The sequence below is a fragment of the Aegilops tauschii genome, chromosome 3 (genome assembly GCF_002575655.3).
Source record: "Aegilops tauschii subsp. strangulata cultivar AL8/78 chromosome 3, Aet v6.0, whole genome shotgun sequence".
NCBI classification, from domain to species: domain Eukaryota; kingdom Viridiplantae; phylum Streptophyta; class Magnoliopsida; order Poales; family Poaceae; genus Aegilops; species Aegilops tauschii.
In genome coordinates, this window is record NC_053037.3 from 467,032,394 (window position 1) to 467,104,482 (window position 72,089).

Genomic DNA, 72,089 nt, shown 5'->3' on the forward strand with positions numbered 1-72,089 from the left:
ATATCATCCTGCAACTAACTCATTAGTTACAATGCTTGCAAGGCTTATTGTGATGTGCATTACCGAGAGGGCCCAGAGATACCTTTCCGATACTCGGAGTGACAAATCCTAATCTTGGTCTATGCCAACCCAACAAACACCTTCGGAGATACCTGTAGAGCATCTTTATAATCACCCAGTTACGTTGTGACGTTTGATAGCACACAAGGTATTCCTCCAGTATTCGGGAGTTGCATAATCTCATAGTCGAAGGAATATGTATTTGACATGAAGAAAGCAATAGCAATAAAATTGAACGATCAATATGCTAAGCTAACAGTTGGGTCATGTCCATCACATCATTCTCCCAATGATGTGATCCCGTTCATCAAATGACAACACATGTCTATGGTTAGGAAACTTAACCATCTTTGATTAACGAGCTAGTCTAGTAGATGCTTACTAGGGACACCGTGTTTTGTCTATGTATCCACACATGTATCAAGTTTCTGATTAATACAATTCTAGCATGAATAATAAACCTTTATCATGATATAAGGAAATATAAAATAACAACTTTATTATTGCCTATAGGGCATATTTCCTTCACGAAGATGTGTCTCGGTCATGTCTACATAGTTCTCGAACCCGTAGGGTCCACACGCATAACGTTTGATGATGATTTGTATTATGAGTTATGTGTTTTGGTGACCGAAGATTGTTTGGAGTCCCGAATGAGATCAAGGACATGACGAGGAGTCTCGAAATGGTCGAGAGGTAAAGATTGATATATTGGACGATTGTATTCGGACACCGGAAGGTTTCGGGATGTTTCGGATATTTATCGGAGTACCGAGGGGTTACCAGAACCCCCCGGGGAAGTAATGGGCCAACGTGGGCCATAGGGGAGAGAGAGGGAAACCCACAAGGGGTGGCGTGCGCCCCTCCATGGGCTGTCCGAATTGGACAAGGGGAAGGGGGTGCGGCCCCCCTTTCCTTCCCCCATCTCCCTCTCCTTCCCTCTTCCACCCTCCATGAGAAGGAAAAAAGGGGGGAATCCTACTAGGAGTGGAGTCCTAGTAGGACTCCCCCCCTGGAGCGCCCCCTCTAGGCCGGCCGCCTCCTCCTTTATATACGGGGGCAGGGGGCACCCCAAAGCACAACAGTTATTCTCTTAGCCGTGTGTGGTGCTCCCCTCCACAGTTTACTCCTCCGGTCATAGTGCCGTAGTGCTTAGGTGAAGCCCTGCGCGGATCACATCACCATCACCGTTACCACGCCGTCGTGCTGACGAAACTCTCCCTCGACCCTCTGCTGGATCAAGAGTGCGAGGGGCGTCATCGAGCTGAACGTGTGTTGAACTCGGAGGTGCCGTATGTTCGGTACTAGATCGGTTTGGATCGTGAAGGCGTTCGACCACATCACCCGCGTTAACCTAACGCTTCCGCTTTTGGTCTACGAGGGTACATGGACACACTCTCCCCCTCTCGTTGCTATGCATCTCCTAGATAGATCTTGCGTGATCGTAGGATTTTTTTGAAATTGCATGCTACGTTCTCCAACAATTGTACACCTCCAGTGTGTGTAAGACTTTAGTAGTGCATAGTCGAGACCCACTGCCTATCATTTCATAGTCGAATTGTGCTATATTTTCTGCGTTTGGCGATTTCTGTCTTTATTTCGAAAGTGTCACATTACTTATTTGTTCTGCTACAACATGTATCAAAATTTCTCATTGTGTACCGTTGCAGTAAATGCAATCTGAAACAAGTGCGCTCTTACTCGGGGGAAAATATCTGGTGCTACAAGAGCACCTCAGTTTAGGTGCTCTAGGAGCTTCCTAGCCGTTGGATCTAAAATCCAAAGTTCAAGGAGAGAGCTCGCGCTATTATTCAAAAAACACTCCTAGAAGTATGTTATTACAACTAGATCCAGCGCATCCGTAGGTGATTGTTGGATTTCAGATCCAACGGCCAAGAAGCTCCGAAAACATCTAAACTTAGGTGCTCCTGTAGCACCTGGTATTTTCCCCTCTTATTTGCAGGTACACGAAGAAACATTATGATACACTTTCGAAAACAAACACAATGAGATATTATGTTACACTGCGAAATAAGAATTTTTTTGACTCTGGCCCCAAAAAGAAGTAGGATGAATCTCATGGTGGCGGCAAACGGTGCATCACACACCAAATACCCAGTGTATACTTGAAAATCACTCGCCTGCGTAGTCGCAGTTATTAGTTTTGTAAATATCATGTTCTAACTTTTACAGTTCGCCCCCGGATGGATTGATTCTTCAGTTCACCATACACCGCGTATGATACATTTATGAGCAATTCACGTGTTCGTACTTTCATGTCAGTAGATCATTCCATGCAAAAGAAAGGTCAGTGGATCATAGCGCGGTCTCGGCCCGGAGGACAAGTCGACCGGACCAGTCTGCCTCCGACGACCAAGCATATGCAGCGTGTCCAACTCCAACGGTCACACTCGCATCACGTACGCGAAACGGCAGCGCATTCAAGAATCCAGATGACTAGTGACTGTTCGGCTCATCATGCATGGGCTGGCGCCACGCTGCACATGGATGGATCCTGGTCATGCGGCCGTCTGGCAGGACGCTGACCGGCATGGCGGGGGCAGGGCAGCATGTCGACGACCGAGCATCCATCACCACCAGCGTCGCATATATACATTGGTTCGTCTCCCTCTTCTGCCGCCGCTCCTGCTGATGCTGGCGCTGCTGCGAGGTCGTTGGGCGCGCGACAGTAGCTGACCGGTAGATCAGAACCACGATATCGCGCTGTTTAGGGTCTCGGGGTTTCCAGCGGGGTTACCACGGTCAACGGTAGTGTTACGCTTGCAGATTTGCAGTGCCGATAGTATCAAACTATCAGTGTAGTATCTCCGAGTGCAGCCATCAGGCCGGCCAGCCAAAGGGACAAGCAATATCACTGAGCGTGGTTCAGCTGCGATCCTGCCGAGAGGATGAACGCATGAATGAAAGAGTGGTGACGACTGTTGATTTGGCTACGGAGAGCGTGGTGACGGGTGCGTTGATGAATGAAGAATGATCGTTCATCATTGTGCGTTTGATTTAGATCAGGAGAAAGACCCGAGCGCTTTTTTTTTTATACTTTTACATGGACTGAGCACTGCCTGTGCCTGGTAGCCTGCCCCGATACTTGGTACTAGTAATCATGAACTTCTACTAAAAAAAAGTAATCATGAACTTGCCAGATGTGAAAGTCGAGGCCAACTCGACACCCGACAGTCGTCATCGCATTCATTAATAATAATAATAATAATAATAATAATAATAATAATAATATAATACACTAATACATTTTTTTGAGTCTGCTAATACAATAATAATAAACGCCATAGCATTGAAGCTGGATAGAATTGTTGGGCCCCTGGTTTCATGGAAAGCTAGGTAGGCTCAAACCATTCTCAAAAAGGGCCGAGATGCCTAGCCACTAGGAATTTGCTGGATCTTGAATATTTCCATTTTATTTATTGAAAAAATAGACTTTATTTACTCCCTCCGTTCCTAAATATTTGTCTTTTAAAGATTTCAAGTGGACTACTACATATGGATGTATATATACATATTTTAGAGTGTAGATCCATTTATTTTGCTCCGTATGTAGCGACTTGTTGAAAAATCTCTAGAGAGACAAATATTTATGAACGAACGGAGTAGTTCGGTATTGCCTACGAGTCCAGCTTCAAGAGTGGGGTAATCACTTCCCTCAAAAAAAAAGAGTGGGGTAATCACGGAGCATAGATATTAGTCCAGCCAATAGTGACAATCAGATTACTCGAGCGTGCTTCAGCTGCAATCCTGCTGCCCGGATGCATGAATGAATGAACACACAAACGGATGAGTGGTCATGATTGCTGCTCTGGCAACGAAGAGTGTGGTGTGATGGATGAATTGGTGCAAGATCACTGTGCGCTTTCTTTTGATCAGGTGAAATACCGAGTGCTCCCTGCCTGCCTGGTATCCTGATAGTATAGGTAATCATGAGCCGTGATACGGGATTTATCTTTCTTTTTGTGACAGCATGGTATGTGAATTTGGACATGCTTGGATATGCTTCAAGTAAAAGTCATGTCCGCTGCCGAAAAAAATGAGTAAAAGCCATGCGTGCATTTTCCACGCAGAAAAGTAGTCTAGCTTGTAGTAGTACTCCCTCAGATCATTTTTACTCTCCATATAAAATTTGACCGAAGTCAAACTTCATAAAATTTGATCATATATATATTTAAAATATTAACATTTACGATAGTAAAATTATACAATATCAAAATTAAATTCATGATGCATCTAATGACATTGAAAATCTTATATGCAGAGTTAAAAGGACCGGTGGGAGTATGCATGAAGGGGGCAAAGTCGTCTATGCGCTGGATCTGGATAAAAGTGGTAGCCCCCCCCCCTTTCTTTTTTGACCCTTTTATCTGGTGACCGTTCAGTGGGAAAGGATGACATTTATGAAGGAAATATGACCTAGAGGCAATAATAAAGTTGTTATTTATATTTCCTTATATCATGATAAATGTTTATTATTCATGCTAGAATTGTATTAACCGGACTGTTGGGGAACGTAGTAATTTCAAAAAAAATCCTACGCACACGCAAGATCGTGGTGATGCATAGCAACGAGAGGGGAGAGTGTTGTCCACGTACCCTCGTAGACCGAAAGCGGAAGCGTTATGACAACGCGGTTGATGTAGTCGTACGTCTTCACGATCAACCGATCCTAGTACCGAACGTATAGCACCTCCGCGATCTGCACACGTTCAGCTCGATGACGTCCCACGAACTCACGATCCAGTAGAGCTTCGAGGGAGAGCTTCATCAGCACGAAGGCGTGATGACGGTGATAATGAAGCTACCGGCGCAGGGCTTCGCCTAAGCACTACGACGATATGACTGAGGTGGATTTTGGTGGAGGGGGCACCGCACACGGCTAAGAGATCAATGATCAACTTGTGTGTTCTAGGGTGCCCCTGCCCCCGTATATAAAGGAGCAAGGGGGGAGGCCGGCCGGCCTTGGGGCGCGCCAAGGAGAGGGAGAAGTCCTCCTCCTAGTGGGAGTAGGACTCCCCTTTCCTAGTCCAACTAGGAAGGAGGAAGGGGGAAGGAAGGAGAGGGGGAGAGGGAGGAAAGAGGGGGCGCCCCCCTCCTTGTCCAATTCGGACTCCCAAGGGGGGGGGGGGCGTGGCCAGCCCTAGGCCCTCTCCTCTCTCTCCCACAAGGCTCATGTTGACCCATTAGTTCCCCCGGGGTTCCGATAACCCCCCGGCACTCCGAAAAATATCCGATGACCCCCGGAACTCATCCGGTGTCCTTCCCCCTCTCCTTGGCGCGCCCCAAGGCCGGCCCGCCTCCCCTTGCTCCTTTATATACGGAGGCAGGGGGCACCCTAGAACACACAAGTTGATCATTGATCTCTTAGTCGTGTGCGGTGCCCCCTCCACCATAATCCACCTCGGTCATATCGTCGTAGTGCTTAGGCGAAGCCCTGCGCCGGTAGCTTCATCATCACCGTCATCACGCCGTCGTGCTGACAAAGCTCTCCCTCGAAGCTCTACTGGATCGTGAGTTCGTGGGACGTCACCGAGCTGAACGTGTGCAGATCGCGGAATGTCGTACGTTCGGTACTAGGATCGGTCGATCGTGAAGACGTACGACTACATCAACCGCGTTGTCATAACGCTTCTGCTTTCGGTCTATGAGGGTACGTGAACAACACTCTCCCCTCTCGTTGCTATGCATCACCATGATCTTGCGTGTGCGTAGGAATTTTTTTGAAATTACTACGTTCCCCAACAGTGGCATCCGAGCCAGGTTTAGTCATAGATGTTATATGCACGAGTAGAACACAAGTGAGTTGTGGGCGATACTAGTAATATTGCTTACCAGCATGTCATACCTTGATTCGGCGGTATTGTTGGATGAAGCGGCCCGAACCGACATTACGCGTACGCTTACGCGAGACTGGTTCTATCGGCGTGCTTCGCACACAGGTGGCTGGCGGGTGTCAGTTTCTCCAATTTTAGTTGAATCGAGTGTGGCTACGCCCGGTCCTTGTTGAAGGTTAAAACATCACATACTTGACGAAATATCGTTGTGGTTTTGATGCGTAGGTAAGAACGGTTCTTTCTCAGCCTGTAGCAGCCACGTAAAACTTGCAACAACAAAGTAGAGGACGTCTAACTTGATTTTGCAGGGCATGTTGTGATGTGATATAGTCAAGACATGGTGCTAAATTTTAGTTATGAGATGATCATGTTTTGTAATGGAGTTATCGGCAACTGGCAGGAGCCATATGGTTGTAGCTTTATTGTATGAAATGCAATCGCCATGTAATTGCTTTACTTTATCACTAAGCGGTAGCGATAGTCGTAGAAGCAATAGTTGGCAAGACGACAACGATGCTACGATGGAGATCAAGGTGTCGCGCCGGTGACGATGGTGATCATGATGGTGCTTTGGAGATGGAGATCAAAGGCACAAGATGATGATGGCCATATCATATCACTTATATTGATTGCATGTGATGTTTATCCTTTATGCATCTCATTTTGCTTAGTTCGGCGATAGCATTATAAGATGATCTCTCACTAAATTTGTGACGCCCCCGATTTAATCGTACACTACAAACGTGTACGATCAAGATCAGGGACTCACGGGAAGATATCACAACACAACTCTAAAAACATAAATAAGTCATACAAGCATCATAATACAAGCCAGGGGCCTCGAGGGCTCGAATACAAGTGCTCAATCGTAGACGAGTCAACGGAAGCAACAATATCTGAGTACAGACATAAGTAAACAAGTTTGCCTTAAGAAGGCTAGCAAAAACTGGGATACATATCGAAATAGGCGCATGCCTCCTGCCTGGGATCCTCCTAAACTACTCCTGGTCGTCGTCAGCAGCCTGCACATAGTAGTAGCCACCTCCGGTGTAGTAGGAGTCGTCGTCGACGGTGGCGTCTGGCTCCTGGGCTCCAGCATCTAGTTGCGACAACCGAGAAGAAAGGAAAAGGGGAAAAGGGGGAGCAAAGCTGAAGGAAATATGCCCTAGAGGCAATAATAAAGTTATTATTTATTTCCTTATATCATGATAAATGTTTATTATTCATGCTAGAATTGTATTAACCGAAAACATAATATATGTGTGAATACATAGACAAACAGAGTGTCACTAGTATGCCTCTACTTGACTAGCTCATTAATTAAAGATGGTTATGTTTCCTAACCATAGACATGAGTTGTCATTTGATTAACGGGATCACATCATTAGGAGAATGATGTGATTGACTTGACCCATTCCGTTAGCTTAGCACTCGATCGTTTAGTATGTTGCTATTGCTTTCTTCATGACTTATACATGTTCCTATGACTATGAGATTATGCAACTCCCGTTTACCGGAGGAACACTTTGTGTGGTACCGAACGTCACAGCGTAACTGGGTGATTATAAAGGTGCTCTACAGGTGTCTCCGAAGGTACTTGTTGGGTTGGCGTATTTCGAGATTAGGATTTGTCACTCCGATTGTCGGAGAGGTATCTCTGGGCCCACTCGGTAATGCACATCACTTAAGCCTTGCAAGCATTGCAACTAATGAGTTAGTTGCGGGATGATGTATTACAGCACGAGTAAATAGACTTGCCAGTAACGAGATTGAACTAGGTATTGAGATACCGACGATCGAATCTCGGGCAAGTAACATACCGATGACAAAGGGAACAACGTATGTTGTTATGCGGTTTGACCGATAAAGATCTTCGTAGAATATGTGGGAGCCAATATGAGCATCCAGGTTCCGCTATTGGTTATTGACCAGAGACGTGTCTCGGTCATGTCTACATAGTTCTCGAACCCGTAGGGTCCGCACGCTTAAAGTTTCGATGACGGCTATATTATGAGTTTATGAGTTTTGATGTACCAAAGGTTGTTCGGAGTCCCGGATGTGATCACGGACATGACGAGGAGTCTCGAAATGGTTGAGACATGAAGATTGATATATTGGACGACTATATTCGGACACCGGAATGGTTTCGGGGTTATCGGATATATACCGGAGTACCGGGGGGTTACCGGAACCCCCCCTGAGGCTATTGGGCCTAATGGGCACAATTGGTGGAAGAGGAGAGGCGGCCAAGGGGCAGCCGCGCGCTCCCCCCCCCAAGTGCGAATTGGACAAGGAGGGGGGGGCGGCGCCCCCCCTTTCCTTTCCCCCTCTCTCCTCCTTCCCCCTTCTCCTAATCCAACAAGGAAAGGGAGGGAGAGTAGAACTCCTCCTGGCGCACCTCCTCCTGGCCGGCCGGACCTCCCCCCTTGCTCCTTTATATACGGGGGTAGGGGGCACCCTAGAGACACAACAATTGATCGTTTGATCTTTTAGCCGTGTGCGGTGCCCCCCTCCACCATAGTCCACCTCGATAATACTGTAGCGGTGCTTAGGCGAAGCCCTGCGTCGGTAGAACATCATCATCGTCACCACACCGTCATGCTGACGAAACTCTCCCTCAACACTCGGCTGGATCGGAGTTCGTGGGACGTCATCGGGCTGAACATGTGCTGAACTCGGAGGTGCCGTGCGTTCGGTACTTGATCGGTCGGATCGTGAAGACGTACAACTACATCAACCGCGTTGTGCTAACGCTTTCGCTTTCGGTCTACGAGGGTACGTGGACAACACTCTCCCCTCTCGTTGCTATGCATCACCATGATCTTGCGTGTGCGTAGGAATTTTTTTGAAATTACTACGTTCCCCAACAAAAGCAACCGTGAGTACTCATCCAAAGTACTCGCAAGCAAGGATCTACACTACATATGCATGGGTATCCGTGTAAAGGGGCAATATCGGTGGACTGAACTGCAGAATGCCAGAATAAGAGGGGGATAGCTAGTCCAGTCAAAGACTACGCTTCTGGCAGCCTCCATCTTGCAGCATGTAGAAAAGAGTAGATGGTAAGTTCACCAAGTATCATCGCATAGCATAATCCTACCCGGCGATCCTCCCCTCATCGCCCTGTGTGAGAGTGATCACCAGGTTATATCTGGCACTTGGAAGGGTGTGTTTTATTAAGTATCCGGTTCTAGTTGTCATAAGGTCAAGGTACAACTCCGGGTCGTCCTGTTACCGAGGATGACGACTATTCGAATAGATAAACTTCCCTGCAGGGGTGCACCACATTACCCAACACGCTCGCTCCCCTTTGGCCGGACACACTTTCCGGGGTCATGCCCGGCCTCGGAAGATCAACACGTCGCAGCCCCACCTAGGCACAACAGAGAGGTCAGCATGCATGTCTAAATCCTATGCGCGCAGGGGTCTAGGCCCATCGCCCATTGCACACCCGCACGTTGCGAACTCGGCCGGTGAGCAGACCTAGCAACCTCCATTACAAAGGAAGTTGCGTTACGCGGTCCAACCCGGCGTGCTACTCAGTCGCTGACGTCAAGAAGGCTTCGACTGATACCACGACGTCGAGTGCCCATAACTGTCCCCGCGTAGTTAGTTAGTGCGTATAGGCCAGTGACCAGACTCAGATCAAATACCAAGATCTCGTTAAGCGTGTTATTTTGAAGTAACCACGGACGCCGACCAGGGCCAGGCCCACCTCTCTCCTAGGTGGTCTCAACCTGCCCTGTCGCTTCGCCACAAAGTTACAATCGGGGGCCGTCGGGAACGCAGGCCCACCTCTACCGGGATGGAGCCACCTGTCCTTTCAGCCCCCACATCCGAATCACTTGCGGGTACTCTACGAGCCGACCCGACTTTAGTCACCACATGTATCATATAATGTATACAAGTATATACCTGTGATCACCCCTTGAGTGATCACGGCCCGATAGTATAGCATGGCAGACAAACAAGAATGTAGGGCCACTGATGGAATACTAGCATCCGATACTAAGCATTTAGGATTGCAGGTAAGGGTAAGGGTAACAACCGTAGCAACAATGACAGGCTATGCAGCAGAATAGGAATAACCAAAAGCAGTAACATGCTACACTACTCTAATGCAAGCAGTAGAGAGAAGGAATAGGCGATATCTGGTGATCAAGGGGGGGAGGCTTGCCTGGTTGCTCTGGCAAGAAGGAGGGTCGTCGGTGACGTAGTTGATCACGGGGGTATCAGCACCGGTCTCGGTGTCTACTGGAAAGAAGTAACAGAGGGGGAACACAATAAATAACAGAGCAATGAAAGCATCACAAAACATAACATGGCGATACGCAGTGCTAGGGGTGACCTAACGCAGTACTGGGTGCTACCGGCGAAGGGGGAAAACATCCGGGAAAGTATTCCCAGTGTTTCGCGTTTTCGGACAAACGGATCGAAGGGGGAAAGTTGCGTGTTCTCTATGCTAGGGATGTGTGGCGGACGAATGGGCTGCATATTCGGATTCGTCTCGTCGTTCTGAGCAACTTTCATGTACAAAGTATTTTCATCTGAGCAACGGATTATTTTATAATAATTTTCAAAGTTTTAATCAATTTCTAAATTTTTATTATTGAATTAATTTGAAATCAACATTACTGCATCAGCATGACATCAGCAGTCAACAGAGGTGTTGACTGGGTCAAACTGACGTGTGGGTCATGTTCGTCATTGGCTAGACTAACTAATCATGATTAATTAGTTAACTAAGTGATTAGGTTAATTAATCGAATTAATTAAGTTAATTAATTAATTAACTAATTAATATTTTATTATTATTATTATTATTATTTTCAAATCCTTTTTTCTAAACATTCTAGGGCTTGGCCCACCTGTCATTGGCACATGGGGGGTGGGGGCCAGCTGTCATAGGCCCCCGTGGCCTTAGTGGGTCGGGCGGGTACGGGCAAGGCCCGAATGGGCGCAGCGGGCGTTGCGGGCGCCCGATAGAGTGCTGCGGGGCGCCGGCAGCCGGTGCGACGCACGGGAGGAGGGGTCGAGCGCGTGCTGCGGGTGGCTGGGCGCGGCGGTGCGGCAGACGGAGCAGGCGGCGGTGACTTGGAGGGCAGCAATAGTAGTGGAGCAAGGGCACGGGGCGCGGCCGTCGTGGGTGGCGCTTGCGTTGGCCGACGGGAAGCAGCACGGCGGGCGCGGGCGGTGGTAGCGGGGGGAGCCAGCGGGAGCGGCGGCAGTGGGCGCGGGAATGAGCGCGGCCACGGCGCCGGCGGCTGTGATCCGGCATGGCGGAGCACGAGACTGAGGCAAGCTGCGGCAGGAGAGCAGCACGGCTGCAGCGGGAGAGGCAGGACGGAGCGGGAGGCGAGCGAAGCCACGGGGCACAGCCCAGGGCGCGAGGGCGTGCAGCAGCAGCATGAGCCGGCAGCATCAGTCGGGATGGGCGACGAGCGCGGCGCTGCACGACGGGGGCGGACACGGGCGAGGACGGGGCGCGTGCTCACACAAGCACAGGCGTGCAGGGGAGGCGCGTGACGGCAGCAAGCCGCGGCGAGGGGGTAGAGAGAGGTGATACATCTCCGTCGTATCTATAATTTTTGATTGTTCCATGCCAATATTATTCAACTTTCATATACTTTTGGCAAATTTTTATACTATTTTTGGGACTAACATATTGATCCAGTGCCATGTGCCAGTCCTGTTTGTTGCATGTTTTATGTTTCACAGAAACCCCATATCACACGGAGTCCAAACGGGATAAAAACGGACGGAGAATATTTTTGAAATATTTGGAAAATATGGGAAGAAGAATCAACGGGAGACGGTGCCCGAGGTGGCCACGAGGCAGGGGGCGCGCCCCTGACCCTCGTGGCCCCCTCGTAAGGCGGTTGCTGCTATTATTTTGCCGCAAGAAAGCTAATTTTTGGAGAAAAATCTGGGCAAAGGTTTCAATCCAATCGGAGTTACAGATCTCCGGATATATAAGAAACGGTGAAAGGGCAGAATACCAGAGCGCAGAAACAGAGAGAGACAGAGAGACAGGTCCAATCTCGGAGGGGCTCTCGCCCCTCCCATGCCATGGAGGCCAAGGACCAGAGGGGAAACCCTTCTCCCATCTAGGGAGGAGGTCAAGGAAGAAGAAGAAGAAGAAGAAGGGGGCCCCTCTCCCCCTCTCTTCCGGTGGCGCCGGAACGCTGCCGTGGCCATCATCATCATCATCGCGATCTTCACAAACACCTCCGCCATCTTCACCAACATCTCCATCACCTTCCCCCATCTATCTACGGCGGTCCACTCTCCCGCAACCTGTTGTACCCTCTACTTGAACATGGTGCTTTATGCTTCCTATTATTATCCAATGATGTGTTGCCATCCTATGATGTCTGAGTAGATTTTTGTTGTCCTATCGGTGGTTGATGAATTGCTATGATTGGTTTAATTTGCTTGTGGTTTTGTTGCTGTCCTTTGGTGCCCATTATATGAGCGCGCGCGTGGATCACACCATAGAGTTAGTTGTATGTTGATAGGACTATGTATTGGAGGGCAAGAGTGACAGAAGCTTCTACCTAGCATAGAAATTGATGCATACGGGATTGAAGGGGGACCAATATATCTTAATGCTATGGTTGGGTTTTACCTTAATGAACATTAGTAGTTGCGGATGCTTGCTAATAGTTCCAATCATAAGTGCATAGAATTCCAAGTCAGGGATGACATGCTAGCAGTGGCCTCTCCCACATAAAACTTGCTATCGGTCTAGTAAAGTAGTCAATTGCTTAGGGACAATTTCGTAACTCCTACCACCACTTTTCAACACTCGCTATATTTACTTTATTGCTTCTTTACCTAAACAGCCCCTAGTTTTTATTTACGTGCTCTTTATATTCTTGCAAACCTATCCAAACACACCTACAAAGTACTTCTAGTTTCATACTTGTTCTAGGTAAAGCGAACGTTAAGCGTGCGTAGAGTTGTATCGGTGGTCGATAGAACTTGAGGGAATATTTGTTCTACCTGTAGCTCCTCGTTGGGTTTGAAACTCTTACTTATCAAAAGAGGCTACAATTGATCCCCTATACTTGTGGGTTATCAAGACCTTTTTCTGGCACCGTTGCCGGGGAGCCATAGCGTGGGGTGAATATTCTCGTGTGTGCTTGTTTGCTTTATCACTAAGTAATTTTTATTTGCTGTTCTTAGTTGTTTTCTATCTTTAGTTATGGGTAGGAAACGCAAAATACCAAAAAAATTAGTTGTACCTATTGAACCAATGGTTGAAGAACCACTCAAAATCTATCACACTCCTGAAGCTTTTTACTTGGATCATCTTCGATCCCTTTGTGCTCGTGCTGAAACCCCAACTAGCTTAGTTGAGGGCAAATCTTTAGATGAGCATGCTTGTTATGTGCGACACCGCTTATCTCAAAAAGGGAAACTTTTACAGCATCAAATTAATACTATGCAATGCTATGCCTGGAATTTATGTGAATTATATGATTTTACTTGTTGTTCTGAAGACCCTAAGAAACACCTTCCCTACCAATGTGAGTTTAGTGATAATGGAATCGTATCTTCTTATGCTAAGGGTGTTTATAATTACTATGATGTTCAACAAATTGAAGAATTTGTTGCTTTTAAGGGTGCTTATGAAATTGCTTCTTTGATTGAAAAGTATGATGCTACTCTTTACAAATCTGAAATTTTTGCCATACTTGAATATTGTTATGATAATTATGCTTCTAATGCCTATGTTAAACCATATATTGAGGACTCCCCTGCTGTCCAAGAAGAGACTAATATTTTGCAGGAGTCTATGGAAGAAGAAATTAATGACATTGTGAGCTCATTGGATGAAAAAGATGAGGAGGAGAGCGAAGAACAAAAGGAGGAAGATCGGTTTGATCACCCGTGCCCACCTTCTAATGAGAGTAACTCTTCAACTCATACATTATTTAATTTCACTTCATGCTTACCGAAGGATGATTGCTATGATGACTGTTATGATCCCGTTGATTCTTTTGAAGTATCCCTTTTTGATGATGCTTGCTATGCTTGTGGCCAAGATGCCAATATGAATTATGCTTATGGAGATGAAATTGCTATAGTTTTTTTATGTTAAACATGAAATTGTTGCTATTGCACCCACACATGATAGTCCTATTATCTTTTTGAATTCTCCCGACTACACTATATCGGAGAAATTTGCCCTTATTAAGGATTATATTGATGGGTTGCGTTTTACCGTTGCACATGATGATTTTGATGAATATAATATGCATGTGCTTGCTGCTCCAACTTGCAATTATTATGAGAGAGGAACTATATCTCCGCCTCTTTATGTTTCCAACACGAAAAAATTGCAAGAAACTGTTTATACTATGCATTGGCCTTTACTTTGTGTGCATGAATTGTTCTTTTATGACATGCCGATGCATAGGAAGAGAGTTAGACTTCGTTGTTGCATGATTTATGTTACTTTGTGCTCACTACTAAATTACAATCATTGTTAACTAAAATTGGCTTTGATATACCTTGGGATCCGGGTGGATCCGTTACTTGAGCACTTTATGCCTAGCTTAATGGCTTTAAAGAAAGCGCTGCCAGGGAGACAACCTGGAAGTTTTAGAGAGTCATTTATTTCTATTGAGTGCTTTTACAAAGCTTAAAAACAAAAATAAATAAAGAGGGGAACCCAAAACTTTTCAAAAAGGAAAGTGAAAGTGAGAAAGACAAGCATTGTTGAAGTGGGGGAGCTCCTTGAACTTTGTTCATGCTCACGGAAACTTTGTGAATCTTGATTACAGAAACTTTTCAACAAAAATAATTATACCCTTGTACAATTCCATTGCATTATAAAAATAATATGCCAAGGTTTGCCTTTAGGATGTTTACAATGCTTGTTGGTTTGTGCGGTGCAGGACAAAAACTTTGGCTGTAGTGCGCGATTTTACATTTTTTACTGGAACGTCAAATGGTTCTGATTCGTTTTGAACTGTCTTTATATGCAAATTGTTTATTTTTCCTAATTTTGGTAGAATTTTTGTAGTACCATAGGTATGGTGAATGTTAAGATTATTACAGACTGTTCTGTTTTAGACAGATTCTGTTTTTCATGCATAGTTTGCTTGTTTTGATGAAACTATCGATTTATATCAATGGATGAAGCCATGGAAAAGTTATATTACAGTAGATACAATGCAAAAACAAAATATGAATTGGTTTTGCAACAGTACTTAGAGTAGTGATTTGCTTTATTATACTAACGGATCTTACCGAGTTTTTTGTTGAAGTTTTGTGTGGATGAAGTGTTCGAAGATCGAGGATGTTTCGATATGAGGATAAGGAGGAGAGGCAAGAGATGAAGCTTGAGGATGCCCAAGGCAACCCAAGTAAATATTCAAGGAGACTCAAGCGTCTAAGCTTGGGGATGCCCCGGAAGGCATCCCATCTTTCTTCAACAAGTATCGGTATGTTTTCGGATTCGTTTCGTTCATGCGATATGTGCAAATCTTGGAGCGTCTTTTGCATTTAGTTTTCACTTTTATTTTATGCACCACGCTGGTATGAGATAGTCCTTGGTTTATTTATAGAATGGTCATTGCACTTCACTTAAATCTTTTGAGTATGGCTTCATAGAATGCTTCATGTGCTTCGCTTATATCATTTGAAGTTTGGATTGCCTGTTTCTCTTCACATAGAAAACCGCCGTTTGTAGAATGCTCTTTTGCTTCACTTATATTTGTTAGAGCGTGGGCATATCTTTTTTAGAAAAAATTAAACTCTCTTGCTTCACTTATATCTATTTAGAGAGATGACAGGAACTGGTCATTCATATGGTTAGTCATAAAATCCTACATAAAACTTGTAGATCACTGAATATGATATGTTTGATTCCTTGCAATAGTTTTGCGATATAAAAATGGTGATATTAGAGTCATGCTAGTGGGTAGTTGTGGATTGTAGAAATACTTGTGTTGAAGTTTGTGATTCCTGTTGCATGCACGTATGGTGAACCGTTATGTAACGAAGTTGGAGCATGAGGTATTTATTGATTGTCTTCCTTATGAGTGGCGGCCGGGGACGAGCGATGGTCTTTTCCTACCAATCTATCCCCCTAGGTGCATGCGTAGTAGTACTTTGCTTCAAGGGCTAATAAACTTTTGCAATAAGTATATGCGTTCTTTATGACTAATGTGAGTCCATGGATTATACGCACTCTCACCCTTCCATCATTGCTAGCCTCTTCGGTACCGTGCATTGCCCTTTCTCACCCCGAGAGTTGGTGCAAACTTCGCCGGTGCATCCAAACCCTGTGATAAGATATGCTCTATCACACATAAGCCTCATTATATCTTCCTCAAAACAGCCACCATACCTACCTATCATGGCATTTCCATAGCCATTCCGAGATATATTGCCATGCAACTTCCATCATCATCATATACATGACTTGAGCATTTATTGTCATATTGCTTTGCATGATCGTAAGATAGCTAGCATGATGTTTTCATGGCTTGTCCGTTTTTTGATGTCATTGCTACGCTAGATCATTGCACATCCCGGTACACCGCCGGAGGCATTCATATATAGTCATATCTTTGTTCTAGCATTGAGTTGTAATATTGAGTTGTAAGTAAATAAAAGTGTGATGATCATCATTATTAGAGCATTGCCCCCCCCCCCAAAAAAGAGGCCAAAGAAGCCTAAATAAAAAAAGGGGGGCGAAAGAAGCCCGCAAAAAAAAGAGAGAAAAAGGTGCAATGTTACTATCCTTTTACCACATTTGTGCTTCAAAGTAGCACCATGTTCTTCATATAGAGAGTCTCTTGAGTTATCACTTTCATATACTAGTGGGAATTTTCATTATAGAACTTGGCTTGTATATTCCGATGATGGGCTTCCTCAAATGCCCGAGGTCTTCATGAGCAAGCAAGTTGGATGCACACCCACTTAGTTTCAGTTTGAGCTTTCATACACTTATAGCTCTAGTGCATCCATTGCATGGCAATCCCTACTCCTCACATTGACATCAATTGATGGGCATCTCCATAGCCTGTTGATTAGACGCATCGATGTGAGACTTTCTCCTTTTTGTCTTCTCCACACAACCTCCATCATCATATTCTATTCCACCCATAGTGCTATGTCCATGGCTTGCGCTCATGTATTGTGTGAGGGTTGAAAATGCTGAAGCGCGTTAAAAAGTATGAACCAATTGCTCGGCTTGTCATCGGGGTTGTGCATGATGTGAATATTTTGTGTGGTGAAGATGGAGCATAGCCAGACTATATGATTCTGTAGGGATAACTTTCTTTGGCCATGTTATTTTGAAAAGACATCATTGCTTTATTAGTATGCTTGAAGTATTATTGTTTTTATGTCAAATGATAGACTATTGCTTTGAATCACTCGTGTCATTATATTCATGCCATGATTAGATAGATGATCAAGATTATGCTAGGTAGCATTCCACATCAAAAATTATCTTTTTTATCATTTACCTACTCTAGGACGTGCAGGAATTAAGCTTGGGGATGCTGATACGTCTCCGTCGTATCTATAATTTTTGATTGTTCCATGCCAATATTATACAACTTTCATATACTTTTGGCAACTTTTTATACTATTTGTGGGACTACCATATTGATCTAGTGCCCAGTGCCAGTTCCTGTTTGTTGCATGCTTTATGTTTCGCAGAAACCCCATATCAAATGGAGTCCAAACGGGATAAAAACGGACGGAGAATATTTTTGGAATATTTGGAAAATATGGGAAGAAGAAACAACGCGAGATGGTGCCTGAGGTGGCCACGAGGCAGGGGGGCACGCCTGCCCCCTGGGTGCGCCCCTGACCCTCGTGGGTCCCTCATAAGGTGGTTGCTGCTATTCTTTTGCCGCAAAAAGCTAATTTTCGGAGAAAAATCCGGGCGAAGGTTTCAATCCAATCGGAGTTACGGATCTCCGGATATATAAGAAACGGTGAAAGGGCAGAATACCAGAGCGCAGAAACAGAGAGAGACAGAGAGACAGATCCAATCTCAGAGGGGCTCTCGCCCCTCCCACGCCATGGAGGCCAAGGACCAGAGGGGAAACCCTTCTCCCATCTAGGGAGGAGGTCAAGGAAGAAGAAGAAGAAGGGGGCCCCTCTCCCCCTCTCTTCCGGTGGCGCCGGAATGCTGCCGTGGCCATCATCATCATCACCGCGATCTTCACCAACACCTCCGCCATCTTCACCAACATCTCCATCACCTTCCCCCTCTATCTATAGCGGTCCACTATCTCGCAACCCGCTGTACCCTCTACTTGAACATGGTGCTTTATGCTTCATATTATTATCCAATGATGTGTTGCCATCCTATGATGTCTGAGTAAATTTTTGTTGTCCTATCGGTGGTTGATGAATTGCTATGATTGGTTTAATTTGCTTGTGGTTATGTTGTTGTCCTTTGGGGTGCCCATTATATGAGCACGCGCATGGATCACACCATAGGGTTAGTTGTATGTTGATAGGACTATGTATTGGAGGGCAAGAGCGACAGAAGCTTCTACCTAGCATAGAAATTGATGCATACGGGATTGAAGGGGGACCAATATATCTTAATGCTATGGTTGGGTTTTACCTTAATGAACGTTAGTAGTTGCGGATGCTTGTTATTAGTTCCAATCATAAGTGCATAGAATTCCAAGTCAGGGATGACATGCTAGCAGTGGCCTCTCCTACATAAAACTTGCTATCGGTCTAGTAAAGTAGTCAATTGCTTAGGGACAATTTCGTAACTCCTACCACCACTTTTCCACACTCACTATATTCACTTTATTGCTTCTTTACCTAAACAGCCCCTAGTTTTTATTTACGTGCTCTTTATATTCTTGCCAAGCTATCCAAAAACACCTACAAAGTACTTCTAGTTTCATACTTGTTCTAGGTAAAGCGAACGTTAAGCGTGTGTAGAGTTGTATCGGTGGTCGATAGAACTTGAGGGAATATTTGTTCTACCTTTAGCTCCTCGTTGGGTTCGACACTCTTACTTATCGAAAGAGGCTACAATTGATCCCCTATACTTGTGGGTTATCAAGAGGGAGCGAGGCCGGGGGCCTCATCGCGGGGTTGTGGGGAAACAACAGCGGGGGTCGAGGAGGAAGATGGGGACGACACGCGGTGGGGAGGAGATCCGACGAGGAAGCGTTTTGGCGAGGGCGGTCTGACGACGGGGAGGTCTTCGGGCGGCAGCGGACGAGGCGGGGAGCGCCGACGACGGCGGGGCAGCACCGGGCAGCATCGGCATCGAGCCCCCGATCTCGATCCAGATCGGGGGAGGAGTGGGCGATGTGGGGGGCGAGTGGGTGCGTGGGTAGGTTAGGTCACGGGGGAGTGGGGTTAAGCTGGGGAAGTGAGGGGGCTAGCTGGGCCGGTCTGGTTGACGGTGTCCTGGACTAGGGGGTAGTCACCACGTCGTCCCCCGATCAGGTGGATCGGGCCGAGGACCCCCATGGTGGTTCACTCATGGGCCAGTTCGGACAGCCCATGCCGCATACAAGAAGGTTTCCACAAGACTTGGCGCACAAAACAAGGACTCCTCAAAACCCTAGGCCTGCGGTGCATATATAAACCGAGGCCAGGCTAGTCAATAGACAATCTCATATTCATTACTACAATCTCGTGGTAGATACATGTACTCTGTACTACACCCATATGAATACAATCAAAAGCAGCATGTAGGGTATTATCTCATCAAGAGAGCCCGAAGCTGGGTAAAACCCCATGTCCACGTTACCATCGCTCCAAGACGCCTAGCTTAGGACCCCTACTATGAGATACGCCGGATATTGAACCGACACTGGTTAGCCCAGAGGCCAGCTGGGCCGTGGCCCAGTGGGGGGGTCTCCTTTTAGTTATTTTATTATTTTTGTTTGTTTTAATTCTACATTTATGTTTTCTTTTTAGTATTAATAGCTTTTAGTTTTGTAAAATTATAAGGCCAGTACCTAAATTGAGGTTGCAAATTAGCCCACTGCCACAATATATTTTGGTATTTAAAATATTCAGTTCGCATTTTTATAAATTTCAAAAGGGCATTTATAATAGGTTTAGCTGCTGTTTTATTTGTTTTACTGCATTTGAATACTTTACAGAAGTGTGGTTTCTCACCAATATTTAGTATGGATTATTTGCCACAAAGCGAACATTTTAGTGTTAAGGTTTCCAAACTTTTGTTGTTTGCCTTTACTTTGAATTCGAATTTCAAATCGGTTCTGATCTAACGCGAGATTAATAACAGTAACCGAGGTGACATGGCATCATTAGCAGAGGTTCACTGTAGCTTAATTATCTGGGCGTCACAAAATGTCAAGGTACAAGTGTTCTCCCTGAGTATGCACCATTGCGAAAGTTCGTCGTGCCGAGACACCACGTGATGATCGGGTGTGATAAGCTCTACGTTCACATACAACGGGTGCAAGCCAGTTTTGCACACGCAGAATACTCGGGTTAAACTCGACGAGCCTAGCATATTGTTGATTGGAAATGATATAGAATTTCTGGATAGCATAAAAGGATACTTCAATAAGATTTTTTCAATGAAAGACCTCGGTGAAGCTGCTTATATATTGGGCATTAAGATCTATAGAGATAGATCAAGACGCTTAATTGGACTTTCACAGAGCACTTACCTTGACAAAGTTTTGAAGAAGTTCAAAATGGATCAAGCAAAGAAAGGGTTCTTGCACGTGTTACAAGGTGTGAAGTTGAGTCAGACTCAATGCCCGACCACTGCAGAAGATAGAGAGAAAATGAAAGGTGTTCCCTATGCTTCAGCCATAGGCTCTATCATGTATGCAATGCTGTGTACCAAACCCGATGTGTGCCTTGCTATAAGTTTAGCAGGGAGGTACCAAAGTAATCCAGGAGTGGATCACTGGACAGCGGTCAAGAACATCCTGAAATACCTGAGAAGGACTAAGGATATGTTTCTCGTTTATGGAGGTGACAAAGAGCTCGTCGTAAATGGTTACGTCGATGCAAGCTTTGACACTGATCCGGATGACTCTAAGTCACAAACCGGATACGTGTTTATATTGAACGGTGGAGCTGTCAGTTGGTGCAGTTCTAAGCAAAGCGTCGTGGCGGGATCTACGTGTGAAGCGGAGTACATAGCTGCTTCGAAAGCAGCAAATAAAGGAGTCTGGATGAAGGAGTTCATATCCAATCTAGGTGTCATACCTAGTGCATCGGGTCCAATGAAAATCTTTTGTGACAATACTGGTGCAATTGCCTTGGCAAAGGAATCTAGACCTCACAAGAGAACCAAGCACATCAAGAGACGCTTCAATTCCATCCGCGATCAAGTCAAGGAGGGAGACATAGAGATTTGCAAGATACATACGGATCTGAATGTTGGAGACCCGTTGACTAAGCCTCTCTCACGAGCAAAACATGATCAACACCAAGACTCCATGGGTGTTAGAATCATTACCGTGCAATCTAGATTATTGACTCTAGTGCAAGTGGGAGACTGAAGGAAATATGCCCTAGAGGCAATAATAAAGTTGTTATTTATATTTCCCTATATCATGATAAATGTTTATTATTCATGCTAGAATTGTATTAACTGGAAACTTAGTACATGTGTAATATATAGACAAACAGAGTGTCACTAGTATGCCTCTACTTGACTAGCTTGTTTAATCAAAGATGGTTAAGTTTCCTAACCATAGACATGAGTTGTCATTTGATTAACGAGATCACATCATTAGAGAATGATGTGATTGACTTGACCCATTCCGTTAGGTTAGCATTTGATCGTTTAATTAGTATATTGCTATTGCTTTCTTCATGACTTATACATGTTCCTATGACTATGAGATTATGCAACTCCCGAATACCGGAGGAACACTTTGTGTGCTACCAAACGTCACAACGTAACTGGGTGATTATAAAGGTGCTCTACAGGTGTCTCCGATTGTACTTGTTGAGTTGGCATAGATCGAGATTAGGATTTGTCACTCCGATTGTCGGAGAGGTATCTCTGGGCCCTCTCGGTAATGCACGTCACTATAAGCCTTGCAAGCAATGTGACTAATGAGTTAGTTGCGGGATGATGCATTACGGAATGAGTAAAGAGAATTGCCAGTAACGAGATTGAACTAGGTATTGAGATACCGACGATCGAATCTCGGGCAAGTAACATACCGATGACAAAGGGAACAACGTATGTTGTTATGCGGTTTGACCGATAAAGATCTTCGTAGAATATGTAGGAACCAATATGAGCATCCAGGTTCGGCTATTGGTTATTGACAGGAGATGAGTCTCGGTCATGTCTACATAGTTCTCGAACCCATAGGGTCCGCACACTTAACGTTAGGTGACGATCGGTATTATGAGTTTATGTGTTTTGATGTACCGAGATAGTTCGGAGTCCCGGATGTGATCACGGACATGATGAGGAGTCTCGAAATGGTCGAGACATAAAGATTGATATATTGGACGACTATATTCGGACACCGGATAAGTTCCGGGGGTCACCGGATATTGATCGGAGTGCCGGGGGGGTTATCGGAACCCCGGGGGAACTAATGGGCCAACATGGGCCTTGTGGGAGAGAGAGGAGAGGGCCTAGGGCTGGCCGCGCCCCCCCCCCTTTGGGAGTCCGAATTGGACAAGGAGGGGGCGCCCCCTCTTTCCTCCCTCTCCTTCCTTCCCCCTTCCTCCTTCCTAGTTGGACTAGGAAAGGGGAGTCCTACTCCCACTAGGAGGAGTACTTCCCCCTCTCCTTGGCGCGCCCCAAGGCCGGCCGGCCTCCCCCTTGCTCTTTTATATACGGGAGCAGGGGCACGCTAGAACACACAAGTTGATCATTGATCTCTTAGCCGTGTGCGGTGCCCCCCTCCATCATAATCCACCTTAGTCATATCGTCGTAGTGCTTAGGCGAAGCCCTGCGCCGGTAGCTTCATCATCACCGTCATCACGCCGTCGTGCTGACGAAGCTCTCCCTCGAAGCTCTACTGGATCGTGAGTTCGTGGGACGTCACCGAGCTGAACGTGTGCAGCTCACGGAGGTGCCGTACGTTCGGTACTAGGATCGGTCGATCGTGAAGACGTACGACTACATCAACCGCGTTGTCATAACGCTTCCGCTTTCGGTCCACGAGGGTACATGGACAACACTCTCCCCTCTTGTTGCTATGCATCACCATGATCTTGCGTGTGCGTAGGAATTTTTTTGAAATTACTACATTCCCCAATAATTTACGATCGTTTCCATGGCATTTTTAGTTGTGTCAGGGGTGGCAGTTTCTGAATGTCCCGCCTTCCAACTAGAAAATGCCATGCAATTCTGAAGAAACTGCCACCCCCAATACAATTAAATATGCCATGGAATGTTCGCAAATGCCACCCCCTCTCAGCAAATGTTCGCAAGTTAGATTTTCCTTTTTTTAATTGGACTATCCCCAGGGATTTAGTTTGATGAAGGCAAGCTAAAATTGTCTCCAATTGTATCACAAAATGAGCGGAATTACTTAAGCATCTGGGATGGGCTGAAATAGTTGTTCAACGCTTGCCAGAACAGCACGATAAGATATGTCGTTCTAAAAAAAGCAAAATAAGATAATATTCCAGCTAAAAAATATAGTAATGCTCAATTTATTAGTCAATGAGTAGACTTTTTAAGAAATAGACACGAATGTTACGTTTTCTTTCAAAAAGAGGGATTTAGGTAGAGAGGTGAAATAGTTGTTCAACGCTTGCCAGAATAGCACAATAAGATATTTACGTTCTAAAAGAAGCCCTCAAGAAACCTAACCCGTGCCGTCCCTTTCCACCCACCCTTGCCAAGGCACGACTAACTCACATGTCATGTTTCTTTATGTCCTCGAATTCAATCACGACCACCTCGAAATGGGAGAGGTAGACCCGATTAAATGTATAGTAGTTTCACTCCATCAACACTTCGTATTTTTGCTTCTATACCCTTGCCAAGGCATTGCTTGGAGTTTGCTCGGACTTGATCTCCAGGGTGAAAACCCACGATCTGACCTTCAGTGGTGGATCTGGCTACGGCGCATATATACGTCGTTTCCTTCTTAAAGGCATTGCTTTTGGAGAACCCTTCTCGTAATCCTTATGTTGTCAAAAGATGATTGATGTCTATGGTCGTTGTTGTATATCACCGATCGCTGTTTCGTCAGCTTCGGTTTTTTCTTTTTCTTCACCTAGGCATAGCTTCAGTCTTACATGACTTTGCTTCTGTCAATGTGACTTTTGTGTGTGTGTATAGTGTTGGTTGTGTGCATCTTAGTTATGTAGAAGCCGGATGGGTGCTCATTACGATTGTATCGCCTGATGCTACAGTATGAGTCAATAAAAAACACCCTTTGTCAAAAAAGCAAATTGTTATCTCCCACCAATCTGAGATCCAATATAAAGATGCGTTAAGCGTATGCCTTAGCAGGGACGCGTTGCATGTTACTTATAGGCACAAGATATTACAGGGTTTAGGTAGTTAGGTTGTTGTAGGATTGATCTCCAAGTCATAATCTATACAAGGGATAGAGATCAACCTAAACATATCCTAACTACCTGAATACAAGACGCACACGCCCACACATGTATACGGTTTATATGTACACCGTATACATCCTATAATACATACTTTAACACGCCCCCTCAATCACAACTTTATCAAGTTGAGATTGTTCTTGAATTCTTCCAATTTGCGCCATGACAAGGCTTTAGTGAAGCCATCTGCAACTTGATCATTAGTAGGAATAAAACGAATGTCCAATAGCTTCTTGGCTACTCTTTCACGAACAAAATGATAGTCCACTTCAATGTGCTTTGTTCTTGCATGGAACACTGGATTTGCTGACAGATAACTAGCACCAATATTGTCACTCCATAATCGTGCAACAGAAGAATGATTTATACCTAGTTCAGCAAGCAGGGTTTGAACCCATATCAACTCAGCCGTGGCATTTGCTAGAGCTTTGTATTCAGCCTTAGTGCTGGATCTAGACACAGTTGCTTGTTTTCGTGCACTCCAAGATATGAGGTTTGGTCCAAAGAAAACAACAAAGCCACCAGTTGACCTTCTATCATCAGGACAACCTGCCCAATCTGCATCTGAAAAGGCACTTACCACATTTGAGTTTGACCTTGTGAATTTTAATCCTGTACTCATAGTACCTATGAGATATCTCAAAATCCTCTTCACTGCAGTCCAATGCTGAAGAGTAGGAGCATGCAAGAATTGACACACCTTGTTGACAGGAAAACATATGTCTGGCCTTGTAAGTGTCAAGTACTGTAAAGCACCTACCACACTTCTGTAGTTTGTGGCTGCTTCCGCTCCCAAGGGCTCCCCTTCTTCCTTGGAAAGTTTTTTAGTAGTTGAAAGTGGCATGTTTGAAACTTTACAACTCATCATACCTGACCTTTTTAATATATCTGACACATATTTTTCTTGACTTAAGACTATCCCATCAGTTACCTTTTTCACTTCTATTCCCAAGAAGTAGTGCAAGTCGCCAAGATCTTTAAGTGCAAAGTCTCTCTTGAGATTTTCCAACAATGCACTGACCGCATCTTCTGATGAGCTGGCCACAATAATATCATCAACATATACCAACATAAAGATGATTATTTTTCCCTTCTTATAGAAGAAAAGTGACGTATCAGCCTTTGAAGGTCGAAACCCAAGCCTTTGAAGTTTATCACTTAACCTAGAATACCATGCTCTAGGTGCTTGTTTCAGACCATATAATGCCTTGTCAAGTTTGCACACATAATGATATTTGTCTCTTACCTCATACCCAGGTGGCTGTTTCATGTAGACTTCCTCCTCTAGAACGCCATGAAGAAACGCATTCTGCACATCCAATTGACAAAGACTCCAACCATTTGATACTGCAACAGAAAGAACAAGTCTGATAGTAGCTGCTTTAACAACAGGACTAAACGTGTCCTCATAGTCAATACCGTATCGCTGTTTAAAACCCTTTGCTACTAATCTAGCCTTGTATCTGTCTATTTCTCCACTGGACTTTCTTTTGACTCTGTAAACCCATTTACAATCAATTATATTTCTGCCTCTTGCTGGAGGAACCAAGTGCCAAGTTTTGTTTCTAATAAGAGCATTATATTCTTCATCCATAGCATTTTTCCAGTTTTTATCCTCAAAAGCCTCAATCAAGTTTCCTGGCTCACCTGTGACAGCTAGGCCACCAAAACGCACATTACCATACCTGACCGTGCCATCCGTCCGAACCTTGGGCTTCAAAACTCCATGCTGTGATCTGGTTCTCATCAGCACAGAATCGGCAGCAGAGGGTCGATGCACAGAAGATCCGGCGGGATCCGGCGCGGCAGACGATCCAGCGGGAGCGGGATCTGGCGCTGCAGATGATCCAGCGGCACCTGATCCGAGGTTGATCTCCTCGGAGCCGGAGCCAGTTGCTCGTTGGGCCACTTGGCGAGGCCCACCAAACGACGCGGAGAGGCGCCTGGCCTGGCGCGTGAGTGCGGTTGGCCCACCTGCGCCGCTAGGCCCGCCTTGAGTTGTCGTTGGCTCACCCGCGGGGCTGCGGGGGGACGCGTGGTCGTCCGCTGGTGGCCCGCCTGACCCCGAGGCGGGTGCGCTGCCACTTCCTGGCGCGGCAGGCGAGGGTGGATCCGCACCGGGATCGCCGCTGTCAGCTCCTGGTGCAGCACCTGAATCCTCCTCGTGCTCCACGCTTGTCCTTTGGTGCTGCATAAAATCACAGTGCACAACCGAATTTCCTCCAAAATTTATAGCAGAATTTTCATGAGAATTACCCAAGTGATCATTAGCTATATGTTCGTCCCCATGATCAAGAGGTAAGGAGGAGGAATTTTCAGAGAGGAGAAGGACTTCGGATCTGATAGGTGCATCGACATTAGGGTTTAATTTGGCAAAGGGAAACACCGTTTCATCGAACACAACGTCCCGAGAAATATAAACACGTCCAGCAGTTATGTCTAGACACTTGAAACCTTTGTGAAGGTTACTGTAGCCAAGAAAAACACATTGTTTGGAGCAGAATTCAAGCTTGCGAGCATTGAAAGGACGGAGATTGGGCCAACATGCGCACCCAAAAGTACGAAGGGCATGATAGTTTGGTGTTTCATGGAATAATTTTTCTAATGGAGTTTCAAGATTGATCACCTTACTTGGTGTGCGTTTGATCAAGTACGTGGCAGCATGCGGGCAGGAAACATGGTGTGTGATGCCAACTTGGCGAAAAAAAGAATTTAACCTCTCATACTCACCACCCCAGTCGGTTTGCATGGTGATGATTTTGCGATCTAAGAGTCTTTCTACAAGTGCTTGAAATTCATGAAACACTTTAAAGACCTCTGACCTATGTTTAAGAAGAAATATCCACGTAAATTTACTGAATCATCAATAAAGCTCACATAATAATTCTTTTTATTGATTGAATCACGGGCAGGTCCCCATACATCAGAATAAATAAGCTCTAAAGGAGCATTCAAAAAACTACTAGAATGTGGATAGGGAAGTTGGTGACTTTTGCCTTGTTGGCATGCATTACACACCCCCTCTTTATTCAACTCATGAACTGAAAAAGGAATTTTGTTCTTGCTAAGAACATGCTTAACGATTTTCAAAGACGGATGACCTAGTCGATCGTGCCACCTTGACGGAGAGATCTTGGTGGCACCAAAAGCATGCCTGCTCGGGCCTAAAGAAGCTGATGATAGGGGGTAGAGACCTGCTCTACACCTGCCGTGGAGGAGGGTGCTCCTTGTTGCCTTGTCCTTAATGAAGAAGAAACGAGGGTGAGTTTCGAGAAACACATTATTGTCTTGAGATAGACGATGAGCAGAAACAAGAATTTTTGTGGCTTTAGGTGAGTAAAGGACATCTTTTAGATGAAGATTACGAGTGGGAGTACGAACATATGCTTGACCAATATGAGTAATTTTCATACCTGCTCCGTTGGGCATGTTCACTTGATCATGGCCGTTGTATCTCTCCCTCACGGTGAGCTTGCCGAGCTCTCCGGTGATGTGATCTGTGGCGCCTGTGTCGACGTACCAGTTGGTGTCGACGCCGTAGGAGGAGTTGGACACAGCGCTCGCACTCTTCTCCTTGGTGAATGCGATGTTGAAGCGCCTATAGCACTCTATGGCGGTGTGGTTTGGCTTCTTGCAGATCTGACAGAACACCTCAGGGAGCTCATCTCGCCCCCGCCTCCTTGGCCACGCCCACCGTGACCGTTTCCGCGGCCGTCGTTGCCTCCATTGCCACGACCACCACCGTGACCACGGCCGCCGCCGTTCCTGCCGCGGCCTCCACCGTGAGAGAAGCCACCGGGACCGCCACGGGAGGCGGCGTTCGCGGATGAGTGGGACGATGAGCTTCCACCCTCAAACATGGCGAGGCGGCTCTCGAAGCTGATGAGTTGCACGTAGAGCTCGTTGGGCTTGATGGGGACGGTCCTGGCGCAGATGGAGGAGACGAAGGACATGTAGTCGAAATCCAAGCCAGCAAGGATATACGACACCATATCATCGTCCGTGAGCGGCTTGCCGATGGCAGCCATCTCATCACCGAGGGCCTTCATGCGGCCAAAATACTCAACGATGGTGGAGTTCCCCTTCTTGGTGATGGAGAGGGCGATCCTCGTATTGACGATGGCCGCCTGCGTCTGGGAGATGAAGATCTCCGTGATTGCAGTCCATGCTGTTGACGCCGTGGTGCATGTTGCGATCTGAACCATCACAGGGGGTGAGATGGAATTGAAAAGAAAACTCAAAACCTGAGAGTCTCGGGCCCTGTCGATCTCATATGCCGGGTTCGGCACGTCGGTGACCTTGCCGTCTTTGTCCGATAGCTTGGGCGCCGGTACCTCCCTCTCTGGATCGAGGTAGGTGACCAGCTGAGCGCCACGGATTGTGGCCATAGCCTGCGCGCGCCAGACGTTGAAGTTGGAGCGATGGAGTTCTCAGCAATGGGGATGAGCACGGATGGAGCGGCTGCGGTGGAGCTTGAGGAAGACATGGCGGCGCAAGGGATGTGCGTAGAGGAGATGCTCAGATACCATGTAAAGATGCGTTAAGCATATGCTTTAGCAGGGACGCGTTGCGTGTTACTTATAGGCACAAGAGATTACAGGGTTTAGGTAGTTAGGTTGTTGTAGGATTGATCTCCAAATCATAATCTATACAAGGGATAGAGATCAACCTAAACGTATCCTAACTACCTGAATACAACACGCCCACGCCCACATATGTATACGGTTTATATGTACACTGTATACATCCTATAATACATACTTTAACAGAAGCAACATGCCCGAGGGGAGGGAGAGTATTTTCACCCGGTCATGCATTTACATGGCTGCAAACAACCTGCGAGGAGGATCAATCCTTGCAAAAGTGTGTGCCGGTCTCTGGTGCCCTAAGCTAGCATATCGAGTCGTGCGGCCAACCACAGATGTCAAGCATGTTCGACGTATGAATGTGCCGGCCTGCCAACCACATCTTCGCCGAAAAGAACCTACGGTGGGATCCGTGGAATTGTGTTGCATAAGTGTAAGCGAATGAATAGATATCGTTGAGTGTCTGATTCAAAGAAATGTAGTCTTCCTAGTGAGCGATGATGTTTAAAGGAGACACAAGGTGTGTCCACGGGTTGAACTTGTATACACGAGCCATGGTGTTCAGAAGGGCCATTGCCCGAATCCATTTGTCACCATACAACTTCTTCATACTCATCCTATGCTTCGTGGTAGATATCTTGTATAGCTCCAAACCTTCTAAGGGCTAGTTCTTTTGGTGTCTTTTTTGGGCTTCTAGAATAAGCTGCCCCATCAAAAATATTTTTTAGAAGCCTACTATAGTAGGATTCTAAAAGGTAGGGAGGGGGGGGGGGGGGGGGGGGGCAGTTTATTCCAGCTTATTCTAGAAGTTAGCAAAATAACAGGCCCTAAGACTAGCGGTGGATACTCGGGAAAAAGTAGTTCTACCATGGACCCATTGTCCACTGTTGCTTTCAGATTGGTGCTACATTTTTTTGATTTGGCAAATTTTGCCTTGTTTCAGAGTGTTACATTAGTTTTTTCTTCTTCTTTCAGCATGTCCGTTTCTGTGTGACTGCCATGTATGAGTAACTCCAATCCAAAACAAGTGCATTCTTATTTGTCAATATTTTTAAATACATGGTAAATATTTTTATACACATTTTTTAACATTTTTCAAATGCTTGATTATCATTTTCCAAATACAAGACTAACATTTTTTTGAATACATGGTTAACATTTTTCTATAAATATTTAAAAAATCTATACATATTTAAAAAAATTCATATGCTTGATTAATATTTTTTAAATACTTCTTCAATATTTTTTCAAATGCATGATTATCATTTTTATATACGTGATTATTTTTAAATTTCTATACACATTTTACATTTTTCAAATGCTTTATTAACATTTTTTAAAAACTTGTTCAACATTTTTTCAAATGCTTGATTAACATTTTTAAAATACCAGATCAATTTTTTTCATGCACATTGTATTTTTTTGTATACGTGATAAACATTTTCTTTATTCATATTTAACATTTTTTAAATGCTTGGTCAACATTTTTCAAATGTTTTTGTAGAGTGTTTTTTGCAATATATATACATATATACGTATATATATAAATATATTTTAAAGTATAAATTAAAGTAAAAAATAAAGCAAAAAACAAAAACAAAAAACATGAAAAAAGTAGAAAAGCAAGGCTATGGCCTCGTGTGGACGTGGGCGGCCCATCAGGGATCCCCTTCACATGAGGGTTCCACATGAGGGTTCCCTAGGTCTTGCTATAAGCGAGACATAGGGGTGCCCACCTTCGGGGGGAGAAAATTATGTCCATCTTCTGGTCTCCAAACATGGGTCTGTGCATACCAGATCCCATCTGATGCCATGTGTCCAATCTCATGATTCCACGACGGCCAAACCAGACTCCCTCCGCATGCATGTCCCTGAAGATGATGCACCAGGTTCAGGGTCCGATTGGAGGATAATATTTTGCATGGCCATCCAACTGTAACCTACAATACTTCAGCACACGCCTTCGCTTCCGCTTACACCACACTTGCCACATAGGAGAGATGCCCAACACCTAAGAGCAAGTACAATAGGGTGACATAAGCGGGCTATAAGAGTTGCCACCTCAGATTTATGATGATGTGGAGGAGAGAGAAGAGGAGAGAGAAGAGAGGTGGGATGCAAGCTTTTAGTTAGCTGCAACAAGGGCTCCAACACCCTTTGTAAGATAAGGAAGTGTTGGGGAACGTTGCATAGAAAACAAAAAAATTCTACGCACACACAAGATCTATCTACGGAGATGCATAGCAACGAGAGGGAAGAGTGTATCTACGTACCCTCGTAGCCCGTAAACGGAAGCATTTAGTAACACGGTTGATGTAGTCGAACTTCTCCGCGATTCAAACGATCAAGTACCGAACGTACGCCACCTCCGTGTTCAGCACAAGGCTCTGCTAGCGGTTAGGCCTGCGCACGATCACGTCGGGGGCGCCATATGCATGCGGTTGTGCCGCGCGTTGCCACATGATGCAGTTATGTGCGACACGATTGAGTTACGCGCTGCAAATTAGAACTGTCATCAGCGCGTGCCGATATTCCAGGCCGTCCGGCTTCCCCTTTAGTTCCCGCGGCCATTATAACCTTAGTCTTCAACCTTTCGATCGCGCCCCACAACACAACAAGCACACCCACGACGACACATAGAGAGGGGATGTCTAGCGACGCTCCAATGGAGTTCGGCGAGCATAAAGCGGAGACCCATGCAAGGGAGACTGATCTCTCGGTGGTGTACACCATCGACCCGGCCATGGTGGACGACTACATCAACACCGTTGAGAAGTTGCTTGCTCGAGACAAGTACAAGGTGGTCGGCATCGACCTCCAGTACACCGCCGGTCGTCCCAACATAGATCAGAAGGTTGTCGTCGCTCAATTGTGCGTGCGCCATCATACCCTCATCTACCACTACTGCATGGGCACAGAGCCTTGCGACCCTTTCACCAGGTTTGTCAACAGCAGCGACTACAAGTTCGCCATGGTGGAAACCACCGACGATGTAAAAGCGCTCAGGGTTACGGGATTGGCCTGCGAGAACCTTGTCGAAATTCGTGAGCACTACAGGGTCTGGGGCAGCACGAAGAAGGACTCCCTGGTTGAACTCGCCTCGGCCATCATCGACCCATACTACGAAACGATGAAACATGATGCCAACAGAACACGTCCCGTATCCTGGCACGGGGCCTGGATGCGGCAACTGGATGAACCTCACCTCAGGTTCACGGCCAAGAGCGTGTACACATGCTACGAGATGCACAGGCGGATCGTTGACATGAGGAAGTGCCTTGTTACGGAGATCGACGTGGCCGGATCGAGCCACAAGCAGAGCAAGCGTCACAAGAAGTAGATGATGATTAGATGATCATTTATCCTAGTTAATCATGCATGTAATATATAGTTTACTTTGGTGTGTGGAAATGTCATGTGTGTAGTAGCCACATATGTACTTATGCATGTAATAGTTTACTTTGGTGTGTGCAAATGCCATGGTTATAGTAGCCACCTATATAATTGGATGTTTAATTTGGTTATGCAACCATTTCCTTATAAGTGTGTGTGTGTGTGTGTATAAGGATTGACTATTCGTCACCCTGGGTGAGGAATAGTTATTCTTCATCCTCCCTCTATTTTACTATCAATGTACCGTAATTTTACATTCCGTAATATTTTTTTCTTATTTCATACGTAAAAAGAGGCCGTAAGAAAATATATGGTCACCGTAAAAATATATTTTATGTTACATAAAATTACAAAGGAAAAACATAGTGTAAAATATACATAAAATGCAATTTTTCTGGTCTTACAACATATAATTTTGTTTTTTCTTATGTCAAATTTTACGCAGTGAATCAATATGAATGTAACTATTCGTATTTCAAATGTAGTTTATTTATGAAACGATAGTAAAATTACCTCGGGTGAAAAATAACTTATTCTGCACCCTGGGTGATGAATAGCATTACTATATATATATAGTTAAAACTGTGTCTACCATAGCTTGTCACAGAACTAGTTAAGGGTCGCTAAACTTTTAACGGTTTAAAAGTTATCAGAAAATATGAAATAAATATGGGAGCATCTCTCTAATGTAATAAGATGATCCAACGGAGGGATTTGTTTTTTTATCCGGGACACATACAGTTGTATTTTTTAATCTCTCCGTTGGATCAAGTTATATTATAGGTGTGTTGGTTCAGTATTTTTTCAGAATTTTTAAGAACTTTTGCACCGTTGAAACCCTTAACTAGTTCTGTGGCAAGCACTTGTAGAAAATTCTACTCCTATATATATTCTGATCACAACCTGAACTGCCTGAGTAACTCGCCTGAACTTCACTCTGTACGACCTCGACCTTCGGGCTATCTTCGCAACCGTGCCTTCTACCGCGAGTTTTTCTGATCATTCATGTTGATTGTGATGTAAGTGTAATCTGGACATGTTTTTTAGCAACTAAACGCGCGTTCTAAATAGGAATCACGCTCATTGGCGGATTTGCTCTCGGGTCATGATGAACTTGCGTCTGTTGGGAGTTTAATGCATGCTGTGGGTGTTGTCGAAGCTCTGGCATGATGGGAATTGTGTTTTGGTACGATTTTGTTCCACAATTTTTTGTTATTTCAAATGAATTTGAAGCCGGCCATATTCTTCATCCGCCTGAGATGCATCCTCCGCCATCCGCGATTTCTTGTTTTCCTGTCAAGTTTGCTCTCTGATTTGCGTACTATAGTGAAATTCAAGGCTTACTACATCGTCAATTTCAATCGGGAGGGTCTATACTATTTGATTTTCTGGCATTTTGATGTTGGCACTCCCGCGGCTGTTGCACGGTTTTTTTTGCGGTTTTTGGATTTGCCCTCTAGTCATTTTTCTTGTAGAAAGGTAGTTGGCAGATCATTTAAAATGGTGTGCGGACGTGTTCTAATCAGGCGCAGATGATTTTATGCTTCGGACGAATTCGTTCGTTCATGTTTTCTGTGTCATCTAATGGCCGTCGTACAAGCTAGACTTCTGCGTTGTTCATACCTGAGCTTCTAATTTTCCTTTATTTTGCAAGGTTATGCAGCAAGTCCTCTGTATTTCTTTCCTTTTACTGTCATTTTTCATTCTTGCATTGGTTTTGATTTTATGACTGAGTCACATGAGCAACCATTGAATTGTTTGGCCGATGGATATGCATATATTATTTTTTTATTTTTTTCTAGTATCTCCTCCTTATCTAATAGTTTGTTGGACTTCAACTTTTAACTATCCTGAACTTCTGTATGCTAGTTCGAGGTTTTAGATAAGCCCGGACTTCTATATCATCACTCTTTGAACTTCTTATTCGCAATGTCTGTAGTCAAAGCTAGACTTCTATTGTACAAGTGATTGAACTTCTGTGTTTCCACGTTGCAAGGCGGTACAGCATTGTGCTCTATATTTCTTCGCTTTTTTGTAATTTTCAATTTTTTGAATTGGTTTTGAGTTTGTCTAGTGTGCAACCGTGGGATTAGTCCCAAGTATGCACGCATACTTTTTAATTTTTTTGTAACCTGTTTGTATACTTCGAACAATGTTAGCACTTTAGTACGTATTTAACCTGAACTTACTAGTTTTTTGCTCCTGTAAAAATTCCATATTTTTCGACGTGTGCATCTAATGTTTTTTCAAACCTCTGAAGTTCTGTGACTTTACAACTTGATCTTCGTCAATAAATGTTGATAATTTTTTTGGTTTCTAATTATTTAATAATTGAAAACCGCATTGCGTCCTGTCAAAAACTAGCGCGTAGCAATGCGGTAGCGCAAGGCCGAGCAGGGGGGAGGGACCCCCCTCCCCTCCCCCTGCGAGGCCGAGACAGGAACGAGCCGGAGCAGGCGATGACGCGGCGTGCCGCGTCGTCGCATGCGGAGGCGAGTCCATCACATCCGTGACCCCACTATCTATCTTAGGGGTGTGGCTCTTGGGTGCGTGCGGTGGGGCTGGAAACAGAATAACCGCATTGCGTCCTGTCAAAACCTAGTGCGCAGCAATGCGGTAGCGCGAGGCCGAGCAGGGGGGAGGGGGTCGGGAGCCCCCTCTCCTCCCCCTGCGAGGCCGAGACAGGACCGAAGAAGGCGACGACGCGGCGTGCCGCATCGTCGCATGCGGAGGCGAGTCCGTCACATCCATGACCCCACTATCTATCTTAGGACTTCATCGGTTTTTGCATTTGAACTTCTTCTTTTTGTTTCTTAGTGTTTATTTATTCATATGCCTTTACTTCTCTGATTAGTGTAACTTGAACTTCTGTTATTTATTTTTTGAACTTCTTTCTCTTGTTTGTAGGTGCTTATTTGTGTATGTATTTTTCTTCCCTTGGTAGAGTACTTGACCTTTCTGCTTGCTATCAATTTTTGGTTTTAAGGATACCAGCAGATTTGTTATGTGATCTTAACTTTTAAAAATAGATGCATTCAAATGGTGCATTCATTTATCAATAGATGCATTTACTTTTTTAGTTGTTGGGGGGGGGGGTAAAACTGTAATTACCGCGGCGCTGCAACACCGCACTACACAGAGGCATTAATTGTCTGTCTCCCTCGCCACCACTTGTCAGAAAACCCCCTCCCTCTCGCTCGCTCTCTTCTCCCTCTCTGTTGCTCCGCTGCCTCGAACTCCCCGCGATTTCTCCACCGCTATCCCCTGCGGTCGTGCGCGTAGTAACCGGCGCCCGCGACGCTCCTATTTCTCCCCCACGCCCCACTCTCCCTTGCCCAACCCGCTCTGTTATGCTCTGAAGCGAGGGCGGCAACTGCCTGCGTGGTTGCAAGATGCGCGTGGCTTCGTGGGGGGTGGAAGAACCGCCCCGGATTTGTGCGTGCGGGGGTCGTTTGGAGAGGTACAAATGCTCCCTCCCCCAATCCTTGCTCTTAGTGTTCACCAGATCTGACGAGGCCTCTCTGTGTTTTCTGTGCTCTCGCATCCGCCTCCTCCCCTTTCTTCCGATGGTTGGGTTGGAGATTAGGTAGGGTTCTTGTGCGTGTGCTGGGTGGATTCCATTCCCCCGTGGTCAGATTTATCTGTGAGATGCTTGTGTGCTATTTCTCCCTTCAGACTTGTGTGTATTTCATCTTCCCCTTCGCTGATTTCACCAGTTAGATGCATGTAAGAAGGGTGTGGTGCTACAGTCGATACTGGATCTGATGCATCTAAATGCATTTGTGCTATTGATTTCATAGTCTAGATTGTGTCTGTCACATGCTTTCTTTAGTTTATGAGTACTTTTTCGTTGTGCTTTCCTAGATGTGCTTCTGTTCTTCTATCATTATTGTTGATGTGTTTTAGTTGTTTCAACCTAGGGTTTTATTTAGTTTCTTTTTTGTATTGTTGTATGATTCTGTACTTGCTAACATTATGTAATTTCTCCTTTGTTTTTTGTAGGTTGATCCAGGGTTTGGAGTTGAAGGAAATATGCCCTAGAGGCAATAATAAAGTATTATATATTTCCTTATATCATGATAAATGTTTATTATTCATGCTAGAATTGTATTAACCGGAAACATAATACATGTGTGAATACATAGACAAACAGAGTGTCACTAGTATGCGTCTACTTGACTAGCTCGTTAATCAAAGATGGTTATGTTTCCTAGCCATAGACATGAGTTGTCATTTGATTAACGGGCTCACCTCATTAGGAGAATGACGTGATTGACTTGACCCATTCCGTTAGCTTAGCACCCGATCGTTTAGTATGTTGCTATTGCTTTCTTCATGACTTATACATGTTCCTATGACTATGAGATTATGCAACTCCCGTTTACCGGAGGAACACTTTGTGTGCTACCAAACGTCACAACGTAAATGGGTGATTATAAAGGTACTCTGCAGGTGTCTCCAAAGGTACTTGTTGGGTTGGCGTATTTCGAGATTAGGATTTGTCACTCCGATTGTCGGAGAGGTATCTCTGGGCCCACTCGGTAATGCACATCACTATAAGCCTTGCAAGCATTGTAACTAATGAGTTAGTTGCGGAATGATGTGTTACGGAACGAGTAAAGAGACTTGCCGGTAACGAGATTGAACTAGGTATCGAGATACCGACGATCAAATCTCGGGCAAGTAACATACCGGTGAGAAAGGGAACAACGTATGTTGTTATGCGGTCTGACCGATAAAGATCTTCGTAGAATATGTGGGAGCCAATATGGGCATCCAGGTCCCGCTATTGGTTATTGACCGGAGACGTGTCTCGGTCATGTCTACATAGTTCTCGAACCCGTAGGGTCCGCACGCTTAACGTTACGATGACAGTTTTATTGAGTTTTGATGTACCGAAGGAGTTCGGAGTCCCGGATGAGATCGGGAATATGACGAGGAGTCTCGAAATGGTCGAGACGTAAAGATCGATATATTGGACGACTATATTCGGACTTCGGAAAGGTTCCGAGTGATTCGGGTATTTTTCGGAGTACCGGAGAGTTACGGGAATACGTATTGGGCCTTATTGGGCCATACGGGAAAGAAGAAAAAGGGCCTCAAGGGTGGCCGCACCCCTCCCCTTGGTCTGGTCCGAATTGGACTAGGGAAGGGGGGCGCACCCTTCCTTCTTTCTCCTTCCCCCTTCCCTTCTCCTACTCCCACAAGGAAAGGAGGAGTCCAACTCCCGGTGGGAGTAGGACTCCCCCCTATGGCGCGCCTCTCCCCTTGGCCGGCGGCCTCCCCCTTGCTCCTTTATATACGGGGGCAGGGGGGCACCCCAAAGACACACGAATTGATCCTTGAGATCTCTTAGCCGTGTGCGGTGCCCCTCTCCACCATATTACACCTCGATAAATACCGTTGCGGAGCTTAGGCGAAGCCCTGCGTCGGTGGAACATCATCATCGTCACCATGCCGTCGTGCTGACGAAACTCTCCCTCAACACTCGGCTGGATCGGAGTTCGAGGGACGTCATCGAGCTGAACGTGTGTAGAACTTCGGAGGTGCCGTGCGTTCGGTACTTGATCGGTTGGATCGTGAAGACGTACGACTACATCAACCGCGTTGTGATAACGCTTCCGCTTTCGGTCTACGAGGGTACGTGGACAACACTCTCCCCTCTCGTTGCTATGCATCACCATGATCTTGCGTGTGCGTAGGAATTTTTTTGAAATTACTACGTTCCCCAACAGGAGTACCATTCATCAAGTGGGTTGTGTTGTCATGGCTTCCAAACCTTCTCCAGGTATTTTAATATAGTTGCATCTTGTATTTTAAGTTGAATTTTTGTTATATATGTCTGCCCATATCTTCACTTGGTTGTCTTGTTGGACTGCCCATTCTTAAAAGTGTGAACTTCTAGCAAAGGTGATGTGTTGCATTTTACCCTTAGTTTAAGTTAGTAGAATGTTGCTTGATTTTTATTTGATGAATTGCTGGTGAAATATAGTTGAACTTCTGGTTTTAAATATTGCTTGTTTGTAATGAGATTTGGTTGAACTTCTGTTCTGCGCATTTGTTTTACTGCTTTGTTATATATTGTTGAACTTCTATACATTCATCTTATATGTAGTCACCCCTCTGGTCTAGATTGTTCTATATGTAGTATGTAAATTGTAGATTGTTCATTGTGTTTACTGCTTTGTTAGGTATTGTTGAACTTCTGGGTATTGTACATTGATGTAAAAGTAGAACTCCCTTTGGTGTAGGATTGCGGATTAGAACTCAACTGCCTTTTTGCTTGCATTTTTTGTAGTTGGTGATCAATTGAATAGTTCTGAAAAAATGGCTGCGATCAAGATGGAGCTTCAGAAGTTAATACTGATGCGGCTAAATCACCCATTATTCCTTTGACTGTGATTGCTGAGGTTGCTTCGAGCCTTGAGGATAATTCAAGCCTCGAAGATGTTGCTTGTGCAGCTCTTGCTTCACCTAGTATGTGCATCTCCTTTTCTTTTTATTTTAAATTCTTGAGCCATGTTTTTTAACTTGTTCCTGTCATGTGTTTTTGTTTTTGTTCCTAACTATTTTTATTTTTTTCTATGCCTTTTGTGTTCTTGCAGATGTGTCCACAGAGGAGGAAGCTGTGAACACCATCAACGATGTTCTATCTGAGATGGGTTTATCAGAAAACACTGTTGCTGCCGAGCAGGGGGCTCCGTCAGTCGAAGGTTGTGATTCCATTCCGGAGCCTTTGTGCTATGTTCAGATGTCAAAGACGTAGTCGCAGTCTATTGATGGCACTGAACCTGTCACGCAACCTGAGGATGTGCCGCTCCAGCTTCTTCTGGAGGACCAACGCAAGAGGAAGAAGCAAGAAGATTTTGACAAGAAGATGGCGGCCCGCCTTCAGAAAGGTTCTGATATTCCTGAATTTTTTGATGTTGGTGAGCTCACGGTTGGGCATTGCTCTATTGCTGAGGAAGACGTGCCGTGTGGCATTGATGGCATGGTTGTCCCTGTTAAGAAGAAAATCAAAAAGACCGCTGCGAGGAAGCATTTAGTTGGTGAAGTTACTCCTCGAAGGAGCCCACGTGTGTTCAAGGCCTGCAGAACTTGTTGAAGAGGAAGGGCTAGCCCTCGGTTGTACGCCACGTCGTAGTCCTCGTGTGCTTGCCACTACCGCGCCTACACCTTCTCCGCTTGGAGCTAGTTCATCTGGTACGGGGAAGAAATGCGGCGTTAAGCGCAAGGTTGCACCTGCAATGGTCAACAAGGGTGTCAAGAAGTGTTCTCGTGTTAATCCAGAGGACAATGATGATGCTGATTTCAATGCTAATGATGAGGATGATGATGATGATGATGCTGCCGCTAACCAGGTATGAATGTCTCATGTTTACTGCTTCGGAGAGCATTTGTAGATTTGTTGTAGTTTTTGTGTTTTTAGCACTGCCTTGGCGTACATAGCCGGCCTTCTGCTTCATATAGACGAATAAATTAGCTGAACTGCTTGGCTTATATGGTATTACCGCCTTTGTGTACATAGTTGGACTTCTGGATATATACATGAAGAAATTAGCTTAACTTGTTGGTATACATGGTTTATTACTCCATTGGTGTACATGGTTGAACTTCTGCTATGTAAATTTCCAACATTTTGAAAGCATCTTTACTTCTGGTCATACATGGTTGTACTGCCTTTGTGTACATAGTTGTACTTCTGGATATATACATGAAGAAATTAGCTCAACTTGTTGGTATACATGTTTTATTACTGCATTGGTGTACATGGTTGAACTTCTGCTATGTAAATTTCCAACATTTTGAAAGCATCTTTACTTCTGGTCATACATGGTTGTACTGCCTACGTAGACATAGTTGGACTTCTGAAATGTACTGCGTATGCAGGCATTAGTGGAATTTTGGTGTAGTTTGTGTATCTCATTGTTCTGCCTTTTTTCCTTGTCATTGTATTTTTTCAGTATCAGCTTGTGGAGCGGCCTGAGAGGAGGAAGAGAGGCGGAAAACCACCCGAAGAAGGTGGCCAAGGAGGAGATGAGGCAAAATGTTTTAACAAGACAGTTCGCTGCTCACTGAAAGAGGTCAAGACGTGTGCGAAAATGCTACAACTTAGGCACAAGACGAGGGTTATCAAGGCTGGTTTTGGTTGTGTGTTTGACTTGAAGGTTGATTCCAACATTTCTCGTCCTTTGATGGGCAACATCTACACGAGGATTGACCCTACAAACATGATTCTAGACATGGGTGAGGCGAACAAGGTTCTGCGTATTACAAGTGATGCTATTCACCATCTGTTTGGATTCCCTCAAGGTAATCGTACCCCTCCTAGGCCCTCGAATGATGGGTTTGATGATGCTATTATGAGGCTGAAGGGCAAGATTGGGTACGCTAGGAGTGACGACATCAAGACAAAGGATCTGCAGAATATCCTTGGGGAACTTGTGAAGGATGAGACGAAGGATGATCTGGCTGTGCAGGTGTTTTACCTGATTCTTTTCATGAAGGTGGTTATTCCTGGTACGTCTACACGAGTGTCCAGGGAGGCAACAATGGCTGAGAATCTTGTCTTTGAAGATATGGCAGATATGGACTACTGCCAGTTGGTTGTTGATGATATTCAAAGGGCTATTGTTAGGTATCAGGAAGGGACTAGTAGAGGAAAAACTGTCACAGGCTGTGCCATCGTGCCACTTCTTATGTATCTGGACTGCCTTATCATTGGCAAGACGCATAATTCTGACTTGAGGACCCCTCGCATCAATTTCATGGATCAGGCCAAGCTTCTTGAGCTTGCTACGGTTGACTTGGTCAAGAAGGGTGATGATGACCCAGCCAACTAGGTGTGGGAAACTGCCTGTGAGTGTTTCTATGCATCATTCTTTCATGTTTAGTTTAACTTGAACTTTTGGTACTGCCTTCTATATTTTTGTTTCCATGTTCCTTCATTTGTTTTCTTATGCGTTGACTTTTGTTTTTGTATGCAGTGGAAGACACAGGCTGAGGTTGTTTTCTTTTGGCGTATCGAACGTCCTGTTCTTACTATGCCTCGTGCCGCCGGCCTAGGGAGTGGAACTTCCCCAACATTTGAATTCTCCCGGGATGTTAATACTGGTGCCCCCTGTAGATGCAGGAGGTTTTTCTGCCCGTGTGAGTGCTGCAGGTGGCGTGTCTTCCGAGAGTTTGTTTGAAGCTGCCAATGTTTCCCTTGTTAGGATTGACAGTCTTCTTGAAACTGTTTGTGGGGAGTTGGCCCGTGTTCTGGCAACTGTTGAGCGTCTTAGTCGCGTGGATGGGATTCTTCCTCCCGGCCAAAGTTTTGATGCCGAGTCTTCGAAGGAGGTTTTGTCAATTGAAGCTAGATTTCTTGATGAGCTTCGTCAGAGCACTTCCCACCTCCGGACTAGCTTTGGGTTGTTCAAGGAAATGCAGGATGCTCGTTGCAGGCCTTTTGAAGATGAGGCAAGATTCTGTTCATTTGAGTCGTGAAGGAGGCCACGTGGAGCATACCGAAGAGGTTTGTTTATGTTGGCTTTTGATATTTCTTTGCACTAATGTTCATTGCTAGCTTTCAGTTATTACTGTTTTTAGTCATAGGTGACCCTTATTGATTTCATGTGTCCTAAACTTTTTATTTTTAGTACTAGTGTTTCCCAAGTGACCTTCTCTGTTTATAGTACCTGAACTTCATGGGCTACAGCACCTGAACTTCGGTGATTTCCATAACTGGCCCTTTTTCTTCCCTTTTGTATTAGAGTAGTTTGATATCTGGCCTGTTATGTTTACTGTATTTGGACTTCCATTATGTGTTAGTGGTCATAGCTGACCTTCTTTGATCATGTAATGTGAACTTCTGCTGAGTAGGTATTTGTGTTCTACATGGTTTTTTTGTAGGCTGTTGATGATGGTGCTAGGGTTGAGGAGGATGTTTTACGTGTGCATGAACCTACTCCTGTGCATGAACCTGCCCCTGTGCATGAACCTGCTCCCGCGAGTGATGTATTAGTTGATGAGGTTCATGGCAGTGAAAATAAAGTACCATTTTTCTTTTCCATTTGTCTAATTTTTTTATTTTACTTGTTTGTGCATTTTATCACTATGTACCCCTTTGTAACGACTTTCTGTTCTTGCTGCAGATTGATGATGCTAGTGTTCCTCTAGAGAAGGTTGCAGACAAGTTCGTGTCAGGCACCGGCTGCTCCGACGGGGTGGACCCAATTGAACCTCAGTCGTCCATTGGCGTTGAGGTTTCTGATGCTGAGCAGGGCAAGACGGCCGAGGTTTCTGATGCTGAGCAGGGCATACTGGTGCGCGTCGATGCTATACAAACGGTTTTAACCCCTTTCCGCGATGACATTTGGAACCGTCGCCAAGTGAGTGTGGGCGATAGGGGGGGTCCTTCCCACACGACCTAGAAATCGTCGAGGATAGGCACTCTTGGGACATAGGCTGGGGCCGTGTGCGATCGGGTGAGGCATCAAACCCAATCATTTCCGTAGGTATGTACATCCCACACGGTAATCCAAGAAAAACATTTCCGTAGGTATGTACATACCACACGGTGAATCCCAGAAAAACATTTTCGTTCGTATGTATATCACACACAGTCAATCCACGGAATACGTTTCCGTTCTTATGTACATACCACACAGTCAATCCAGGGAAAACGTTTCCATTCGTACCTACATCCCACACAGTTTTATGTGTAGGGTCGTGTGTGAAAGGTGTAACTATCACACACGGTCTGCCTTGGTTAACTGTTTGCTTTTATCAATTATATCACACACTATTTGATGAAGAAAACTGTGTGGCATTGGGCTATCCATCGCAAGCGCTTTTACTGCTACAACCGTTTGCAAAGGTCCATGACACATTTAGCAGGTTTATTAGTTTACAATTAATAATTCCAGTATTACGCAAATTCACATTTCATATCGAACATCTGTTTGCCAATTTCATATCAGGCACATAAATATATTATAACATCACAGTACGGTAGCTACATGAAAACAGCATAGTACAACATATAGCTAGTTCAACTTCATAAGAACAATATATTCATTTCCCTAATCGAGATCATCCAGGCTCGTCTTATCCACCTCTGCTTTCAGTTTAGTAAGAACTGTTTTGCACGGGCCAACTGGGAAAGTGCCTCCTCCTTCGCCAACACCATCTTAGCAAAGTCTGATTTAAAAAATCGGAGCTCATTCTCCACCTTCCAACTTTTTATCCCGCATCTTCAAATATTCTTCAGTGTTGACAACAGTTTCTCTAAGCCTACGTCTGTTCTCTTCCTCATACATGCTCCAGAGCTTTGCTAGGCACATCTTCAAAGACTGTGGCCACTCTTGATCAACCCACTCCAAGTAAGAACACTTCTGTTCATCCTATAATATTTAAAACTAGATCAGTAACAATTGTAGGGGAAATGGGTTTATAGCAACATAGAAAATCACCAATGCTTATTTTGAAAAACTGAAGAAACATGTTAATTATGACATATCTTCTCAAAAAGATCAATGTGCAAATGAATTAATTGCTACTGAGACAACAACCAAATTCTGGAACATCAGAAGCTATAATTAACTACAATGACACTACAAGTTCTTACTCATGCACTACTGCAGGATGCTGCTAACGCGACACTACGATCAGAGACCCTTTGACGAAACTGTGTGCGATGCCTTAATCACAAACGGGGATGTAAAAAACTGTCAAAAAAGGTGTAAAACGTTTGTGATGGCGGAGCCATCAAACACGGTTCAGATTTTAGTTGCATGTGCGATTCGGGGCAAACGGTTAACCCGTTCGAACTGTTTGCGATGAGACTGAACAACAGAAACGGGCAACCATATCAATGTGTGTGCGATATACGACATACAGTTCGCTCCGATGATCCGTTTGCTATTAAGGAGTGCAACATAAACGGTTAGCCAGATCAAGGTGTGTGTGATATATGGCATACGGTTCACTCGAACGAACTGTTTACGATTAGCGAACGCAACAGAAACCGTTCAACTTAACAAGATGTGTGTGATACGTGGCAAACAGCCGACTCGGATGAACTATTTGCGATGAGAAATTACAACACAGATGGTTAATACAGTTAGTTCATGTGCGATTCTGTGTGTACAAAAAACTTTGAAAAATGCAAACTAGTTGCTTGCGGTGGCTAGGAGTATCACACATGATGCGTCTGCGAGTACTCGTGTGCGATGATTAGTAAGTTACACATACGTTTCCTTATGTTAACACTTTTTTTGAGAACCGTTATGTTAACACTTGTGTGATAAGTAACACGTGGCACCGGATACGGTATTCGGGTTGTGTGTGTGCTCCACTTAGTCTTCCCGTGCTCCAGCGAATGCTTCCCGCGCTCCACATGGGTGAATTGTAAAATCCACGCCTATTCTCTCACCGGTTTCCCGCCACCAGCTAACAGCATGTTGCATATAACCCAGGCGGTAACGCACAGCCGCGACACTCTACGAAGATCTAGTCCTCACCTATCTACCATTAGTTGTTCCAAGCATGCCAGGCAACGACCAAAGCTTCGACGTCGACGCCTACCTGCGTTACATCTTCGGCGAGGAGAACGAGCCGGAGCAGGTCGAGGAGCAAGAGCTTCATCGGTCGGTGTAGGCACCATGGCCCATTGACAGCAATATCGATGTCACAGTCCTTGGGAGCACAATCGACATATTGGAGAGGAGGTGTGATGAGCAGTTTGCCATCCACAGTGCAAAAGATCTAGAGCTGCTCGACGGCATGATCGACGACCCACCCGAAGAGCTGCCGTCACCAGTGCTCGTCGAGAGCCTGATGCCCCGCAAGGAATGGGAAAAGGACCTCTGCAATTCAGTCAAGACGAAAAGAGGCAGTGATTACATTTCGCCCACAAGGGAACACGTTTCCCTATCGGAACCACGAGGCTTCTTTGAGAGAAGCTCCGATTTTTGTAAGAGGTTTGTAATAAAGCTTGGCCCAAATTGGACAATGTTTTTACCATGACATATATGTGCCATGATGTGACACCATGCCACCTTTGATGACTTTCTGGTGAGTTCAGGATTTATGGGGACTTAAAAACCGAGATTCGAAATGTTTGAGGGTGAGCCATGACACCGGTACGGTTGTAATTCATTCCCATTCCTGGCATGGGACCTAAAATGCACCCAAAGACACATGTATAATTTTTCTAGCCATTTTGGTGAACTGGAGCATGTATTTGTAGTTCAGATTTGAATTATGGACATTAAATGCCTAGGAAACTCAATTAGTGTATAAAAAGGCCAAACGAACCCTGAATAAGTTTAAATTTCAGCACGGATATCCTGTCGTTCCATGTTGCCCATAGAAGAAAATACAAGGCAAAAAGAGGCAGTGATTACATTTCGCCCACAAGGGGGACACGTTTCCCTACCGGAACCACAAGGCTTCTTTAAGAGAAGCTCCGGTTTGTAAGAGGCTTGTAATAAAACTTGCGCCACAATGGACGAAAAAAATTCCTCGACATATAAGTGCCATGTCGTGACACCATGCCAGGTTTCACGATTTTCGGCTTAGTTTTGGACTTACGGGGATTTAAAAACCGAGATTCTTCTCACGAAATGTTTTCAAATAGCACACGGTTCACTCACGAAAGCTGACATTCAATGAAAACTTCGTGGAAACCATATTTTAAAGTTTCATAAAAATCTGAAAAATGTGGGATGTTAAGGTGATTTTTATTGCGACATAAAATTTCAAGTTGAAAAACATTACGAGAGTGAGCTATGAAAAAGACAAATTCAGCCCTGAATAGTGACATTACTATTCGGCACTATTCAACGCTGATTTTGTCTTTTTCATAGCTCACATCTCGTAATGTGTGTCAACTTGAAATTTTGTGTGGCATTAAAACATCATCCTCTTAACATCCCACATTTTTTTCAAATTTTTTAGAAACTTCAAAACATCTTTTTCTCGTGGTTTTCACCGGTTTCCCCCCGCTGCGCGCGTGATCTGAGTCATGCGTTCTGATTGGCCAGAACCCAAACCCGACAGATCGTACGTGTGCACCGTTGGATGCTCCCAGATCGAACGGCAACCCTGAGCCCTTCCGACAACACATGCAGTACATGGGTAAGCACTGTGCGCATGCGTCATGTAGCTCACGCTTCCTTCTCTACTAGGTTTTCATTAAAAACAGGCTACCGTTTCTCGCCACTCCTCTCATCGGTTTCCGGCCTCTTCTCCCATCGTTTTCCCACTACCAGTGTCAGTGCTCATTGAAGGCTAGCGGCGACACACCGACCATGTAAAATATCCCACGCAGTTTCTAAAAGCACAAATGTGTGTGATAGGAGGGAGTAGGTCCCATAGGGTGACCAGCGTGAAACGCCTTAATGGCAAGGAGGCAATTCTTATCAGCAAGGGCCGGCTTCCCATCCGCTAGCCTAGTCGAATAGAACACAGAAGTTAAGCGTGCTCGTGCTGGAGTAGTCGAAGGATGGGTGACCCAGTGGGAAGTTGCATATCTCCATTTAAATGCTATGACATGGTCACTATAGAGATATAAAGATATAATATATCTCTATAGTGACCTATCATGGCAATTATATAAACCTTGGGATCCTTATTTTGCTAATTGTAGACTATGTTTTTATGGGTTATTTTTTGCTGTAAAAATTAAAGAATGATTGACTTGACCTGTCATGGCGATTATATAAACCAACTATGTTTTTATGGGTTATTTTTTCCTCTAAAAAATTAAATAATGATTGACTTGACCTGTCATGGCGATTATATAAACCTTTTTCAGGATGCATGTAGGGTATAGGGGGCAGGGTGTTCTTCTCGAGCATGTCTCCCTTGTGCGTCTTATAGATGCGGCACATATCTATGTGCTCCCCGAGGTATATATACAATCCTTTACCGACAATTAGGGGGCCCCACACAATCTATCCCTTTGACCCAACAACGAGAAGGGTTTAACCATGATGGTTTCCTATTGATACTCGTAAGGTACACGGGCATTGCACGCATGAGATTTGGTAACCAAATTATGAACAAATACCACACTATAGCATGTAAGCTTTGAGTCATATATGCATGATGTAGATGTCCATTTAATTCTTATAGTTCATCTCATCCAAAATCAATTATTTTTATAAAAAATCTATTTTAAGATTCATGGAATTGTGCATTGTAAAGGTAAAAACAAAAAGTGACAATTCATTTAGAAAAAAAAGTTTGGGCAATTAAGATATGGAAGATTCTAGAGAACAAAGGAGAAGTGCTTGTGTTTTGAGGTTTGTGAATTATGCTTAAGTTCAACCATGGAGTCTTCTAGATTGTACATGTGGCAGAATCTGGTGGAATGCAGATGATATCCAACAGCCAGTAGTGCTCGGATTTGCCATCTCTGTACCGTCGGATTGGCTTCATCCAACGACCGACTTTCAAAGTTATTCGCGCACTATATAGGTATATAGATGTATAGATATATATAGATGTGTCCCATGCTAGAAAAAATAAAGTTTGAGCACATGCATGGGACGACCTCCCCCTCCCCCTGCCGCCGCCGCCTCGAAGTTGGGAAACTGACATCGTACGTATTGGACCAGGCTTGGAGTCGGGTACGGTGTTCGGTTTGTAATGTAGTTGGTGGCCCATCGAAGTTGTGCATTTGGGATTTAAACACATCATACACCATCGTACCCATACATATTTTCGGGCCGCATGCAGTGTATATGGGGTCTTCTGATCGACCACATGTCCCTTGTGCGGATTTTTGTGACGACACACATATCTGTGGGCTCCTCGAGTGTATATATATCACTACTGGAATCAGCTACTTTGCCATCTGCCAGCTCTTTGCCATCTGCTAGCGGACGGCAAAGAGCAAAACAGCGGACGGCAAAGGGGCGGACGGCAAAGAACTGGCTGATGGCAAAGAAAGTCTTTGCCATCAGCCAGTTCTTTGCCGTCCGCTAGCTGACGGCAAAGAGGGAGGGGGGCCCCACTGACGAGCTGCTTAAAAAAAACTTAACGGCCCCCCTCTTTGCTGTCTGCTAGCGGACGGCAAAGAGCAAAAAAGCGGACGGCAAAGGGGGCGAACGGCAAAGACTTAACATATCTAACGTTAACGGCCGCGCCCCACCCCGCCCTGTTTCTCCCTGCTCTTCACACGCGCGCCGCCGCCCCCACCACTCGCCGCCGCCCGGTCGCCCCACCACCCCGCCGCCCCACCGGCCCCCCGCCCCGTCGCCACTGCCGCCCGGCGCCGTCGCCCCACCACCCGGCGCCCCACCGGCCCCCCGCCCCGTCGCCCCCGCCGCCCTACCGTCTCGGCGCCGCCGCGCCCCGGCCCCCCCCGCGCCCCACCGCCCCGGGCCCGGCGCCGCCGCCCCAGGCCGCCCCGCCCCCCTCCTCCACCGGCCACCTCCCCCATCGGCCCCCCGCCCCGTCGCCCCCGCCGCCCTACCGTCTCGGCGCCGCCGTGCCCCGGCCCCCCCGCGCCCAACCGCCCCGGGCCCGGCGCCGCCGCCCCGCCCCCCTCCTCCACCGGCCACCTCCTCCACCGGCCCTGCCCCAGGTGAGCTCTACCTCCTCTTTTTTCCTTTTTTTTTCTGTTTTTTTAGTTTTAGGTTTATGTTTAGTTTAGATTTAGTTTTAGTTTTAGTTTTAGGTTTAGATTTAGTTTTTTCCTTTTTTTTTCTTTTTTTTTAGTTTTAGGTTTATGTTTAGTTTAGATTTAGTTTTAGTTTTAGTTTTTGTTTATATTTACGTTTAGTTTTAGGTTTAGTTTTAGGTTTAGTTTAGTTTGAGGAAAGAAGAAGAAGAGGAAAAAAAGAGGAGAGGAGGAGAAGAAGAAGAGGAAAAAGGAAAGGAAGAAGAAGAAGAGGAGGAGGAGAAGAAAAAAGAAGAAGAGGAAGAAGAAGAAGAAAAAGAGGAGAGGAGGAGAAGAAGAAGAGGAAAAAGGAAAGGAGGAGGAAGAAGAAGAAGAAGAAGAAGAAGACGGAAAAAAAGGAAGAAAAGGAAGAAAAGGAAGAAGAGGAAGAAGAAGAAAAGGAAAAAAGAGGAAAAAACCCCGACCCGACACGGCACCCCGACCCCGACCCGGCACCCCGACACGACACCCCGACCCCTAGACCCCGACCCCGACACCCCGACCCCGACCCCGACCCCGACCCCGACACCGACACGGCACCCCGACTCGACACCCCGACCCCGAGACCCCGACCCCGAGCCTGACCCGACACCCCGACCCCGACACCGACACGGCACCCCGACCCCAACCCGGCACCCCGACCCGACACCCCGAACCCGAGACCCCGACCCCGACCCCGACCCCGACACCCCGACCCCGAGCCTGACCCGACACCCCGACCCCGACACCGACACGGCACCTCGACCCCGACCCGGCACCCCGACCCGAGACCCCGACCCCGACCCCGACACGGCACCCCGACACCGACACGACACCCCGACCCCCGACACCTCCCGAAAAGGTGTTCTTTGGCCTTCCAGAGGCCGACGGGGTCATATATTTGTGAATTATTAGTTAGGTCATATATTTTTCGATTTTGTTATGAAAAACATCATATATAATTGTGTTGATCGGGTAGTTTTAAATGTGCAGTTGTTTCATCGCTGCGAGGTTTGGTGTTCGACGACCTCGCCGTGCGTTTGACGAGCTCTGCCCCTTCGTTCGTGGGTGAGCACAAATGACATGTCCTCCTCCCCCATTAATTATTTGATCTATTCCGATGAAACTTCATAGCTAGCTATATATGTGTCTTGAATCATCAGTATGCGTAACCAATATGTGTCTCCCGTTCGAAAGCGTCATAGTTATAAATATGCATGCATTTGCATATTTATAACCTTGATTCTTTTGAATTGTCCAACGCTATCCATGGACAGCCCGAGTATGTTTAGATTGGGTTCGTTTTCCCATATGCTTTTCTCCAGATCCGACGCATAAATCTCGTCAGTGCCTCCCCTGTTGTTCTCCGGGTACACATCCTCTCTGTTTATTGCAGAGACGTGTATCAAGAGAACAGCGGGGAGGTGCTGCCGAAATTTTGCGTAGGATCCGGAGCATAGCATGGGAAAATGAACCCAATCTAAACATACTCGGGTGGGATTAGGACCTATCATTACCTATTAGAGTGTAGGTTGCATGGACGTAATAAAATTGACAAAGTAGATCAACTGATGAATATATACATGGTGAATTATATATATATATATATATTTGTTGTGTGTCTAGTAGCTCTGAAAGTCAAGATGCGTGATCGTGCGTGGATGTACACCGGTCACACTGGTCAGAACAAATGGAGCACTGAATGGTTCACAAAAACCAAGGGGTTTGTGCGAGCCGCATTTGCAAATGGCCAGAGGAAAACCTGGTGCCCTGTTTACGGTGCGGCAATTGGGAAAAGAGGACAGAGGCTGAAATGGGCAAACACCTGCAGAAGAGTAGTTTTACGCCCGATTATACGGTGTGGACATTTCATGGTGAGTCTGCCCAACGTGACCGAGCTGAGGTGGATCGTCGTCGCACCGACGAGCATGGTACCGGGATGGAAAACATGGTGCAAGACTTCGATGATGCTCGGGATTCGGACAAGGAGATGGAGGAATCTGCAAAGGCCTTCAATGAAATGTTGGAGTCTTCAAAACGTCCGCTCCATGAGCACACTGAGCTTTGTCAGTTGGATGCCATCTCACAAGTAATGGCTCTGAAGGCTCAGTTCAACTTGGGCAGAGAATGCTACGATGCAATGATGACAGTATTTGGACGCTTTCTACCTAAAGGCCATGTAATGCCTGCAAACCTGTACCAGTCGGACAAAATCCTCCATGCACTGAAGATGCCCTATGATAAGATACATGCCTGTGAGAAAGGATGTGTCTTGTTTAGGCTTGACTATGCGGACTTGAACTATTGTCCCATTTGCAAGTCTTCCAGGTATGTTGTGGTAGACAACGGTATGGGTGAGAAGACACAGACCAAAATCCCCGTTAGTGTTCTTCGGTATATGCCAATCGTACCAAGACTTGAACGTCTTTTCATGGTCGAAGAGACGGCCAGACAGATGACATGGCACAAAACGGGCAAAAGAACCGAACTAGATGCAGATGGGAATCTGATGATTGTACACACATCGGATGGTGTTGCGTGGAAAAAGTTTGATGAATTACATGGTGACAAAGCGGCAGATCAAAGGCATCCTCGAGTCGGCATCAGCACGGATGGGTTCAGTGTGTTTGGTATGACGGCAGTCCAATACAGTTGTTAGCCCGTATTTGTCTTTCCACTCAATCTCCCCCCCGGACAGATTATGCAAAGAAAGAACATTTTCCTGACGTTGATAATTCCAGGGCCCAACTATCCGGGGAAAAATATGAATGTGTACATGCAGCCGCTTAAGGACGAATTGCAAGAAGCCTGGGATACTGGGTTCAAGACATACGACGCCTATAGCAAACGGAACTTCATAATGCGTGTCTGGTACATGTACTCGACGCATGACTTGCCAGCGTATGCGCTATTCGTTGGCTGGTGTGTGCATGGAAGGTTCCCGTGCCCCACATGCAAGGGAGCTCTTGAGTTTCGTTGGCTTCAGGCCGGTCGCAAGTTTTCTTGCTTCGACATGCATAGACAGTTCCTGAATCCTCGCCATAAGTTCAGGAAAGACAAGAAGAACTTCAGCAGAGGTAGAGTTGTCAAAAACTTTGCACCACCTGCATTGACAGGCCAACAGACCCTGGATCAGTTAAACGCTCTCGAGCCAGATCCAGAGCGTCCAGGGTACTTCAAGGGGTATAATTCTAAGCATGCCTGGACTCACAAAACATGCTTATGGGATCTGCCTTACTTCAAAGACCTCCTTTGCCCACACAACATCGACGTGATGCACACTGAGAAGAATATCGCCGAGGCACTTTTTGGTACATTGTTCGGCATAGATGGGAAGTCAAAGGATAATACTAAGGCTAGAGTCGATCTGGAGGCGCTATGTGATAGGCCGTTACAAAACATGAAAGAACCGAAAGGAAAGCAGAACTGGACGAAGCCAAAGGCATGGTTCAATCTTGGAAGGCCAGCTATGAGGGAAATTATCTTGTGGGTGAAAATGCAGTTGATGTTCCCCAATGGGTATGCAGCAAATCTACAGAGGGGAGCCAGTCTTGATAAATTGAAGATATTTGGTCTCAAGAGTCATGATTGGCACATATGGATTGAGCGGGTAATGCCGGTGATGTTGCGTGGCTTCATCCCTGAGGATGAATGGCTAGTACTGGCAGAACTCAGCTATTTCTTCCGTGTTCTTTGTGCGAAAGAACTATCGCCTGGCATGCTAGAAGAAATGGAAGAGTTGGCGCCGGAGTTGATCTGCAAGTTATAGAAGATCTTTCCACCGGGCTTCTTTAATCCAATGTAACATTTGATTTTGCATCTCCCGACCGAGGCAAGATTGGGGGGCCCGTGCAAAATCGTTGGTGCTACCCAACTGAGAGGATGCAGAAGACGCTTCGACAAAAATGTAAAAATAAACGTAGAATTGAAGCATCGATGGCTGAGGCATTCATCACTGAGGAGGCGGCAAACTTCGTGACAGCACACTACGAAGCCAAAAATCGTCATTTGCATAATCCGAAGCTTCGGTACAATGCTGACGACCCTAAAAAGGGTGGATCCAACCTCAGCCTATTCAAAGGGAATCTCGCACCAGCCAGTGTTTCAAATCCAGTATCTTTGGATCCATTTCGTTGTATATCTTCAACAACCTGATAGAAGTGCGGCCGTACATCGAGTAAGTTCTCGGTACATAGTTTCGCAACTTCTATTTCCTTTGAACTGCTCTTATTCCTGGATATTTCATACAGTCGATACGTCGCCTTATTCTCGTATGGAGCGGTGATCCAAAAGGATTCTGTCGAAGAGTATGAGCTTCTCGCAAAGCAAGGAGGCAGCTATCCCGGTTTCATCTCTTGGTTCAAACAAACGGTAATTTCTATTAGACAATTTCATTTCGTTCGCTAATTTGTGCGTAATGCAACAATCCTTTCATATTAAACTTGTAGGCTAATTCAGAGTCTATGGACGCCGAATTGAGACAAGTCGCTAATGGTTTTGACTATAAGGTCCGTTCATTTGACAAATACGACATCAACGGGTATCACTTTCGTACCTATGGCAAAGAGCTATCTATGGCCGACCGAAAGTCTACAAATTGTTGTGTATCTGCTATCGGCGAAGGAGGTACCGAGTATTATGGGAGAGTTGAAGCAATTTATGAACTTCTATTCTATGGTGAAAACCCACCGAATGTCGTAGTCTTCAAATGTTATTGGTTTCAGCCGAAGGAGACTAGAAGGACTCATGAACATATAGGGCTAGTTGAAATCAACCAAAGCACCCATTTAGATGTTCCTGATGTCTATATTACGGCTCAATAGGCGACCCAAGTATTCTATCTACCGTGGGCCTGCCAAACTAATCCAAATCTGAAAGGTTGGGATGTCGTTTATGAAGTGCCGCCACGTGCTAGACTATCTCCCCCAAAGGAAGAGGATTATGAACCTCACATTAACCCAAACACATATGAAGGAGAATTCTTCCAAGGGACACGTCTTTCCAAAAAGCGTTTCAAGAACCGCTATACTTCACCCCAAAACATTGAAGTAGACAGCGACAGTGAATCCGACACCACCCCAGAGGAGGAACAAGAAGAGCCGGAACAAGAAGAGGTTACTGCTGCGGATGACCTGTCATTGCTTGACCGATTACGTCAAGGTGGCCTTCCACATGTTGATGCCACTGAACCCTATGAGCCCGTCATTGATTATAGTGATGATGATGATTATGCATTTATTGATGATACTGATCGAGATTATTAGTAGTGTCAGGTATTAATTTTTTTTATGTTGTACTTGATGATGATACACTTAAGTGATACACATATTATTATTCATGTCGGTCCTTTTTTTATGTTGTACTAATTTCGTTTACTGTTTGTCATGGCAGGTGTTGAAAGATGGCGGGCGCTGGTCGGGAGCGCGCCAAGGCCCCTTCTTCGTCGGCGCGTGGTCTACGGTCTTCCATTCCAGACGCACCTCTCCGCCGAGCGTTGCTGGACAGTATGGCGACACCGCCGGGCCCTTCTTCGTCGACCGCGGTGCCCAGCAGGGGACGAGGTAGGAAGAGAGGAGGTGGGCCACGTGGTCGCGGGAGAGGAGGTAGGGTGACTGCTACGGCGCCTTCCTCGCCGCCACCCCCAGCTGTTTCACCCGAGCACGTGACTGCTAGGGTGGACTCGTCCGAGGAGGAGGCTACACGGACTCCGGTCCACGAGCCTCCGGTCCACGGGTCTTGGGCCCATGAGCCTCGGGTCGACTGGCCTTCGGCCCACGAGACCCCGGAGGAGCACACGTCCGGATGGGGTACCTGGCCGGATCAGCCCGAGGAGCCGAGTGGCCATGCTGATGATGGCGGGGAGCCGACTGATATTGAGGAGGAGGGGGGCACCGTCTACCAGCGTGGTGCTACACGGCTCCCGTCCGTGCCGGCGACCCGCGAGCAGAGGTGGTTGATTTTCCCTGATGGGGAGAGGTACGTAAGTGCATTTAATATTTTTGTACCTTCTGCATTCACGTTTCTTCAAATAACTAATGCGTTGGCCTTGTCATGCTGCAGGGGTTGGGACCACCATCATAGTGTCCGCCGGCCCAACTCCGTCCTTGGAGTTCTTTGCCGGCAAAACTTCCCGGGGTTTGTCACGTTGCCTGGTGAGGGTCGGCTTCCAGAGCTTGGATTGAGCTGGGAGCACTACGTGGCTACCCCAGCCCCGCCGGATGAGATTATCGACGGTGTCTTGTGCGACACGAGGGCAGACATGGTGATCAGAAAGTTCTGGGTAATTTCTCCTTTACACATTTAAAAATCTTCAACTAGCTAGTTATTAATGGTACTAATCAATATTGTCTCATTTGATTGCACACATTCTACAGGTGTGAGGAGGGATATGAGGAGGACGCGGCACATGTTATCGAGAACGTCTGCAAGCGCCTACTACAGAACTTACGGCACGAGGCTCGGGTGCAGGCTGTTCGAGACTGCTACGCCTTGCGTGGTATCAAGAAGACCAAGCCGGCGTGCCGCGATAAGTTCCTGAGTAAGGAGCAGTACATGAAGGTAATTCTTAAGGCCTTCTACTTAAGTTCCTTCATTTAGTAATTCTTAGCCGTAGCGCTCAAGTTTCTATTTGCTAACTTAGGCGCCTCCGAGATGGTGTGCGGATCGGATGGATTGTTGGGAGGTGTTGGTCAATGAGTGGTGCTCAAAGGAATGGCTAGCCCTCCACAACGAGGCCAAGGACAAACGTGCCCAAATGGAAGGTGTGCCACACCATCAAGGCAGCTCCAACTTATATCAGTTCGGGCGGAACTGGGTATGTGGTTTGCTTCATGATTCATGCAATTCATTCATCATGCTAGCTTGAGCCCTTTAATTACTAATTTACATTGTTTCTCTCTTTCAGGCACGCCACAATAAGGTGGATAAGGTGCCAGAGGTGTACGACATGTATGCCATGGCCCACACTGCCTCTTTCAGGAAAGTCAAGTCTTTCTCTCAGTCTGACCTCGATGATGCAAACAACTTCACCAACATCTCCTCCCACAACAAGCTCGTGAGATATAGAGATGAGGGGAAGGCGAGGAAAGGGGAGGACTTTAACCCGAGCCAGGGTCCCATTGATCCAGAGCTGGTGATGATATCTGGTGGCGGGAGGTCCCATGGCTCCATAGCCATTGGAGATGGACTTATCCATTGTCCTAGCACTCTCCCGGAGATCAAGGCGCGCCAGTCGAGCTCCGCTCCTGAGATAAGGCCTCGTGAACGGCCAGTGCAACTCGCCATCAAGGTTAGTGATACATACTCAACTATCTTTCTCCATTACATTGTCTGCGCTTCCATCAATGATTACAAATGGTCATGTGAGTGGTGTTGCAGGCTGCTATACAGAGTGAGAGAGATAGAACGGAGAAACTTCTGGCGGAGGCGGCGGAGAGGCAGCGGGAGTTGGAGGAGAGGACGACAAAGATGATGAAGGAGGAGAGGGCACGGAATGACATGCAGGCAAGGGCCATGTACGAGCTCCTTGTGGTAAGTTTCTTCTGCAGATTAGCCAAAACATTCATGTAGTGTTTGTCTCATTACTAACTAGTATGACTGAGTCGTCAAAACCAAATGTGCAGTCTGTGTGCGAGAAGACCGGTCAGACCGCTCCGCCGATGCCAGTGATTGCTCCTGGGACCACGGTGAGTTTAATTTGAATGGACATTACTTGCTAGTCTTAACATTTGAGTGTCATAATGCTAACGAGACATTGGAAATGATATTTGGTGCAGCTTAACTCCAGAAACGCATCGCACGATCCTTCTCCAGCTACCGGCACTAGCCAGCCCGCTCCTACACCTCCCTGATCACAGTAAGTTTCTCTAGTGTTTTGCTTAACAAATGCATAAAGACCTAGACTTAGCTTTATTTCCTCCAATATGCTTACCATAATGACCTAGAGTTAGCTTCTTTTCCTCCAAAATGACTTAATAAGCTTACTGACCTCATAAACCATCCATTTTACCTAAGTTAGCTCTAAAACGATATGTACTTAGCTAACTTATGTCAAAAATTGCATAATTAGCTCATAAACGACCCATTTCACCTAGGTTAACTCATAAATGACCCATTTCACCTAGGTTATCTCATAAACGACCCATTTCACCTAGGTTAGCTCATAAACGACCTATTTCACCTTGGTTAGCTCACAAACGACCCATTTCACCTAGGTTAGCTCATAAACGATCCATTTCACCTTGGTTAGCTCATAAATGATCCATTTCACCTAACTTAGCTCCAAAATATCCATTTCACCTAGGTTAGCTCATAAACGCCCCATTTCACCTAGGTTAGCTCATAAACGACCCATTTCACCTAGGTTAGCTCATAAACGACCCATTTCACCTAGGTTAGCTCATAAACGACCCATTTCACCTAGGTTAGCTCATAAACGACCTATTTCACCTAGGTTAGCTCATAAACGACCCATTTCACCTAGGTTAGCTCATAAATGACCCATTTCGCCTAGGTTAGCTCATAAACGATCCATTTCACCTAACTTAGCTCATAAACGATCCATTTCACCTAAGATAGCTCATAAACGATCCATTTCACCTAGGTTAGCTAATAAACGATCCATTTCACCTAAGTTAGCTCATAAACGATCCATTTCAACTAATTTAGCTCATAAATGATCCAGTTCACCTAAGTTAGCAAATAAATGGCATATACTTCTTCTTCTAGTCTTCTTCTTCTTCTATTCTTTTTCTTCTAGTCTAATTCTTCTTCTAGTCTTCTTTTTCTAACTTTCTTATTTGTCATTTTGCAGGTTTCATTCACTTCACGGAAGCCAGCTTTCTATGATGGATTGCTTGTTTTTTTCCTTTGATGCACTTCTTGTATTCTGCTCACTTGCTATGATGAAACTAGATTGCTATGATGAAACTTTGCATATTGTAATATGTATGGATCGATGGAACTATGTGCAACCTACTATGTATGTATGGATGGATATATATGTGCTGGATATTTATTATGTTGGATATATATGTGCTGGATATTTATTGTGAAAGAGTCCTGAGATATATTTGCTGTGATAATTGTTGGATATAAGAAAAACAGAATAAAAAAGAGGCAGTGCAGGCTCTTTGCCGTCCGCCGCGGACGGCAAAGACACCTTTGCCATCGGTGGCAGACGGCAAAGGGGGCACGTGGCGCCCACCTGTGCTTCCTGGGAGATGGGCCATTTGGCAAATTTGCCTACCGTGGCGGACGGCAAAGCTAAGCTGATGGCAAAGACTTTGCCTTTGCCGTCCGCCATGGCAGACGGCAAAAAACAGCGGGCGCTGACGCATTGCTGACGTCAACTGGTGGACGGCAAAGAGGCGCTCAAATTTGCCGTCCGCTGGCGGACGGCAAAGGCCGCCGTTAGCCGCCTAACGGACTAACGCTGGCGGACGTCCAGTATTTTTTGCCGTCCCTCCTCTTTGCCGTCTACCGCTGTAGGCAAAGGACTCTTTGCCGTCCGCCATAAAAAGCAGACGGCAAAGGACCTGTTTACCGTAGCCTACTTTGCCAGAGCCTTTTGCCGTCCGCGGCTGACGGCAAAGGCCTTTGCCGTCCGCCGTTCATGCCTTTGCCGTCTGCCGTGGCAGACGGCAAAATAGCTGATTCCTGTAGTGTATCATTCCTTTGACCGATAATGAGGGGTATGTGTTGGCCATGAATGGATTCCTCCTAGTTCGTGTTAGGGCCGGTCACCGTCCAATGTCGCTCAACCAAAGCTCGAGCTGATGCGTTGTCAGGATTCCCTCCCAGATGCTCGGATTGCTGGGTTTGACCTACATCAAACCCTGCGTATCTCGTCCTTAACTACCTTGCCTTCATGGTTGTTGTCTGTATCGAGAGGTAGGCACCACATCTAAATTGTACATTATTCTATATTGAAAACACACATCACCCCTTCCCAACGTACATCATTTTGGGCCGCATGCAAGAGGTGCTGGTTTTGTGGTCCCTCTCGTGCGATTTTTATGATGGTTCAATCTATTGGCTCAAGCAGTTTATTGACAACAACAACTGTCATTTGACCAAATGATAGATTCATTGGTCCGTCTTATGGTAGGTCATGGCGACATGCATGTATGACCAAAGTATCGATCATTACGTGCATCCGCCCGCTGACACAAAGTGGGAGGTGGTGGGCCAACATCCTAGCTAGGTACGCCATTATGTCATTATATATATCCTAGCTAGGTGGTTGTTAGGGTGCTTTTCGGTTTGCGAGGCAGGTGCCATCAAAGTTATGCATTGTGTATTTAAAGTTTTAAACATCCCCAATATTCGTACATATATTTGGCCACTTCCAGGTGGTTCTTGACTTCTGGCCCCTCTCATCGATCTTCAATGACGCGCCCAACTGTGGGCCTGCACGGTCAAAGTTGTGCACTGGAATTTTGAACATCACAGACCACCCTTTTCACTCATATATATTTGGGCCACATGCTAGTGTGGCTGTCTTTTGACCCTCTCTAACGTTATTTTTTGCTGCAAAGAATCTGATGATGCTCAACGGATATGGGGTATAATATCTTAACCGTGTGCGATACAAGCGCGATGTGAATCACCACGCCTGCGCAAGTGCGAGCAAATTAAGGTGGAGGTACTGGCTCAACCGTGTGCGATGCAAGTGCGCTAAAATCACCACGACCGCGCAAGCGCGAGCAAATTAAGGTGGAGGTACTGGCTCAACCGTGTGCGATGCAAGTGCACTGAAATCACCATGACCGCGCAAGCGCGAGCAAAGGGTGGAGGTGTCGGTGTCAAAACCGGCGGATCTCGGGTAGGGGGTCCCAAATTGTGCGTCTAGGGTCGATGATAACAGGAGACAGGGGACACAATGTTTACCCAGGTTCGGGCCCTCTCGATGGAGGTAATACCCTACTTCCTGCTTGATTGATCTTGATGAATATGAGGATTACAAGAGTTGATCTACCACGAGATAGTAATGAATAAACCCTAGATGTCTAGCCTATATGATTGTGATTGTGATTGCCTCTACGGACTAACCCCTCCGGTTTATATAGACACCATAGGGGCCTAGGATTGTACAGAGTCGGTTTACAGAGAAAGGAATCTTCATATCCAAACGCCAAGCTTGGCTTCCACACAAAGGAGAGTCCCATCCGGACATAGGAGTGTCGTCTTCTGCCTTGTATCTTCACGACCCATCTGTCCGGCCCACGTTACATAGACCGGACACCCGAGGACCCCTTAATCCAGGACTCCCTCAGTAGCCCCCGAACCAGACTTCAATGACAATGTGTCCGGTGCGCTGATAGTCTTCGGCATTGCAAGGCAGGTTCTTCCTCCGAATACTTCAAAGCATTTTGATCCGAAGAGTTATATTCAGCTTTCCATTTAATGTCGTACATGTTGGCTTCTGCGCCTCCATTGCTTCGGTTTCCACGTGTCGAGTGAACACGAAAGGTCAGAGTATTTTTGCACATAACACCCTGGCCGTGTAAGAAAGATGTATATTTAAGTGGATTGGATCTCAGATGCCATCTCACACCAGGCGGAAAATCCTTAGAGCTTGCTAGGAGAAACCATTCCAGCATGGCACGCGCTCCCAGTTCTTCCTCCCGCCCCCATGGCTCCGAAAAAGGAGATTGGGAGAAATGTTCACTATCCCATGACCAGCTGAGTAAGCTTCAAACATAGGGATTCCTTCACCTCGCGGATCTAGTCCCCGTCCGAGCAGGATTAACCTCTTTTACAGGCGAAGCCCAGGCGAAAAATTTCCCTAATCCGACCAGGGGGGAGCGAGTGTGCTTCATACCCTTCTTAAGAAGAGGCGTCGGGTTTCCAATTCACCCTTTCCTCCGAGGCCTTATGGAGTATTACGGCCTCCAACTGCACAACTTCACTCCGGCCTTCATCCTGCATATTGCGGGTTTCCTCGCTCTTTGCGAGCTATTCCTGGGCTGTGAGGCCCACTTCGATCTATGGAGGAAATTTTTCTGCCTCGTCCCTCGTACCCAAAAGGGATCCGTATTCGAGGTGGGTGGTGCCGAGATATGGCACATAGCAGGGACCGGATACCTATCCGGCACGCCGAAGAAGGCATCCGAAGAGTGGCCCTCGGAGTGGTTTTATATTGAAGATGTCGCTCTCCCCGACCCAGTCCGAATGGGCCTTCCCAAATTTTCTAGCGCTCAGTTGAGGAAACGCCACAGCTAGCGTCCTCGGAGCCTCGAGGAGGAGGACAGTGCAGAAGTCCGACAATTAATGGGCAAGATAAGGACACTCGCCCAGTTCGGATTATCAATAATCGAGGTAATGGTAACTTCCATAGTGCGGGGTGTTCAGCCGCTCCAATTCAGAGGGCTCCCTATGTGGCACTATAATGGGGAAGATGACGCCTCACGCTGCGGACGGAAAGGTCCGGACACCCTTGCCGCCCTGGCCACAATATTGGCCGATCTGTATAAAGGGGAGAAAGAGGAGTTCATTCGCCTTAAGCACCAAGAGGGATTCTCCATGTACAATCCCCCTTGCTGGGTGAGTTTTAATTCCACCTCCTCACTCAATCCTTTCCCTGAGTCATGTTTAATTGACATTTACTCGTCCATTTTTAATAGGAATGACGGAAGGCTATCGCGAAGATTTATAGCCCCGCTCCTCAGCCGGAGGACCATAACCGAGACCTCGATCCCAGATTTGAAGAGGATTCGGACATATTTGTAGAACTGCAAGAGGGAGTATTCTACCAGGCGAGCTATGATGGAACAGAAGTTTCCATCGTGGCCGATTATCCTGGCCTCCTTCCTGCCTCACATGTAAGTAGCCAGGAGACATCTCCTCCGAAAGAGCTTCCTCATTATGTCTCACCCACCACACTGTCTCATGCTTCAAAGGGGAGGCGCTCGGCGCGTCATGCCGCACCAGAGGCATCTCAGAAGAGAGCGGCGCCTACACCGGGCGGGTCTTCGAAGAGGAAGGCAAATGACAACGCGGCCGAGCCTTCATCAAAGAGGTATGACTTTTAATATGCCCCCTAGCAGTCACTTCGAACCATGACACGGTCCACTGTGTTTTATCAGGAAGAGTGTTTGCCGGACTATGTCCGGGGATCCTGCCAATCGTGCCTCCATCAGTCAGGTTCCAGACCCTGCCTCTAGGGCGGGGGCTGACACGGGAGCGACGCCGGATTGTCCTCCTTTGAAGGATTCGGATAATGTATCCGTCACGAACTCTGAAGTGGAGAGCGCGATGAATCATCGGCGCCGGAGGGCCGCTCTTCGCGACCCTGGCTTTGCTAAAGAGGCATTTGACGCCTTCAGCTCGGCTGATGCGTACATCCGAGCTGCTGGTGATGGGCTTACCAGAGCCACTGACCAGTATTTGAAAGATAAGCGGGTAAGTACGCATTTGTACAGATCTAGTAATCATGTACCAGTAGCCCCCGAGACTTGAAACAGTTGAAACAACTGATTTAAGGATCATTGTATAATTAGGTACTCACGGAGAAGAACAACATGCTGTCTCATGAGCTGGAAAAGTGCCGGACTCAGCTAGCTGTTGTTACCGCCGAACTGGAGAAGTCCAAGGAGGCACCGCCTGGTAATGTTCCCCTCCATCCAGAAAAAGTATAATCATGTACCAGTAATGTTAATACTGTTGCGTTTCCAATGACAAGATCACCAGATCAACTGAAAGAGGAACTGAAAGTCGTGCGGGCGGGCGAACAAGAGGCCAAAAGGCAACTGGCCGCAGGTGAGCGTGTGCTGACACGGGTCAGGGATGAGAAGAATAAGCTGCAGGATTCCAACTCCCTGCTGGGCGAAGAGCTAAAAGATGTACGAGCCCAGCTAGTTGACGCCATGAAGGAAAATAGGAGGCTACGAGGCGGCATATTCAGTATGCTTTTGAACTTGCCTCCGTGTAATTCAGCGAAAAAATGAGCTGACAGATTTATGTCTGCAGGTATGATGACTGGCCGCCCCGAAGAGGAAATGTCCGGATCTCGGGGCGATCTGCTGCAAGAGCTGTCCCAAGTGCACGAGCGAGCTCGACAAGCAATGCGGAGCGTTGTGCAGGCTTTATGGCCATCCGCCTCCCCTCCAGGAAGTATGGAGGAGCTTGTGAAGCTATTCCAGGGAGCTCGGCGGCGCTTTCGATTATGGAAGGTATCGGCCTGCCGAGAAGGTGCGCGAGAGGCCTGGGCCATGATAAAAACACGGTACACCAGGCTTGATCCGAATCATATGGCCCGGGTCAGACCTCGGGGGCCAGATGGACAAGAAATTCCAGTGAGTTTGGTATATGACCAAGTAAAGATAGCCACCAAGTTCTCCCAACAGGATTGTAAGCTAGACAGCCTATTAGACGACATAGAGGAAGAAGTTTTTGAGTCCAAGTGACTATGTACTTCAATTGACAAATTTGTCCCTAGCCGGATTGTAAAATGATTGTCATGGCGGACCTTTTCGCTTCGACCTCTGGACCCGAAGGTGCGGAGTGTTTCCGAATAACGGAGCGGCAATATAGACCGGGGTATGCGTGGAAACCAGGCGTAGGGGTCATAGTTGCTTGAACAGACAAGTTGTATCCGGCTAGCTATGTTATATTACATGTTAATTGGAAGAAACATCTTCCAGGGAGAATAGTTCCGTTAAGGGTTCCTTTCCCTGGGTGAACATGCGTTAGTGTGCATGCCCGAACTGTGATTGAGAAATAGCAGTATATGTAACATTTGGGGGTTCATAGTGTAATGAGGGTAAAACGTCTTTAGTCCACTGACCGAATATTCCCTTAAGAACGCTAGCTTTCGGCTTCACCCAGTCTGAGGTACAAGTCCGGATGACCCGGCTGTAACAATCGCAGAGGTGCTCCCTTTATGCCCTAGCCGAACAAACGTGAACGTAGAGCATAAGCACATGAGCTAGGCAACCTAGCTTGGGAAAAGCTTAAGTCATAACGGTGCATATAATGGCGAAGAAAAGGTACATATGAGGAAAGGACACATATGTGGGGAGCTTGTTGCTCGGAAAATAACAATAATAATAAGCTTCTGTAAAAGAAGCCCCCAGGTATCATGAGCGTATACATATAAGGATGTGTACGTCATAGGTGTGCGGTTTAGCCGCACAAGAGCCATAGAGCTGGAAAACAGGAAAAGAGAGAAAAAATGGGAACAAAGGGAGGAGAAGACGAACAAAGAGTACGGCTCTAGGCGTAGAATCTTCGGAGTCTTGCGGCATTCCACGGGTTTGGCTCTAAGCGATTGTCGGATGCATCACGCAGGCGATACGCTTCTCCAGTGAGAACTTCATCTATGATGAAGGGAACCTCCCATTTGGGCTTGAGTTTGTCCTTTTTCTTTTCTGGCAAGCGTAGAACGAGTTCACCAACATTATAAGTCTTGGCCCGCACTTCTCTGCTTTGGTATCTGCGAGCTTGTTGTTGATAGAATGCAGAACGAGCTTTTGCAACGTCGCGCTCCACCTCCAGGGTATCTAGACTGTCCTGCCGATCCAGCTCGGCCTCTCTCTCTTCATACATGCGCACTCGAGGTGAGTCATGAATGATATCGCAGGGCAAAATGGCCTCTGCGCCATATATCATGAAGAATGTTGTGTATCTGGTAGTGCGATTGGGCGTGGTCCGCCGCCCCCAGAGTACGGAGTCGAGCTCCTCAACCCAGTGCTTGTCTGATTCTTTCAAAGACCGCACTAGTCTAGGCTTAATGCCGCTCATGATAAGATCATTAGCTTGTTCGACTTGACCATTTGTTTGTGGGTGATAGACCGAGGCATAATCGAGCTTAATGCCCAGTTTAGCACACCAGGCTTTCACTTCATCGGCTGTGAAATTGGAGTCGTCATCGGTGATGATGCTGTATGGGACACCATAACGGTGCACGACACCGGATATAAAGTCTATCACCGGTCCGGCTTCGGCCGTTTTAACTGGTTTGGCCTCGATCCACTTGGTGAATTTATCTACCATGACTAGCATATGTTTTTTCTTATGGCTTCCTCCTTTAAGGGGTCCGACCATATCAAGCCCCCAGACTGCTAAAGGCCAAGTAATGGGGATTGTTTGTAGAGAGGTAGGCGGCATATGGCTTTGATTGGCGAAAAGTTGGCATCTGACACAACGTTGGACAAGGTCCTGTGCATCTGCTCGGGCCGTCGGCCAAAAGAAGCCTGTACGGAAGGCCTTACTTACGAGGGCCCGAGCCGCGGCGTGGTGACCGCCGAGACCAGCATGGATTTCGGCCATGAGCTGCCATCCCTCTTCTTCGGATATACATCTTTGAAGGACTCAGGTAGCGCTTTTCTTGTAGAGCTCTCCGTCATGGACCTTGTAGGCTTTCGAGCGTCGAACAATGCAGCGAGCCTCATTCTGGTCCTCCGGGAGCTCTCGCCTATTAAGGTAGGCCAAGCAGGGTTCGGTTCATGGGGCAATTACTACCATTATTAGGTGGGCCGATGATGTTATTTCGGCGGCTGAGCCTCCGATGATATCAGTATTGTGTTCGGAATCTGGGGGTGTAATCGGATCCGGACTGGTGTTGCTTCTCTCCCCCTGCCACACCACGGATGGCTTGAATAGCCTTTCCAGAAAGATGTTAGGCGGGACGGGGTCACGCTTGGCGCCCATGCGAGTAAGGACATCCGCCGCTTGATTACTTTCTCTAGCCACATGATGAAACTCGAGTCCCTCAAACCTAGCTGATATTTTGAATATGGCATTACGATAGGTCGCCATCTTCGGACCTTTGGCGTAGAAGTCTCCATTTATTTGGGATATTGCGAGATTTGAATCCCCGCGCACCTCCAAGCGTTGTATGCCCATGGAGGCGGCCATCCGAAGACTGTGCAATAAGGCCTCGTATTTGGCTGCATTGTTGGAATCTGTGTATAATATTTGGAGTACGTACTGGACTGTGTCTCCAGTGGGGGACGTTAAGACGACGCCCACTCCTAAGCCGGCCAGCATTTTAGAGCCATCAAAGTGCATAACCCAGTTGGAATATGTGCCGTACTCTTTAGGGAGTTCGGCCTCCGTCCATTCGGCGACGAAGTCGGCCAATACTTAGGATTTAATGGCTCGGCGTGGTTTGTACGTTATGTCGAATGGCAGGAGCTCAATGGCCCACTTGGCAATCCGGCCCGTAGCATCGCGGTTGTTTATTATGTCATTGAGTGGTACTTCGGAAGCGACCGTGATCGAGCACTCTTGAAAGTAGTGTCATAGCTTTCGGGATGCCATGAAGACCGCATATGCTATATTTTGGTAATGAGGGTACCGACATTTGCATGGTGTGAGGACAGTGGATACGTAGTATACCGGTTTCTGGAGTGGGAATTTGTGTCCGTCCTCCTCCCGCTCAACGACGAGCACCGCGCTCACTACCTGGTGTGTTGCAGAGATGTATAATAGCATCGGTTCGCCGACGTTCGGCGCAGCCAGGATTGAGTTGCTCACTAAAAGAGCCTTTATTTCTTCCAGTCCGGCCGTTGCCGCATACGTCCACTCAAAGTGGTCGGTGCATCCGAGAAGGCGATAAAGTGGCAATGTTTTTTCTCCTAGTCTAGAGATAAAGAGGCTCAAAGCTGCCACGCATCCGGCTAGTTTTTGGACCTGTTTAAGGTCTGTTGGTGTAGGGAATTCTGACAAAGCTCGGATTTTGGCTGGATTTGCCTCAATTCCTCTATTGGAAACGATGAAGCCCAGTAGTTTTCCAGCGGGAACGCCGAAAACACACTTTTCCGGATTGAGCTTGATGTCATATGTGCGGAGGTTGTCGAATGTGAGACGCAGGTCGTCTATTAATGACTCGACGTGCCTAGTCTTGATGACGACGTCATCCACATATGCTTCAACTGTCTTGCCGATTTGTTTCTCTAGGAAAGTTTGAATCATGCGTTGGTAGGTAGCGCCGGTGTTTTTGAGACCGAAGGGCATAGTGTTGAAGCAGAAAGGCCCGTATGGGGTAATGAATGCCGTTGCGGCTTGATCGGACTCCTTCATTTTGATTTGATGGTATCCGGAGTATGCGTCGAGGAAACACAGTGCGTCGTGTCCTGCAGTAGTATAAATAATCTGATCGATGCGGGGGAGGGGGAAGGGATCCTTACGGAAGGCCTTGTTGAGGTCTTCAAAATTGACGCACAGGCGCCAGGATTTGTCCTTCTTTGGCACCATCACCAGGTTTGCTAGCCAGTCTGGGTGTTTTATTTCTCTAATGAATCCGGCCTCGATTAACTTGGCTAGCTCCTCCCCCATAGCTTGTCATTTGGGTTAGGAAAAGCGCCGCAGTGTTTGCTTGACCGGCTTATATCCCTTCAATATATTGAGGTTGTGTTCGGCCAACCTGCGTGGGATTCCTGGCATACCAAAAGGGTGCCAGGCGAATATGTCCCAGTTCTCGCGCAGGAACGCTTGTAGTGCGGCGTCAACCATTGGTTCCAGATGTGCCCCGATGGAAGCTGTCTTCTTGGGGTCCGTCGGGTGGACTTGAAATTTGACTATTTCGTCCGCTGGTTTGAAAGAGGTGGATTTGGGCCGCTCATCAAGGATTACGTCGTCCCTATCCACTATGGAGCGGTTAATTCTTCGACCGCGAGGGCCTCGGACAGTGCCTCGAGGGCCAGGGATGCGGTTTTGTTTTCGGTGCGGAGGGCTATGTCCGGATCACTGGTGAGAGTGATAATACCGTTGGGCGCAGGCATCTTGAGCTTCATATACCCGTTATGAGGTATGGCTTGAAAGCGTGTGAATGCGTCTCACCCCAACAGGGCGTGATATCCACTATTGAAAGGGGCCACTTGGAAGGTTATCTCTTCGGACCGATAGTTCTCCGGCGTGCCGAATACCACGTCAAGTGTAATTTCCCCGCGCATCGTGCCTCCCGACTGGGAATGATTCCTCGGAAGGTCATATTACTTTGCTCGATGCGGCTCCTGTCTATTTCCATTTTATTGAGTGTGTCCTCATAGATGAGGTTTAGCCCACTGCCACCGTCCATGAGCACTTTAGTGAGCCGAAAGCTATCCACAATTGGATTGAGGACCAGGGCGGCTGGTGCCCGGACTGACCGGAATTTTGGTTCGTCACTTGCATTGAAAGGTATGGGGAGAGATCCTTGATGTTGAAGATGTCGCTCACAGAGTACTTGTCGCGCGGGATGTCGACTTGGAGGCGTTGTTGTTGTAGCATGCAAGCACCTTGAAGGGTCCATCCGCTCGGGGAAGAAGTTTTGACTTGCGTTCGTTGGGGAAGCGGTCCTTGCGAAGGTGTAGCCACACAAGATCTCTAATGTTGAAGCACACCATCGAAGAATTTTTGACTTGCGTTCGTTGGGGAAGCGGTCCTTGCGAAGGTGTAGCCACACAAGATCTCCAATGTTGAATATCATGGGGTGCTTGTTGACGTTGGGCTTGGTCGCGAGTCGTTGAACTTGGCGCTCGATGGTGTGCCTTGTATCTTCATGCATCTTCTTGAGGTAGTTGACTCGGGCACTCGCGTCCATGTTTGTGCACTCTTGTAGCGGTAGAGGAAGAATGTCCAATGGTGACAATGGGTTGAAGCCATAGACGACCTCAAAGGGGGACTTGCCGGTAGTCGAATGTGTTGCACGGTTGTAGGCGTATTCGGTGATTGGTAGCGACTCCTCCCACTCCTTGATGTTCTTCTTTATCAACACGCGTAGTAGAGTGGAGAGCGTGCGATTCGTCACCTCCGTTTGGCCGTCGGTTTGTGGATGGTATGCCGAAGAGAACAAAAGCTTGATTCCGAGCTTGGCGCACAATGTCTTCCAAAAGTAACTCAAGAACTTGACATCGCGGTCCGAGACAATCGTCTTTGGCACTCCATGAAGGTGCAAGATTTCCCTTCAAAACAAATTTGCAACATGTGAAGCATCATCTATCTTGTTGCAAGGAATGAAATGGGCCATTTTGGAGAATCGTTCCACAACAACGAAAATGGAATCCTTGCCATTTCTAGTTCTAGGCAAACCAAGCACAAAATCCATGCTAATATCTTCCCATGGTTGGTACAGAATTGGAAGAGGCACATATAGTCCATGAGATTGAGGTTTGGACTTAGCTTTGCAACATGTAGAGCATCGGTTGGTGAAGCAGTTGACGTCGCGAAACATCTTTGGCCAAAAGTAGTTCTTGGAGAGCGTAGCTAATGTCTTTTCGCGTCCAAAGTGTCCCATTAGTCCTCCGCCATGAGATTCTTGCAAAAGCAACAAATGAAGAGAAGACTCGGGGATGCATAGTTTGTTAGCTCTCATAAGATAACCATCCTTGAGGTAATAGCGATCCCAAGAAGTATGCGTCAAACAGTTGGCATAAGGAATAGCAAAAGTAGGATCATGCTCATAAAAGTCTTTTATGTGCTCAAAACCAATGACATTCAACTCAAGTTGCGTAACAAGCATGCATATACGGGAAAGCGCATCCGCCACACCATTTTCCTTACCTTTAATATATTTGATGACATAAGGAAATGACTCAATAAACTCACTCCATTTAGCATGACGCTTGTTCAACTTAGTTTGACCCTTAAGGTATATAAGTGTTCCATGATCGGTATGGATGATAAATTCATGAGGGCGAAGGTAATGTTCCCATTCATGCAAAACTCGCACTAAAGCATATAGCTCTTTGTCATAGATGGGGTAATTGAGTTGCGCTCCAGATAGTTTCTCACTAAAGTATGCTATGGGGCGCTTCTCTTGCGTTAACACACCTCCTATGCGATTACCACTAGCATCACAATAAATTTCAAAAGGTTTGTCAAAGTTGGGTAAAGCAAGCACGGGAGCATGAGTAAGCAAATTCTTAAGCTCATTGAATGCGCTATCTTGAGATGTCCCCAAACAAAGGGTGCATTCTTATTGCTCAAAGCATGTAAAGGAGATGCAATGGTGCTAAAATCCTTCACAAAATGACGGTAAAAACCGGCTAAACAAAGAAAACTACGCACTTTGTTGCAAATTGGTTGGTTGGGGCCAAGTTTTAATAGCATTGATCTTAGATTCATCAACATGAACGCCCTTGGAAGATACTACAAAACCCAAGAAAACAAGCTTATCAACACCAAAGAGGCATTTTTCCATATTAGCATAGAGACGCTCTTTTCGAAGAGTTTGTAGCACGGTTTGAAGGTGGGTGACATGCTCTTTGAGAGATTTGCTAAACACAAGGATATCGTCAAAGTAGACAACAACAAATTCACCAATACAAGGGCGAAACACATAATGCATAAGACGCATGAAAGTACCGGGTGCTTCCGATAAACCCATAGGCATGACTAACCACTCATACAAAACAAACTTTGTTTTGAAAGTGGTTTTCCATTCATCACCCTTTTGTATGCGTATTTGATAGTAACCACTTTTAAGATCAATTTTGGAAAAAATAGTGGCACCGCTAAGTTCATCTAGCATATCGTCAAGGCGTGGAATGGGGTACCTATAGCGAACGGTGATAGCATTGATAGGTCTACAATCGGAACACATGCGAAAGCTACCGTCTCTTTTTGGCACAAGAATGACCGGTACGGCACAAGGACTCAAACTTTCACGCACATGTCCATGGTCTATGAGATGCTTTACTTGCCTTTGTATTTCTTTGGTTTCTTCGGGGTTGAATCGGTAGGGAGCCTTGTTTGGAAGTGGCGCTCCGGGGATGAGGTCGATGCGGTGCTCGATGCCTCGTAGTGGAGGTAGACCCGGTGGTAGCTCGTCGGGGAAAACATCTTGAAATTCCTACAATAAAGAAGAGAACACCAAAGGTAGATTGTGAGAGGTGTTAGTTTTTGGTGCCTCATCCTTGCACAATAGGACATAGTGTAGGACACTTGATGGGTTCTCACACACTTCTCTCATCTCACGTTTGGTGGCAAATAGAACTAAGTTTGTCTTGTCGCTCATCATGGAGGCACTCGATTTTGGCTTGTGGCGCTCACTCCCTTTTTGGTGGTTCGCTCTCTCACTATTCTCTCCATGATGGGTGGCTTGCTTGTCGGCGAGCACTTGGCTTGGAGACATCGGTCGTAGCACAAACTCCCTTCCTTTCATCTTGAAGCTATAGTGGTTTGTGCGTCCGTTGTGGATGACACCACGGTCAAATTGCCATGGCCGTCCAAGAAGGAGGTGGCAAACGTGTCGGATGTGGGGTTCCGGAAAAACCCTTAAGGTTCAAACTCTGGGGTTCGCGCGAAGTTCTTTCCCTCCTACCGATCTACGCCCTAGCTCGCTAAGGTCTCGCGGACGAACTCAACGAACTCACAACACGGAAAGACACAAGATTTATACTGGTTCGGGCCACCATTGTGGTGTAATACCCTACTCCAGTGTGTGGTGGTGGATTGCCTCTTGGGCTGATGAAGAACAGTACAAGGGGAAGAACAGCCTCCTGAGGTTGAGGTGTTCTTGTGCCCTGTGGACTTGTGGATGAGAACTCGATCTGTTCCCCTGTGGTGGCTAACTCTACTTATATAATCCCTGGTCCTCTCCCCAAATATTGAGCGGGAAGGGAGCCAACAACGGCGGGCCAATTTGAAAGGGGACAGCTAGTACAAGCTATCCTCACAAAAGCGGTCTTCGCCTGCAAAAGGCTCTGGTGGTGACGCCGTCTTGGGCTCCATGGTGACCTCCGTCTTGCCGTCCTGCTAGTCTTGGTCTCGTTGCACCGATACGGAAACCTTTGCCTGATGCATCGGTACTCCGCGCCTGCGACTGCCTCCTTAGCACCAAAGAGGAAACAAGGACGCTGCACGCACGGGCGCCCGCCTGGCGCCCGCCTGGTGCCGGTCGTCATGGCTCACGTCACAGGAGCCTCGTGAGGTTTGCCCCACCTTGATATCTCCGCTCCTCGCGAGGTAGCCTAGTGAGGCCGCTCCCGAGGAGGTCTCGCGCCGTCCGCCTTGCGAGGCTTGGCCCCTCGCGAGGGTCTTGAATGCTTTGGTGGTGAAGATGGGCCGTACAGGCCCGCTAGCGTAGC

General features: G+C 46.4%; 1 protein-coding gene and 1 non-coding gene across 2 annotated transcripts; both read right to left on the reverse strand.

The window, feature by feature from the left end:
- Nucleotides 1-24,574: 24,574 nt before the first annotated feature.
- On the reverse strand, nucleotides 24,575-28,850 carry LOC141043030 (uncharacterized). Its single transcript, XM_073511947.1, has 5 exons — nucleotides 28,163-28,850; nucleotides 27,876-28,070; nucleotides 25,709-25,809; nucleotides 25,333-25,552; nucleotides 24,575-25,026 (listed from the first exon to the last, which is right to left on the reverse strand). The coding sequence occupies exons 1-5, from the start codon at nucleotides 28,848-28,850 to the stop codon at nucleotides 24,575-24,577; spliced, it is 1,656 nt and encodes a 551-aa protein (XP_073368048.1).
- LOC120962211 (small nucleolar RNA Z247) lies at nucleotides 28,334-28,472 on the reverse strand. The gene has a single exon (XR_005753054.1). It is a non-coding gene; the product is annotated as a small nucleolar RNA Z247 (small nucleolar RNA).
- Nucleotides 28,851-72,089: the final 43,239 nt, after the last annotated feature.

Bases quoted from the DNA above. Each gene is read 5' to 3' on its own strand.
- LOC141043030 (XM_073511947.1), bottom strand. From the start codon at position 28,850: ATGGCCACAATCCGTGGCGCTCAGCTGGTCACCTACCTCGATCCAGAG. The intron at 25,810-27,875 runs GTATGAAAATTA...TTTCTGTTGCAG, and splicing joins GAACATGCCCAACGGAGCAG to TATCAAATGGTTGGAGTCTT. The intron at 25,027-25,332 runs GTATGATGAGTT...GTGCCTTTTCAG, and splicing joins AGATATATTAAAAAGGTCAG to ATGCAGATTGGGCAGGTTGT.